At 50.7% G+C, this 71,662-nt stretch overlaps 1 protein-coding gene and 1 non-coding gene across 5 annotated transcripts; both read left to right on the forward strand.

Annotated features, from left to right (window-relative positions):
* The first annotated feature begins 21,139 nt into the window (after nt 1–21,139).
* On the forward strand, nt 21,140–58,097 carry LOC127577631 (transcription factor PU.1-like). Of its 4 annotated transcripts, none has more exons than XM_052028972.1 (6): nt 21,140–21,158; nt 22,819–22,909; nt 48,250–48,494; nt 49,410–49,526; nt 53,666–53,822; nt 55,840–58,097. In XM_052028972.1, the coding sequence occupies exons 3-6, from the start codon at nt 48,375–48,377 to the stop codon at nt 56,148–56,150; spliced, it is 705 nt and encodes a 234-aa protein (XP_051884932.1). In that variant the 5' UTR covers nt 21,140–21,158; nt 22,819–22,909; nt 48,250–48,374; the 3' UTR covers nt 56,151–58,097. The 4 variants fall into 4 exon arrangements, with proteins under 4 accessions (XP_051884932.1, XP_051884930.1, XP_051884929.1 ...); XM_052028970.1 differs by lacking the exon at nt 21,140–21,158 and adding an exon at nt 21,171–21,334; XM_052028969.1 differs by lacking the exon at nt 21,140–21,158 and adding an exon at nt 22,353–22,728.
* Nucleotides 58,098–65,208: 7,111 nt separating this feature from the next.
* Nucleotides 65,209–65,372, forward strand: LOC127578032 (U1 spliceosomal RNA). Its single transcript, XR_007957477.1, has one exon. It is a non-coding gene; the product is annotated as a U1 spliceosomal RNA (small nuclear RNA).
* The last annotated feature ends 6,290 nt before the right edge of the window (nt 65,373–71,662 follow it).

Raw genomic sequence — 71,662 nt, forward strand, 5'->3', positions numbered from 1 at the left:
TGTCTGATCACAGGATTATGGAACAGTCAGAGCAAGGAAAGGAGACCATTCAGCCCATCGAGGCTCTCTGTTAAGTGCAATCCCTCCAGTCCCGCTCTCCCACTCTCTCCCACGACCCAGCGTCCCTTCCCAGTCAGACGTGTCCAGTCCCCCGGTTGATGTCACACTTCAACCTGCTCACACCAACCCCCAGGCCCCAGACCCCGACCACTCAGTGTTAAGAACTTCCCGGTTCTTCTGCCAATGGCCTCCCTTTTTTACGTTCCCCCTAACTCCCCACCTTCCTCTCCCTCAGCTCCGATTTTGACTGCCTCGATTGCATCTCCTCACACCCTCCCTCCAAGGAGAACCCCCCCCCCGCGCCCCCCCCCCAGATCCTCCAGTCTATCCACTCGAGTCCCTCATCCCCAGGGTGGTTTTTTGTCAAATCTTTCCTACACCGTCTCTCAAGGCTTCCTCTCTTTCCTCAAGGGCTGTGCCCAGATCTGTACACAACCTTCCAGCAGAGAGAGACACACCAGAGGGGCTCCGTGACTTTCGAAGAGCCATGGCTGAAAGGAAGATGGGGACATTCAGAAGGGGCGGGGAGGTTAGTGAGAGAGGTTTTAAATTCCGCCTGCTCCTGGCAGTGTGCTGGGCTGACAGGTAGGGCTCCAGGACACGTACCAGTTAACAGGTGCAGAAGTGTCTGCAGGTATTGGTATTGGTTTACTATTGTCACTTGTAACGAGGTGCAGTGAAAAACTTGTCTTGCAAACCAATCGTACAGGTCAATTCATTACACAGTGCAGTTACATTGAGTTAGTACAGAGTGCATTGAGGTAGTACAGGTAAAAACAATAACAGTACAGAGTAAAGTGTCACAGCTACAGAGAAAGTGCAGTGCAATAAGGTGCAAGGTCACAACAAGGAGGAGCTTGGTCTCTGGGTTTTGGGGATCAGGCAACAGCTGACCGATCGGTGAGGCTGAGAATTCCACGGACAGTTTCAGGGAGCCGTTGGGAATGAACAGGCAGAGGGAGGGGGAACTGAATGACGGCGAGGGGGAGTGGGCAGGCGGCGGAGGAGGCTCCCGGGGGGCATCTTCCCCTCTTTCCAGTGCGGTGCAGGGCGAAGGGGGTCTTCAGCCCTCTTGTTTCTGCCTCCGCAGCTGCTGCCCGACCCGCTGAGCGTTTCGACTCTTCGATCACTATTCGGTTCCGAATACTGAGGCCTGGTGGGGGGGAGATGTCCACCCTGAGGAATACGGGGTCAGGGCCAGTAAGAGGCTGATAGTTATGGGGAGGGGGTGGGTGGGTGGGTGGGGTTGTTGGTGGGGGGGACAAAGACTGCAGGCGTTGGAATCTGGAGTCAAACAAACTGCTGGAGGAACTCAGCGGGTCGAGCAGCATCCGTGGGGAGGGGAGGAATTGCCGACATTTCGGATTGACTGATGCAGGGTTTCGACCAGAAACGTAGACAATTGCTTTCTACACCCTCCCCCCACCCCCCCACCCACTGCAGATGCTGCTCGACCCGCTGAGTTCCTCCAGCTGATTGACGGTTGTAGGGGATTCTGGTGACAAGGTCTAAAGGGATCACGGCAGAGTTGTCCGGAGGGGTGAGGCGAACAGCCAGGAGGGAGTGCATTTGGGTACCAACGACGCCGGCGGGAAGCGGGATGAGGTCCTGCAGGTGGATTCAGAGAAGTCGGGGCGAAGATCGTGGAGCAGGACGCCAAGGGGGGAATGGTCTCTGGGTTACCCCCAGTGCCAGGGTAAGAGTAGGAGGATGGCGGAGATGTGTGTGTGGGTGTGTGGCTGGATGGAGGGAGCAGGAGGAAGGGAGCTTTACATCCCTGGGGCTCTGACCCAGGGATACGGAGACAGAAACCGTGCACGGTGAGAGAGAGAATGAGGGAGAATGAGAGAAGGAATGTGTGAGAGAGAGAGAGAGAGAGAGAGAGAGAGAGAGAATGAGAGAGAGGAAACGCAAGTGAGACGGGGGGGTTAGGTGAGGGGGAGGTAGATGGGGGGAGGTAGGTAGGGGTAGGGGGAGGTAGTTGGCGGGGAGGGGGAGGTAGGTGGGGGGAGGGAGAGGTAGGTGGGTGGGATGGGGAGATTGGGGAGGGGGTGGTAGGTGGGGGAGAGTGGGAGTGGGGAGGGGGAGATAGGTGGGAGGAGGTAGGTGGGGAGGGGGAGGTAGGCGGGGGAGGGGGAGGGGGAGAGGTGGGGGCAGGGTGAAGTAGGTGGGGGGAGCAGGAGATAGGTGGGGGTGGGAGGTAGGTGGGGGGGAGTGGGAGATAGGTGGGGGAGGGGGAGGTAGGTGGGGGGAGCGGGAGATGGGTGAGGGGGTGGGAGGTAGGTGGGGGGAGCGGGAGATGGGTGAGGGGGTGGGAGGTAGGTGGGGGGGAGCGGGAGATGGGTGAGGGGGTGGGAGGTAGGTGGGGGGAGCGGGAGATAGGTGGGGGAGGGGGAGGTAGGTGGGGGGTAGCGGGAGATGGGTGAGGGGGTGGGAGGTAGGTGGGGGGAGCGAGAGATAGGTGGGGGTGGGAGGTAGGTGGGGAGAGCGGGAGATAGGTGGGGGGATATCCCCACGGGCAGGTTTGCTGCTGTGGTTGGGGGAGATTAGGTTAAAGGGAGGGAGGTGGGTCGGGAGAAATAAGCAATGCAGGTGGAGCTGGGCTGGTCAGACACCTGCTCTGTGGTCGGGGAGGGACACACGCTGTGGTCTGAGGTGAGTTGAGAGCGAGGGTGGCTCTGGGATCAGCCTGCGTTCCGGCAGGGCAGCTGGAACCTGCACGCAATGTGCGAAGGCTTGCGGTGAGGGAGAATGTGGCTCGGGGCTGCGCTATCCGTGTGGGGGGATGGAGGGGGACTTGCTCTGCCGGTCCCGAGGGGCAGACCTCGGGGTGTGAGCCCTGTCAGCAAGGCTCCTGTCAGCAAGGCTGCTCCTGAATGTCGGCTGGGGCTCTGGACTCACTGCTCCTGGGACTCGTCTGATGCCGGCAGTGTGCACAAGTACACACACACACACAAACACACACACTCACCCACACTCTCACACACACATACACACACTCACACTCCCCACACACACACACCAACACAAACACACATACCAACACACACATACATACACCCCATCACACACACTCACACACACATACCGCCCACACCCACCCATCCACACACACAACCCACACACACACATACATACACACACACACACTCACTCACATATACGTACACCCCCCACATGCATGCACACACATATGCACACATCACACACACCCCAACACATACCCCCCACACACACACACACCAACACACACATACACACACACACCACACACACACACACACACACCAACAGACACACACACAAATGTACACACAAACACACACACCCACATCCAGGCATGTGAAACTAACATGTACTGTATGTGCACATCCACACACATGCAGATTCGCATATGCGTACATGTCAACCCACACCCATGCAGGTATGCATGGACACTCACATAGAACACACAGAGCCACAAACACATGTGTAATCATAGATATACACATGCATTGACACACACACACACACACACACACACACACACACACTCACACACACACAGTGACACATATACCCCGACACACACATATACTGACACATACATGACACATACATCCATTCACACACATATACTGACACACATGCATACACTGACACATACACACACACACAGACACAAACATTCATGTCCAGAGAACTTAATCCATACACAGTACACACACTGACAGAAACACACGTGCACACGTACACAAAAATACACACAAGCTCTGTCGTATTAGTTGTCCACACGTCAGACACATACAAACACATATGCACGTATCCGCAAGCTGTCACTTGTGCACACACACACACGCACGCACGCACACACACACACAGGCACGCACACACACACACACACACACACACACACACACACACACACACACACACACACACACACACACACACACACACACACAAGCATCCATGTGCAGACTTGTGTGGCCAGATCAAATACATGGAAGGAAAGCCACGTTCAGACTCATTGTGTGTTGGCTGGGTCTGGAGTATTTAAGGATTCACTTTCAATCGCATGGGACATCCTGATGAAAGAAGTCCATCTTTTCACAGAAGTCCCACGTGCAGCCTGTGGGTTCAATCCCCGTGGACGCAACCCCTGTGGCAGCAGGTTGAAATACTCCGTGGGCGACCCTTCCTCATCCACACCCTGCACTGACGAGCACGCATCAGGAGCTGTCTGCCAGCAAGCTGAGACCGTCAGTGGTTTGGTCCTCACGGTGGTGTCCGTCAGCGTGAATCACCGCCAGCTGTTGTTGCAGCCGCTCACCGGGAGACCGCGTGCTGTTGCCCGGCCGGGAACAGTGACACGGGAGGAGCTGTAATGGTGGATAAGGAAATTAAATAACAGTGGAAGAAGGTACAAAGAACCTGGCAGAAGTACCAGAAAACCAAGGGTCTAACAAGAATGAGCCGCTGAAGGAAATAAGAGTTGCAAATAATAATAGCGGAGCAGTCAGTGAGCCAAAAATCCAATGATCCCAACGACCCACATCCCAGAGTTTCCAGAGAAATGTCACTAGAGACAGAGTCGTTGACATAGAGTTACACAGCACAGACACAGGCCCTTCGGCCCAACTGTTCCATGCTGACCGAGGTGCCTACCTGAGGTAGTCCCATTTGCCAGCGTTTGGCCCATATCCCTCTAAACCTTTCCTATCCGTGTACCTGTCCAAATATTTTTTAAAGGCTGTAATTGTACCTGCCTCTGCCACTTCATCTGGCAACTCGTTCCATGCACCCACCACCCTCTGTGTGAAAAACTTTCTCCTCAGATCCCCTTTAAATCTTTCCCCTCTCACCTTAAACCTACACCCTCTAGTTTTAGACTCCCCTACCCTGGCGAAAGCACAGTCTTTCTGTTCTACAACAGTTCCCCAGGGCCCTGCCATTCACCTGCCCTGGTTTAACTCCCCAAAATGCAACACTATGAAGTTGTCCGAGTTAAATTCTATATGCCATTCCTAGGTCCACTTTCCAGATAGTTGACATTCTGGAATCAACTTCCAAAGTTCTCTGGATTCTCGAATTCTTCCTGTGGTTTGGAGGGCAGCAATGTGACCCCATTATTTAAGAAAAGCAGGAGACAGAAAACACAGAGAACTCCTGGCCTGTTAGCCTCAGGGATAGTGAACGATGTAACACTTCCTTCAACAAAGAGACCTAGGGGTGCAGGTATGTAGCCCCTTGAAAGCGGTGACACAGGTAGACAGAGTGGTGAAGAAGGTGCATGGCATGCTTGCCTTCGTTGGTCAGCTTTGACACTCACCAACTTTTACCGATGCACCATAGAAAGCATCCTATCTGGATGCTTCACAGCTTGGTACAGCAACTGCTCTGCCCAGGACTGCAAGAAACTGCAGAGAATTGTGGACACAGCCCAGCGCGTCACAGAAACCAGCCTCCCCTCCTTGGACTCTGTCTATACTTCTCGCTGCCTTGGCGAAGCAGCCAGCATAATCGAAGATCCCACCCACCCGGATCATTCTCTCTTCTCCCCTCTCCCATCAGGCAGAAGATACAGGAGCCTGAGGGCACGTACCACCAGACTCAAGGACAGCTTCTACCCCACTGTGATAAGACTATTGAACAGTTCCCTTATACGATGAGATGGACTCTGACCTCATGATCTACCTTGTTGTGACCTTGCACCTTATTGCACTGCACTTTCTCTGTAGCTGTGACACTTTACTCTGTACTGTTATTGTTTTTACCTGTACTACCTCAATGCACTCTGTACTGACTCAATGTAACTGCACTGTGTAATGAATTGACCGCTACGATTGGTATGCAAGACAAGTTTTTCACTGCACCTCAGTACAAGTGACAATAATAAACCAATACCAATACAGCCACACTTGGAGTACTGCATATGGTTCTCGTCGCCCTGCTACAGGAAGGATGTCGTTAAACTGGAGAAGGTGCAAAAAAGATTTACAACAGTGTTACTGGGACTGGAGAGTTTGAGGTAAAAGGAGAGGCTGGAGGGGCTAGGACTCTTTTTCCTTGGAGGGTAGGAGGCCCGAGGGGTGACGTTATTGGATTTTTTTTAAAATGAGGGGCATACATAAGGTGGATGGTCACAGTTTTTTCTGCAGGATCATAGGTTTAAGGTGAGAGAGGAAAGATTTAAAAAGGGAACTGAGGGGCAACTTTTTCACCCAAAGGGTGATCCGTACAAGGAACAAGATGCCAGAGGAAGTGGTAGAGGTGGGTTCAATTACAACGTTTAAAGGACATGGATAGGAAGGGTTATGGGCCAAACGCAGGCAAATAGACTAGCTCAGGAAGACACCTTAGTCAGCATGGACGAGTTGGGCTGAAGGGCCTGCGTAACTCTGTGACTTTGACCTCCTTGAAAAAGATAATGGGAGCAGAGTCGGCATGGACTTGTGAAAGGAAAAACACGTTTGACATCTGTTGGAATTCTCTGAGGATGTGACTGCTAGAGTAGATGAAGGGGAACTAGTGGATGTGGTGTGCTGGGCTCTTTCAACAAGCTCCCACCGCAGGGAATTGGTCCACAAATTAGGAGCACAGGGAATGGTAGGTAATGCAATGTCATGGACTGAGAATTTCTTAGGAGGCAAAAAGCAAAGAATGGGAATAAACAAATCTTCCTCAGGTTGTCAGGCTGTGTCTAGTGTGGGGTACCAGATATAACCTTGATATCAACAATTTGGCTGGGATGACCAAATAGCGGTCAGCGTGACGCTATTACAGCGCCAGCGACCCGGGTTCAATTCTGGCCACTGTCTGTGAGGAGTTTGTACGTTCTCCCCGTGTGTCTGCGTGGGTTTCCTCCGGGTGCTCCGGTTTCCTCCCACATTCCAAAGACGTACGGGTTAGGAAGTTGTGGGCGTGCTATGTTGGTGCCGGAAGCGTGGTGACACTTGCGGGCTGCCCCCAGAACACTCTACGCAAAAGGTGCATTTCACTGTGTGTTTCGATGTACATGTGACTAATAAAGAAATAAATATCTTAATATCATCTTTCAGAGTTTGATGATGATGCCAAATTAGAAGGGGATATTGGGGATGTAACGGGGCCTTGGGGGGGGTGGGGGTGCATTCATCTTGATGTGCAAATCAGAAACCCAGAGTATTTATTAAATGGTGAGAGATCGGGTAGTGTTGATATTCAAAGGGACCTGGCTCTGCTTGTACACAAGCCACTGAAAGCCAACACTGCAGCAGGTGATTAGGAAGGCACGTTGGCCTTTGTATCAATTGTGGATTTGAGTACAGGAGTAAAGATATCTCCTGGGCCTTGGTATTGTGTGCAGTTTTGTTCTGCTTGCTGTAGAGAGAATGCAGAGAGGATTCACTGACTGATTGTAAATGGCAGGATTCTGGGCAGTGTAGAGGAGCAGAGGGATCTGGGGGTTCATATTCACAGTTCACTGAAAGTTGCCTCACAGGTGGATAGCGCAGTTAAGAAGGCCTATGGGATGTTAGCTTTCATAAGTCGTGGGATCGAGTTTAAGAGCTGCGAAGTGATGATGCAGCTTTACAAAACTCTAGTTAGACCACACTTAGAGTACTGTGTTCAGTTCTGGTCGCCGCATTATAGGAAGGATGTGGAGGCATTGGAGAGGGTGCAGAGGAGATTTACCAGGACGCTGCCTGGTTTAGAGTGTATGGAATATGAGGAGAGGCTTAAGGTGCTAGGGCTTTATTCGCTGGAAAGGAGGAGGATGAGAGGAGACATGATAGAGGTATATAAAATATTGAGAGGAATAGATAGAGTAGACAGCCAGCGCCTCCTTCCCAGGGCACCAATGCTCAAGACAAGAGGGCATGGCTTTAAGGTTATGGGTGGGAGGTTCAGGGGAGATGTCAGGGGGAGATTTTTCACCCAGAGAGTGGTTGGTGCATGGAATGCGCTGCCTGGGGTGGTGGTGGAGGCAGATACATTGGACAGGTTCAAGAGTTTGTTGGATAGGCACATGGAGGAATGTGAGATAGAGGGATATGCGGGAGGAAGGGGTTAGATAGTGTGAGGGTGGTTTGATGGATGGCACAACATGGTGGGCCGAAGGGCCTGTTTTGTGCTGTATGGTTCTATGGTTCCAGGGATGGTGGGTTTTTTGCCTGAGGGGACACTGAGTGGAGTGGAACCGTATTCATGGATTTAGAAAAGGTGCATAGATCAGAGAAACAAAGGACTGCAGACGCTGGAATCTAGGTGAAAAACACGACGATGCTGGAGGAACTCAGCAGGCCAGGCAGCATCCGTGGAGAAAAGCAGGCGGTCAACGTTTCGGGTCAGGAAAGCTTTCTGTGCTGAAGAAGAGTCCTGACTCGAAACGCTGACCGCCTGCTTTTCTCCACGGATGCTGCCTGGCCTGCTGAGTTCCTCCAGCACCGTTGTCTCTTACATCAGTGCGTAGATCTGATTGAAACAACTTCTTATAGGCTTCAATGTCTTGGACGCAGGGCTGATGTTTTCCCACACCAAGGAGTCTAGGGTCAGGGGGACAAGGTCTCAGAATAAGCGATAGCCTATTCAGGACTGAGTTGAGGAGACGTGTCTTCACTCATGCCTTTGGATTCCTTTACCATCCCGGGAGACTGTGGAGGTTCAGTCAGTGAGTTCATTCAAAACTGAGGTCGACAGATTTTGGAAAAGTGAGGGAATTGAGGGACGTGTGACAGTTGAGGAAAATCATGCTGAGGTGGAAGATTAGCCAGGGTCTTGCTGAGTGCTGGAGCAGGCTCGAAGGGCTGAACGGCCAGCTCCTGCTCCTGTTCCTGATGCTCCAATGTTCCTGATATCCTGGTGTTCCTGATGCCCCGGTGTTCCTGACAGGTCGTGGCTGCAGTGAGGGACAGCTGCCCAGTACACGCTGCTTCCCTCCACCGCCGTGTGCTTGGTGCGCTCTTGTCCCGCTCCACGTTACCCCGGCATGTTTCGGACCTCGCGCAATCCGGACAGGTCCCAGCTTTGGTTCCCATGGTCCCACTGATCTCTGTCAGGGATGGGGCCGCGGTATAAGCCTCTGGCTCCCAGGTTTGGGGAGGGGAGAGTCACCCAGTGCCAGCTCTCCAGAAAGGATCTGAGTACTGGATAGTGGGCTGGGGAGGGAAGGGAAGGGGGGGAGGGAAGGAGGAGAGGGAAGGAGGGAAGGGAGGGGAAGGGGAGGGGAAGGGAAGGGGAGGGAAGGGAAGGAGGGAAGGGAAGGAGGGAAGGGAGGGGGAGGGAAGGGAAGGGAAGGAGGGAAGGGAGGGGAAGGGGAGGGAAGGGAAGGAGGGAAGGGAGGGGAAGGGGAGGGAAGGGAAGGAGGGAAGGGAAGGAGGGAAGGGAGGGGAAGGGGAGGGAAGGGAAGGAGGGAAGGGAAGGAGGGAAGGGAAGGAGGGAAGGGAGGGGAAGGGGAGGGAAGGGAAGGAGGGAAGGGAGGGGAAGGGGAGGGAAGGGAAGGAGGGAAGGGAAGGAGGGAAGGGAGGGGAAGGGGAGGGAAGGGAAAGAGGGAAGGGAGGGGAAAGGAAGGGAAGGAGGGAAGGGGAAGGGAAGGGGAGGGAAGGGAAGGAGGGAAGGGAAGGAGGGAAGGGAGGGGAAGGGGAGGGAAGGGAAGGAGGGAAGGGAAGGAGGGAAGGGAGGGGAAGGGGAGGGAAGGGAAGGAGGGAAGGGAGGGGAAGGAAGGGAAGGAGGGGAGGGGAAGGGGAGGGAAGGGAAGGAGGGGAGGGGAAGGGGAGGGAAGGGAAGGAGGGGAGGGAAGGAGGGAAGGGAGGGGAAGGGGGGGAAGGGAAGGAGGGGAGGGAAGGAGGGAAGGGAGGGGAAGGGGAGGGAAGGGAAGGAGGGGAGGGAAGGAGGGAAGGGAGGGGAAGGGGGGGAAGGGAAGGAGGGGAGGGAAGGAGGGAAGGGAGGGGAAGGGGAGGAAGGAAGGAGGGAAGGGAGGGAAGGGAGGAAGGGAAGGAGGGGAGGGGAAGGGGAGGGAAGGGAAGGAGGGAAGGGAGGGGAAGGGGAGGGAAGGGAAGGAGGGGAGGGAAGGAGGGAAGGGAGGGGAAGGGGGGGGAGGGAAGGAGGGGAGGGAAGGAGGGAAGGGAGGGGAAGGGGAGGGAAGGGAAGGAGGGAAGGGAGGGGAAGGGGAGGGAAGGGAAGGAGGGAAGGGAGGGGAAGGGGAGGGAAGGGAAGGAGGGAAGGGGAAGGGAAGGGAAGTGATGGGGGTTGTGACAAGAAGCACTGAGATATGCTGAATCAAAGGCAGAGACTCCCAGGTGAGACCATGGTAGGAATTTGGTTTCCGTCGTTTAGAGTTGCAGATGGAAGGTGGCACTGAGGAAGGGACTGGGTGAACTGATGCAGGACACAAGGGGTTAACGGTGAGCCAGCGTGTGTGCAGGTACAGTGCACAATATTCCGGCCATGAGAACCTGAAGTAAACTTCTGGGGAAAGGTGATTACAAGGGAGAGGAACTAAAGGCTTTTAATAATCCCGATTTCAGAGAATACAGCTTCCGACAAAGCCACAGGGGCCAGAGGCTTCCTGCAGAGAGCAGAACTTGGGGTGTGGGTAGTTGAACAAAGGGGAAGAGGCTGGAACCTGGGCTTCAGCCAGAGAGAGCAGCTGGGAGTGTGTGGTGAAGCCAAGCTGTGAGTGGGCCACAGTACAACACGGCCACCCCGACAGGAGAATGGCCTGCTGTCCCTTACCGGTAAGCTGTGGGTGCCGGTGCTGATGTCCTCCCCTCCCCCAGTATTCCGACACTGGGTGGGCGTACGGCCCAGGAGCAGAAAGAGGCCGTTTGACCCATCAATTCTCTGTTGCTCAATAACATTATGGCTAACCTTTGACTCCAGCAACACTTCCCCGCACTAAGCCTGCAGCCCTGAGAATCCAGTCGATCTCCATCTTGATGTGGTCTATATGGACTTCCAAAAGGCTGTTGCTCTGGTGCCACAGAATATGCTTGTCGCCAAGATGAAGGCCGTGCAATAAGAGGGGCGGCAATCAATAGAAAATGAGCTCAGTAACAAGAAGCAGGGCAATAGAGGTTGTTCCTCGGGGGTCAGGACCAAAAACGTTACTTTCCTTGATATAGGTGACAGAGCCAGGTCCAACAAGACAAAGTCCAAATTTACACCGAAACAAATCTTGAGATACCTGAACCGTGAGGACGGTGGTGATCATTAGTCGGGGTACTGAGTTCAAGAGCCGCGAGGTGATGTTGCAGCTCTATAGAACTCTGGTCAGACCACACTTGGAGTATTGTGTTCAGTTCTGGTCGTCTCATTATAGGAAGGATGTGGAAGCTTTAGAGAGGGTGCAGAGCAGATCTACCAGGATGTTGCCTGGATTGGAAAGAATGTTTTATGAGGATAGGTTGGGCGAGCTGGGGCTTTTCTCTTTGGAGACAAGGAGGATGAGAGGTGGACAGTCAGAGACTTTTTCCCAGGGCGACAATGGCTGACACGAGGGGACATAATTTTAAGGCGATTGGAGGAAGGTATAAGGGGGATGTCGGGGGTTTTTTAACACAGAGAGTGGTGGGTGTGTGGAACACACTGCCGGCAGCTGTTGTGGGGGCAGATACATTAGGGACATTTAAGAGACTCTTAGATAGGCACATGAATGATAGAAAAATAGGGGGCTACGTGGGAGGGAAGGGTTAGATAGATCTTAGAGCAGGATAAAATGTCGGCACAACATTGTGGGCCGAAGGGCCCGGACTGTGCTGTGATGTTCGATGTTCTGTGTTACCAGGGATGGGCAGGTGGGATTCGACACTGAGAAACGTGGTGTTACATTTTGGGAGGATATATGAGAGGAGGTGAGGATAAGTTGGAGGAAGGCAATTCTAAAAGGGATAGAAGAGCAGAGTTCTCAAGTGGCTTTGCTGGAAGTAGCAGCGCAGGTTGAGAAAGTGGCTGTAAAAGTATGCAGATCCTGGGCTTCAGCTTTCATTTATTCTGGCTGGCATTTACTGCCTATCCCTGATTCGTCTTCAAAAGGTGGTGCCGAGCTGCCGAAACCTGTTGAAGGAACCCCACAGAGCTGTTAGGGAGGTGGCTCCAACGTACAGACCCACTGACACTGAAGGAGTGGCAATGCACTTCCAAGTTGGGACGGGCGCGAGGGGAAGACGCAGGAGGTGGCGTCCCCCTGCGCCCGCTGACGCGTTTCACCGTGTGCTTCGACGCGCATGTCACTGATCAATAAATATCTCATCTTATCCTTCTGGGCGATGGAGGCTGCAGGTTTGGGAGGTGCTGTTGGAGGAGACTGGGTGAGGCAGTGTGTGTGCAGGTACAGTGAATTTAGCGGGTGGTACACACCGCAGCCACTGATGGTGGTGGAAGGAATGAACATTTTGGGGTGTGGGAGGTGCGGGAGGGGGTGGATGGGGTGCCAATCAAGCTGGCTGCTTTGCCCTTGAGGGTTGTCAGAGCCGCATTCACCTAGGCCAGTGCGGGATACTCCATCGCAGTGCTGACACGTGTCCTGCGGACAGTGGAGAAACCCTGAGGTGAGTCAATGGCTACAGGACACCCCGGAGGTTTGATTTGCTCCTGGGGCTGGTGCAGTTGCGTTTATAAATAAGAGGCACAGAGTCAAGGAGCAAGGATGCCCTGACAAACGTCTGTCAACATCGGTTCGGCCGCTGTGGTAGTTTTGTCCCCGAGGACACTGACGTTGTCCTTCCTGGAACAGAGGAGGGTGCAAGGGGGTCTGATGGAGGTACATAAGTCATAAAGGAGTGCGGTGAGAGGAAATAGGGAGAAGCTGTTCCCATTGGCGAAGAGGTCAAGAGCCAGGAATTGGTGGGCGTGTGGGGGGGGGGGTTGATTGTCACAAGGACTAAGACACTAACAGGGGGGAGAGTGGAGGCAGATTCAGTTGTGGTGTTATAGAACATAGAACATGGAACACTGCAGCACAGTACAGGCCCTTCAGCTCACAATGTTGTGCTGACATTTTATCCTGCTCTAAGATCCATCTAACCCTTCCCCTCCCCACATAGCTCATTTCTCTATCATTCATGTGTCCATCTAAGAGTCTCTTAAATGTCCCCAATGTAAAGGGAGCTGGATAACCATCTAAAAGGAAAGGATTCGCAGGGCTGTGGGGAGAGGTCGGGGAGCAGGACCAGCAGGGTTGCTGAGATGGAGTGATAGTATAGATTCAATGGACCAAATGGCCTCCTCCCTCTGATTTTCTCAAGTACGGAGAAAAGTGAGCAGCTTCAGGAAATGCAGGTCCCTTTGAAGCTGAGGCAGGGGAATTAGTGATGGGAATAGGGAAATGACAAAAGATATTAAACAAATATTTTATCTGTCTTTACTGGAAAAGGCACAAAAGAACATGCCAAAAATAGCAGGTAACCGAGACGTCAAAGAGAATGAGGAACTTTAAATCCGAACACGTCAGAAAAAGTGTGCCTGGAACTGCAGGCTGACTAAACCTCGGAACTGATGGCCTGTGTGCAAGTGGATGCAAATATTGCTATTTTCCAATATTCCTTGATTCTGGAAAGCTGCAGCTGATTGGAAAACAGCAAACGCAACACTCTTAATGAATAAAGTGAAAATAAAGGGTCATCCATTCAAGATAGAGGTGAGGTGAATTTTCTTCTCTCAGAGCTGTGGACCTCTGGAGACATAAAACATTCTGCAGACTTGGTATTGGTATTGGTTTATTATCGTCACTTGTATCGAGGTACAGTGAAAATCTTGCATACCAATCGTACAGGTCAATTCATTACACAGTGCAGTTACATTGAGTCAGTACAGAGTGCATTGATGTAGTACAGGTAAAAACAATAACAGCACAGAGTAAAGTGTCACAGCTACAAAGAAAGTGCAGTGCAATAAGGTGCAAGGTCACAACAAGGTAGATCGTGAGGTCAGAATCCATCTCATTGTATAAGGGAACCGTTCAATAGTCTTATCACAGTGGGGTAGAAGCTGTCCTTAAGTCTGGTGGTACGTGCCCTCAGGCTCCTGTATCTTCTACCCGATGGAAGAGGAGAGAAGAGAGAATGACCTGGGTGGGTGGGGTCTTTGATTATGCTGGCTGCTTCGCCAAGGCAGCAAGAGGTGTAGACAGAGTCCAAGAAGGGGAGGCTGGAATCTGGAGCAAGACACACAAAATGCTGGAGGAACTCAGCAGGTTGGGCAGCATCTATGGAGAGAAGTAAGCCCCTGAAACTCTCCTCCTCAAAGGATGGTGGAAACAGAGTCTGCGAATGTTTTTAAGGCAGAGATAGACACACAGGGTGAAAGGCTACCCAAGCTCGAAGGGAAAGAACGGTTGAGGTTACAGTCGAATCAACCACGATCTTATCAATCAACTGTTTCACCACAACATTGGACGGACTAGAAATTTGTTCACAAGCTCTAAAAAAAATGGCAAGGTGCTGTTAAAAATCTGTCTAACCTAGAGCAGAGAAATGTTCTGGGCATTTTAAGACCTGTGAGGAGATTTAGCTCCTTGTTTTTCAGTGGGATCCCTAGTGTAAAATTCTGCCAAGTTACATCATCCACAGTGAGGAAGGACAATTGTTACTAACTCACTGAACAACTGGACATCACTGACGCTGGTCCTGCTGGTACTGTGCTAGTTAAAGGGCAAACACTCCCTGATCTCACTGAGCCCTGTATTGTGGAGGGTTGTGGCTGTCACATGAGAGGCACTGCCCCTACCTGGTCGGAAGACACACTACTGCCAATCAAGGTTTGGCCCCACCCCACCCATCAGTGCACACCTGACCATTGGCCTTTGTAATCGATTAGTCCTTGCTGGCACCGGGCCATTAGCCTTTTTAAATTACCTGGGCTGGACCCCCCCCCAGCCCCCCAGCACTATAAAGAGTGCCACACGTGCTCGGCTCTCTCTCTTTGACTGCTCCGAGGGATTCACCCTGTTTCGCTCCAGGCCGAGCACTGTGAAATGGCGCTGCAGAAATCGTTGGTGAGGTGTGCACTGTTAAAGGGTTGGGATCGTTTTAGTTAGTGTCCCTGGTAGCATAGAGTCATGCCTGTACTGAGTCAAGGGGTGGCGGGTATCTTGTTGTTTTTCCTTCATTGTCTGTACCTAGTTCATTGTGTGTGTGTGTGTGTGTGTGTGTGTGTGTGTGTGTGTGTGTGTGTTTGTGTGTATTTTACCCCGTTGCAATTTTCCCATGATCACTATAAACTGTTCACGTGTGTGTGTGTTATCCCCGTTACCATTTTACCACGTTCATCTTTTGTAAATAAATCATTCATCTTAAGACTGTGTTCAGAGTCCTCGCCTTCTGAGACCCCAAATCTGTTTCACAACAGCCCCGTGGCTGCCAACACACACGTGCCCGGACCACTTGGCCCAGGAAGGTTCAGGCTCGCCGTCACTCAGCTCCCTGGTCTCCGACCGCTCCCGTGTCGCCGCCGATCTCCGCCACATCTCACTGCCGCGTCGGGGAGGCCTCCCAGGCTCCGTGCTCGAGGACAGGAGACATCTTCTACCCTCCCTTCAAGCCACAGGACAGGCAGCGTGGTGCCAGGACTCGCAGACTTCCCCAGAATGCAAGTGTTCACCGACTGCACACATGTCATTTGTCCTAATCCCTGCGCCTGCAGTTATCGCCTGTCTCTCATTGCCCTTGAGAACGCGGGGACGAGCCACCTTCTTGAACTGCTCCAGCCCTTCTGGTGAAGGTGCCCGAATGGTCCTTGTGACCTCAGTCAACCTTCTTCACCGTCCACCCTACCACCAATTTTGCCGCCATCTGCAATCGTGCCAGCTACCTCCTCATCCAAATCGTTAACATAGACCACGAACAACGGGGGACCCAGCACCAGTCCCTGCGGCACACCAGTAGTCACAGGTCTCCAACCTGAAAGACACCCCTCCATCGCCACCCTCTGATTCCGACCACCAAGCCCATTTTGTATCCAGCTGGCCAGCTCACCCTCGATCCCATGTGATTTAACCCCCCGGACCAGGACACCATGAAGGACCTTGCCAAAGGCCTTGCTAAAGTCCATGCAGACGATGTCTACCACCCTGCACCCATCAATCCTCTTGGTTACCTCTTCAAAAAAAGTTTCCCATGCACAAAGCCATAGAAAGCATCCTATCTGGATGTATCACGGCTTGGCCCGGCAACTGATCTGCCCAGGACCTCAAGAAACTGCAGAGAGTTGTGGACACAGCCCAGCACATCACGGACACCAGCCTCCCCTCCTTGGACTCTGTCTTTACCTCTTGTTGTCTTGGTGAAGCAGCCGGCATAATCAAAGATCCCACCCACCCGGGACATTATCTCTTGTCTCCTCTTCCATTAGGTAGAAGATACAGGAGCCTGAGGGCACAGACCACCAGGCTTAGGAAAGCTTCTACCCCACTGTGATAAGACTATTGAACGGTTCCCTTATACAATGAGATGGACTCTGACCTCACGATCTACCTTGTTGCGACCTTGCACCTTATTGCACTTCACTTTCTCTGTAGCTGTGACACTTTACTCTGTATTGTTATTGTTTTTACCTGTACTACCTCAATGCACTCTGTACTAACCCAATGTAACCGCACCGTGTAATGAATTGACCTGTACGATCGGTTTGTAAGACAAGCTTTTCAGTACAAGTGGCAATAATAAACCAATACCAGTACCTAATCAGTCCTTGCCTTTCCAAATGCTGGTAGATCCTGCTGGTAGATTCCTTCTAACAACTGATGTAAGGCTCACAGGCATGTAGTTCCCTGGCTTATCCTTGCAGCCCTTTCTTAAATAAAGGAACAACGTTAGCTATCCTCCAGTCTTCTGGTAGCTCATCTGTGGCTAATGAAGAAACAAAAATTTCTGCTAGAGCCCCATCAATCTCCTCTCTTGCTTCCCTTAACATCCGAGGATACCCCTGGTCAGGCCCTGGTGACTGATCCACTCCTCCTGCATACTGGTGATATGCTCCAGGGTATTGCTGTTCCAGGATATCACTGTCCCCTCCACTGAACTCACTACCTTCCAGGTCCTTCTCCTTGGTAAATACTGACAAGAAGTATCCATTTAAGACGTTGCCCATTTCCTGTGGCCCCACACATGAATCACCAATCTGGCTAATTACCACCCAATTAGCCCACACTCAGTCATCAGCAGAGTGAAAGAAGCCACCTTCGACAGAGCTGTCAAGTACCATTTACTCACTGATGACCTGCTCACCAATGCCCAGTTTGGATTTCACCAGGACCACCCAGTTCCAGATGGCCACTGTCTGTAAGGGGTTTGTACGTTCTCCCCATGTGTCTGCGTGGGTTTCCTCCGGGTGCTCCGGTTTCCACCCACATTCCAGAGACGTACGGGTTAGGAAGTTGTGGTCGTGCTATTTTGGCGCCAGAAGCATGGCGACACTTGCGGGCTGCCCCCAGAACACTCTACGCAAAAGATGTATTTCACTGTGTGTTTCGATGTACATGTGACTAATAAAGAAATCTATCTATCTGTCTGTCCGTCTATCTGTCTATCTATGTCTATCTATTTATCTGTCTGTTGGTCTATCTATCTACTGTCTATCTACCTGTCTATCTATCTATTTATCTATCTATCTGTCTGTCTATCCATCCATCTGTCTGTTGGTCTATCTATCTACCTATTTATCTATCTGTCTATCTCTGTCTACCTATCCATCTGTCTATCTTTCTATCTATCTACTGTCTATCTATCTATCCGTCTATCTATCTGTCTATCTATCCATCTAACTGTCTGTTGATCTGTCTATCTGTCTATCTGTCTAACTGTCTGTCGATCTGTCTGTCTGTCGATCTGTCTGTCGGTCTGTCTGTCTATCCATCCATCTGTCTGTCCCTCTGTCTATCCGTCTGTCTATCCATCCATCTGTCTATATCTACCTATTTATCTGTCTATCCCTGTCTATCTAACCATCTGTCTATCTATCTATCTTTCTGTCCATCTGTCTCTGTCTGTCTATCTATCTCTGTCTATCTGTCTGTCTGTCTATCTACCTGTCTCTCTATCTGTCTGTCTGTCTATCAATCTCTGTCTATCTGTCTGTCTGTCTATCTATCAGTCTGTCTATCTATCTATCTATCTCTGTCTGTCTGTCTGTCTATCTATCTATCTATCTATCTATCTATCTATCTATCTATCTATCTATCTATCTATCTATCTATCTATCTATCCGTCTAATTGTCTGTCGATCTGTCTGTCTATCTGTCTGTCGATCTGTCTGAATATCGATCTGTCTGTTTGTCTATCCATCTATCTATCTGTCTATCCATCCGTCTGTCTGTCTGTCTATCTATCTGTCTACCTATTTATCTGTCTATCCGTCTGTCTATCTAACCATCTGTCTATCTATCTATCTGTCTCTGTCTATCTGTCTATCTCTGTCTATCTATCCTTCCTCCAATCTCCTTAAAATTATGCCCCCTCGTGTTAGCCAATGTTGCCCTGGGAAAAAGGTCCACTCGATCTATGCCTTGTACACCTCTATTGTCACCCCTCATCCTCCTCCTCTCCAAAGAGAAAAGCCCTCACTCACTCAACCTATCCTCATAAGACATGCTCTCCAATCCAGGCAGCATCCTGGTAAATTTCCTCTGCACCCTCCCCAAAGCTTCCACATCCTTCCTATAATGAGGTGACCAGAACTGAACGCAATACTCCAAGTGTGGTCTGACCAGAGTTCTATAGAGCTGCAACATCACCTCGCGGCTCTTGAACTCTGAGTAGGAAAGGTTTAGAGGGATATGGGCCAAACGCAGGGAAGCGAGACTAGCTCTGGTAGACAATTTTGTCAGCATGGACGAGTTGGGGCAAAGGGCCTGTTTCTGATTTGTACAGCTCTCTGACTCCGTGACAGAAGAAAAGCAGCTGGTATCCTGCTCTCTGCAGTTCTTGGAAGGATTCACACTCACGCCCCCCTCCACTCCGCAAGGGATGATGAAATGTGTCAGCCAGAGGGTCAGGCCCCTCCCTCATTCAGCAGCGAGGTCATAATGGACTCACACAGCACAAGAAACAAGCCCTACGACCCACTGCACCCATACCGACCACCTACACCAAACCCATCAGCAAATGACAACCTAAACAAAAGCTGCAGATGCCGCAATTCTGAAATAAAAACAGAAAACATTGCAAACACTCAGTGGTTCAGGCAGCATCTGTGGAAAGAGAAACAGTTAATGTTGTCTGGAACCCTTCATCAGAACCGGAAAAGAGAGAAACAAGTTATCTAACTCGTTTCCATGTTCAGTCGGTCCAACTGAAACACTGACTCGGTTTTTTCTCTCTCCACGGATGCTGGCCAACTCGCTGAGTGTTTTCTGGTAACCTCTGCTTTTGCCCTTGGAGTCAGAACCGGTTCTGGGACAGGGTGGTGCGTGGGGTGCATCGAGGGGACGGGAGCCGAAATGGGGCAGAGCCCGAGGATGGGGCGGGGTAGGATGTGCTGACTGCCTTCGTCCCGTCGCATGTGGAAGGGTGAGGGGCAGTAACGAGCGTGGGCCGTCAAACAAGACCCCCCCTGGGGGAAGCTGGGCACGGGGGCAGGACAGCGCCCATGGCCTGGCAGTCCCAGTGAGACTCCGAAGTGGCCAGCATTTGGACAGAGACTCCACTGAGTCGCTGTTGAGTTAAAATCTGCAATGGTGTACAAAGAATTCTCACAGCAGTCATGGGAGCCCCTAAATGTTAAAGTGCATGGAGAATATTCAGAGTGAGCCATGCAACCTGACTCAGAGCAAAACTTTCAGTTCCCATGTGTGGGATTGGAGGGATGTATTTTTCACTGGATGAAACTTGCCGTCAAAAGGCTCTCTCAAGGGCTTTCAGCCAGTTTCTTTTTAGGACCAAATCCCTCTCCTGTCCCACTGCCCCTTCCACCCTCTCCCCACCACTCTCCCTCGGAGGAAGAGCAGCTCACTGCCAGAAGTGGTGTCAAACCGGGCGACCGTGTCCCAGTTCAAACTTCAAGCCCCGTGGAGCTGATCGGGAGTGTGCAGTGGGAGACTGCATCTCACCAACCTCACCCAAAGGTCGCACTAAGAGTGCAGTGGCGTGACTAATAATAGGAGCTCTTGCAATGACATCTGGATTGTAACTGGAGGACTGCCATAAAGGAAAGATTGTGGCAACTGGGTTGCATCTAATGGGAGGGTTGCAATAAAAGGAAGGTTGTATTAATGGGAAGGTTGCAGTAACAGGATTTCAAACAACTGGGTTGTTATAACAGTTCATAGAGTCACAATTATAGTAACAGGACCAGGACATAAAAGTAAAGTGTGTTATTAGAAAGATAATGACAATAACAATGAGTGTGAGAAATAACGGGGGTGTAACTGCAGGATGGGGACTGTTACAGGACAGTGTAACAAGGCAAAGCTGTGTAGTACCTGTAACAACCTGTAACAGGTGGATGGGATAACACCGCACGTATCACAACAGCAGGCGAACTGTAAAAGGGAGCAGCACTCAAAGACGAGATGATAATAATAACAAAAGTGCAATTTAATCAGACTCAGAATGAGTGGGGAAGTGCGACTTTGCGAAACCGCAGCAATTAGTAATCGGAGGAACCTAAATGGGTGGATTTAATAGCAACGGGTTTTCAGCCTGGCTAAGTGGGTGGCAAAATCAATCAATATGGACAAAGTTGTAGTGCGCAGACTGATGTCAGACGGGGGGGGGGGGGGGGGGATGCTGGTGAAAAGATAAATAGAACATCAGGGATACAGGCCCTGGGAGGTTATCATGGATGGAGTAACGAGGTCAGAGCGATGTCCGGAGAATAATTTCAGTGAGAGATATCATAGATGATAAACGCGGCGAATGCAAAGACCCGGTCTAACTGGAGGATTGTGTAAGGGGTGTTGTGAAAGGGACAATGTGAGACTGTGTCTCCACGGCAGCAGAGTAACGGTCAACACTCGGGAAAGTGACAGGGGGAGGAGAACAACGAGGAGGCGAGGACTAATACTGGGGGTGGGGGGGGGGGGGATAACAAAAGGCAGGTGTCAAGTCAGGTTGTGAGAATGAGTTTGGATCATTGGACATTTCCAGGAACAACAGCTAGTAGTATTAAAGGAAGCTCTGTAACAGTGGGCAGCGTTAGAACCGGTGAGTAGGGCGCCCTCACTCCCCTCCACTCTCCCTGCCGCCCACCCTCGGCATCATTGCCTCGGGACTGGGAGACTGAGGAGCGGAAGCGTGAACTGCTTCCCTCCCCACGGGCGCTGACTGACCCGCTGAGTATTTCCAACACTTGCTGGTTTTATTGTATGGACACATACTGTGTAAGTATTTCAGTTCTCTCCAGAGTGATGCCGATATTTCCCCATCCTCGTCAACATTTCACGAATTTCCCCCCCACTCTTTAGTTTTCCCTGCACGAGGTTCGCGGCGGGTTTCCCCCGAACCAAGACGGAAGCGGCGCGTTATGGGGGGGGGGGGGTAGTTGAAGCAGTTTGGCCACCCAGTGAGGGCGTGAGCGGCGCTACAGAATCGCAGCCCGTTGCTGTGTCCCGGGATCAACACGGTGGCCGGGCCGGAGGTTGTCGTCCGACACACCCCACCCCGGCACACATTGGATGGGGTACGGGGAGGGGGGAAAGAGGTGGGAGCGCCAAATTCCCTCAGATCCCCCCTCCCCAAGAAAAAACGTTGGCAGGCAGCCCAGTGCGGATTGCCTTGTCCCGCTCTGTGAAAGTGGGGGTGGGGGGGGGGGGTGGAGGGGGGGGGGGGTTTGTGGGGGAAGGGGTTCCCGGGGTTGGTGACCCTCTCTGGGAACTCCCATTACTACCCCCCAGCACCCTCACTCGCCCCAGCCCCCAACCCCCACTCCCCCACCCCCTACACCGCACTCCCCTAGCCCCCACCCCACCCCTACCCCCTACCCCCACCCACACCCCACTCCCCCACCCCCTACACCGCACTCCCCTAGCCCCCACCTCACCCCTACCCCCTACCCCCACCACCCTCCCCCACACACACCCACCCCCCACCCCTATCCCACTATCCCCCACCCCTACCCACCTACCCCCCACTCCCCCAACCCCCCTACCACGCACTCCCCTACCCCCCACCCCTAACCCCCACCCCCACCACCCTCCCCCACACACCCCACCCCCCATTCCCCCACCCCTACCCCCCACCACCCCACCAATCCCTAACCCCCACCCCACCCCATCCCTACCCCCCACCCACACCCCCACTCCCCCACCCCCACCCCCTACCCCCACTACTCCCCACCCCACCCCACCTCCAACCACACCCCCACCCTCCACCCACACATACCCACCCCAACTCCCCCCACCAACCCCCACCCCCACCCCCACCCCACTTGCCTGTGCTGGCCGGGCGCTGGCTGACTGCGCCCAGGGGTGGAGTCAGAGACCGAACGACGATCAGGAGGTTCCTGTTTATCTGTCGGTCGAGGTTGACCCAAGTGTCAGACACGGTCCAGCCCTCGTCCCGCTCTGGGACGGCAACACGAGGTCCATCCCCTGCGGGACAGGCGTCCCCCTTCATTCCACTAGCGCCGGAGTTTGGTGCGAAGGGGGGTGGAGTGGGGTGGGGGGAACGTTCCGGGGGATGTCTCTGCTGGTCTGAAGCACCCACCGACCCCGGCCCAGACCACCGCCCTGTCCCGTGGGCCTGGAGAACTATGGAAGGTTACCTCATTGCTCCGGTAAGCAGACCCTGGCTTGGTTTGGTTTGATAACCCTCTGAGCTGCCCTGGCACCGTACTGGTTGTGAGTGTGTCTCTTTCAATTTGCAGTACCCCGAGGAGATTGTCACCTATGACAGCGATGTGTACAGGCAGCCGGAGTACTACACCTACCTGAGCAGCGATGGCGAGAGTCACGGCGGTGAGTTCGTACGGTAACCCAGGGTGGGATCCCACTTCTCGCACCCCACCCACCCCAGGGCCCGAGGGGGAGAATTCCCCGCCTCGCTGACTCCGGACAGCAAAACCAGTGGGAAAATTGGGACAAGTGGGATGGTTGTAGGAGATTGGGGTGGCGGGGGGGGGGGGGGGGGGTGGGGGGGGGGGGAGGTGGGAAATCATGCTCCTGAACTCAATTAAACATTGGTTGGTGGGGTGGGGGACGAGAGAAGTTTGGGGGGCGCATGTTAATCAGAGAGTCCAGGAGCGAGGGGGGTGGGGGGGGGGGGGAGAGACACACACACACACACACATGTTCAGGCCCCACAGACATATCTTGGAGAGACTGGAGTTTCTTTTGCCGTGAGATGGTGACTAACATTTACCCCGCCGTGTTACTCAAGAGACATCCCTCCCCCGTCCCTGCCAACTAGTCACAGAAAGGTAGTCCCATCGGCGGATTAACAGCACAGCTCTGAGACCCACGCGAGGGGTGGGGAGTCACGACAGTGACCTACGAAAGGGAGTTGGGTGGGCGGTTGGGATCAGTGGCACGCAGGTCAGGGGATGGGGTGGGGATAGAAACTGGGAGATCATCACCCGCTCTGGGCTGTTTTACTGAAACCGACCAACACACACACACACACACACACAAACTGCCCCATAGACCAATAACAAAAAAAAGACCTTTTTCATTTGGCTGAGGTGGATTGAACCGCAGGTACCGCACACAGGGAGGGACCCGCAGTGAGAATGGGGACACTTATAGATGCGAAGAGTGGGATTTTAATCCCTTCCACCTCGGGCTCAGCGAAAGCTGTGCGGCTTCCCCAGGACCTTCTGTTTCCCTTGACATGTGCTGGTAAATCTTGAAAGTCAGGGCTGGTAACTGGAGCCTGCGGTCTCGGGTTGGAGGCTGGGAGGAGACACCAGACAGGGAAAGGGTGGGGTGGTGCCCGGGATACCCCGGGGGCGGGGGCGGGGGGGGGGGCGGCTTCCAGAGACCACCACACCCACTTCCTCGCGAGTAGCTGGAGATCCATGTCCTGTTCCAAATCTCGGTGCGGAGTAGGAGCCAGACCCGGTGGAGATCGCACTGGCGCGCCACGGCCAACAGAGATCCCTCAAACACCCGTACTCTAAACTGATCGCCTCGTTTTTAACTGCTGTTTGTGGGATCCTGCTCTGCACACATTAACTGCCACGCTTCCCCATACCCATGCTCTTTGGAATGTCTTGAGGTTGCGACAGACACCCATAGAAATGGTGGTAGGGGAAACTCTGGCCTTTAGCGTTCTACAACTGCTACCATTTGATGTGAAGGCTGGGAGCCGTTTGCCTCAGTCACCTCTTAGAACATAGAACACGACAGCACAGTACAGGCCCTTCGGCCCACAATGTTGTGCCGACATTTTATCCTGTTCTAAGATCTATCTAACCCTTCCCTCCCACATAGCCCTCCATTTCTCTATCATTCATGTGTCTGTCTAAGAATCTCTTAAATGTCCCTAATGTATCTGCCCCCACAACCTCTGCCGGCAGTGTGTTCCACGCACCCACCACTCTCTGTGTAAAAAACTTACCCCTGACCTCCCCCTTATACCTTCCTCCAATGACCTTAAAATTATGTCCCCTCGCGTTGTCACCCTGGGAAAAAGTCTCTGACTGTCCACTTGATCTATATCTCTTGTACACCTCTATCAAGTCACCTCTCCTTCTCTCCAAAGAGAAAGATCCTAGCTCACTTAACCTATCCTCGTAAGACATGCTCACCGATCCAGGCAGCATCCTGGTAAATCTCCTCTGCACCCTCTCCAAAGCTTCCACACCTCGCCCTTAAATTTTCAAGCATTGGACCATTAAGCAGACATGGGTTTAGGGTAGGGAGGAAGAGGTTGAGGGAGGGTCTGAGAAAGAGTTTATTCAGCCAGAGGGTGGCTGGAGTCTGGAAACCCACTGAGCCACAGTCAGTGAAGGCAGAGAGTCTTACAGTGTTTAAGAAGTATCCAGACAAGCATTCAAATCGTCCAGGTATTGGTGAGAATAACACGGAAGCAGGCCCTTCGGCCCAACTTATCCATGCCGCTCAGGGTGCCTGCCTACCTGAGCTGGTCCCATTTGCCTGCGTTTGGCCCACATCCCTCTTTGAACCTTTCCTATCCATGTACCTGCCCAAATGTCCTTCAAACATTGTAATTGTACCCGCCTCTGCCACTTCCTCTGGCAGCTCGTTCCACATACCCACCACCCTCTGTGTGCAAAACTTGCCCCTCAGGTCCCCTTTCAACCTTTCCCCCTTCTCCTTAAACCTAAGCCCCTCTAGTTTTAGACTCCCCTACCCTGGGGAAAAGACTGTGATTTTATAAACCTCTAAAACCTCATGATTTTATAAACCTCTAAAAGGTCACCCTTCAGTCTCCTTCACTCCAGCGTAAGAAGTCTCGGCCTGTCCTGTCTCTCCTTATAACTCAAGCCTCCAGTCCCGGGTAACATCTTTGGCACTGTAGGCTACAGACTAGGTGCTGTAAAGGGGAATAATAAGAGTGGTCAGCAACAACATGGTGGGCTGAAGGGCCTGCTGCTGTGCTGTACAACTCTGCGTGCCTTTCCAGAAAAACCGCTAAGGTTAAGATCTCTTTATCAGTCACATGTACATCGAAACGTACAGTGAAATGCATCTTTTTTTGCTTGGAATATTCTGGGGCAGCCCGCAAGTGTCGCCACGCTCCGGCCCCAAGTAGCACGCCGACAACTTCCTAACCTGTATGTCTTTGGGATGTGGGAGGGAACTGGAGCACCAGGAGGGAACCCAAGCAGTCACACGGGGAGGACGTACAAACTCCTTACACTTCACGATTAATGGAAAGAATGTTGGTAGCAATTTTGCAAGGAAGGTCGATCCCAGCATCAGATTCAGGAGAATAAGCTACATCATGTGCAGGTTTGGTCTCCTGACCAAAGGAAGACCGCTAACAAGAGAGAGGTCACAACAAAACATTCCTACATTAACCCCTAGGATGGTGGGTCCCGGGTCTGTTAAGGAGAATGAGGCACAATCTTACTGGAACTGTCTCTCCTAAAAACTCAAGCCCTCCAGTCCCAGTAACAGCTTTGCACTGTAGGCTACAGACTAGGTGCTGTAAAGGGGAATAATATGAATGGTCAGCATCAACATGGTGGGCTGAAGGGCCTGTTGGGGCTTTACAGGGTAGATGTGAGGATGACGTTGCCCCCTGATATCATCAGGGGTCAGTCTCAAAACAAGTTGGCCGTTCAGGACGGAGATGGAAGAAATATCTTCGTGTTGGTGGGGGGGGGCAGGGTAGTGATTCATGGAATCTTCAAGCCAAGAGGGGTGTGGGCTCTCAGTCTCTGGGTACGTTTAGGACAGGGATCGATAGATGTTCAGGTGTTAGGAGAATCAAAGGTAGTGTAGGAAAACGGAGCTGAGGAAAAGGGCAGCTGTGATCTTACTGAACGCTGGGCGGGGATGAAGGGGCCAAGTGGTCTCCTCCTGCTCCAATTTCTCATGTACTTGTGCAGCGTGGGACAGGGCTGGTCAAGGAGTCAACGCTCATGGGATCCAAAATTACATCTGGAATGTGCTCAGTGGCAGGAAGCAGATGGTGGTGGTTGTAGGGGTTTTTGTGACTGAAAGGTTGTTACCAGTGGGGTTCCACAGGGCTCAGCACTCTCCCTTGCTCTGAGCAGCATGTGCTGATGGTTTGTGTGGGGTGGGGGAAATGATAAAATGATGACACAAAACAAAACTGCCTGTGGTGTTGACAGTGAAGAGGAAAGCTGTGAACTGCGGGCAAGTTTGGATGGCCCAAAGTCATTTGGGCAAAAGAGGGAAAAGTGAAATCTGGTCCAGAGAATTGTGAGGTAATGTATTCAGGGAGGTGGAACAAGGCAGGGGAGACTTAACCGAGGCAGTTAAAATTATAAGGGGGGTGCCCCAGACAGAGTAAATAGGAAAGAGCACAAATAAAACCTCGGCGGGTCAGGCAGCATCTGTGGAGGGAAATGGACAGTCCATGTTTCGGGTCGAGACCCTTCATTGGGACTGGACTTCCAGTACCATAGAACCATAGAACAGTACAGCACAATACAGGCCCTTCGGCCCACCACGTTGTGCTGACCTTTAAACCATGCCTAAGACTATCTAACCCCTTCCTCCCACATATTTTAATCCTTCCGTATGCTTATCTAACAATCTGTTGAATTTGACCAATGTACCTGCCTCCACCACCACCTCAGGCAGTGCATTCCATGCCCCAACCACTCTCTGGGTAAAAACCTCCCTCTGGTACCTCCTTTGAACTTCCCACCCATTACTTTAAAAGCCATGCCCTCTTGTATTGAGCATTGGTGCCCTGGGAAAGAGGCGCTGGCTGTCTACTCTATCTATTCCTCTCAATATCTTGTATACCTCTATCGTGTCTCCCCTCATCCTCCTCTCCAATAATTAAAGCCCTAGCTCCCTTAGTCTCTCATAATCCATGCTCTCCAAACCAGGCAGCATCCTGGTAAATCTCCTCTGCACCCTCTCCAACGTTTCCACATCCTTCCTATAATGAGGTGACCAGACTGGACACAGTACTCTAAGTGTGGTCTAACCAGAGTTTCGTAGAGCTGCATCATTACCTTGCGGCTCTTAAACTCGATCCCACGACATCCCATAAGCTTTCTTAACTACCCCATCCACCTGTGAGGCAACCTTCAGTGATCTGTGGATATGAACCCCCAGATCCCTCTGCTCCTCCACAACTACAGTAGTTTTGTTTTGCTCTGGATTCCATCATCAGCAGCCTCTTGTGTCTCCTAAATAGGAAGAACGTTAGCGCCGGTGTCAAACCCCAGAGATGTAGATTTGAAGTATTTGTAGAAGGTTAGAGGGAGGTTACAAACGTTTCTGCACCCAGGGGATGGTAGGGGTCTGAACTCACTGCCTGAAAGGGTGGGAGAGGCAGAGACCCGGGTCACACTTGAGACAGTACCTGCTGTTGGACTTGGAGAGGCTGTGACCTGCAGGCGATGTGCACCCAGGGCTGGGGGGGTGGGGGTGGTGGTCGGTCTACAGCTCCTTTCTGACTGGCACAGACATGGTGTGCCGAGCATCCTCCTTCTGTGGAATACATTTCAGCTGGTCAAAAATATAAGCTCATGCACATTACTGGGGTAAGGGAGGATGTGGGAATGTGGCCATTTTGCCAGATCACAGAGCAATCCCATCCCCTCACTAATTTTCCTGGAGCCTATTTTATTCACATTCCCATTAATCCCCCCTCCCAAATTCACCTGCACACTAGGGGCAATTTATTGAACACAAGACTAATGACTTACAGCGCAGGGAGTGAACAGAAGTGCAGGCGGGGACAGAACAAGACAAGCAGGGGCTCAGTTACACCTGGTGCAGAGTAGCAGTAAGGGGACAGGACGGAAAAGAGCCACAGTTTAGATCAACAAAGCAGGAGTGGACGGGACCAGAAGATGCAGCAAGGCAGAACAGTAACACAGGGCATTACGATACAGGACCACATGACAGAACAGAGCAGAAAAAGAATTCAAGACAGCAAAGAACAATACAATACTGGATTACAGTACAGAGCAGAAAGGAACATAACATCAGGCAGTAATAGCAAAAATACAGGAATGGATAACAGGACAACTATATCACAGAACAACAAGGTAAGGTTGGATGACTATATTGGAGGTGTGTGGAGGGGGGAGTAATTGAGTAATGCAAGACTACATGAGAACAATATACATCAGGTCTTACGAACTTGACTGAGTTTTTTTGATGAGGTGACCAAGGAAGTTGATGAGGGCAGGGCGGTTGACATAGTGTAGTGGTTATCATCAGCTTTACAGCGCCAGCCACCCGGGTTCAATTCCCGCCGCTGTCTGTAAGGAGTTTGTACGCTCTCCCGTGTGTCTGCGTGGGTTTCCTCCGGGAGCTCCGGTTTCCCTCCCACATTCCAAAAACGTACAGGTTAGGAAGTTGTGGGCATGCTATGTTGGTGCCGGAAGCGTGGCGACACTTGCGGGCTGCCCCCAGAACACTACGCAAAAAGATGCATTTCACTGTGTGTTTCGATGTACATGTGACTAATAAAGAGATTTTATCTTATATGGACTTCAGTAAGGCCTTTGATAAGGTTCCACATGGCAGGCTGCTCTGGAAGGTTAGATCGCGTGGAATCCAGGGAGAGCTGGCTAACTGGATACAGATTTGGCTCGATGGTAGGAAGCAGAGGGGGATGGTGGCAGGTTGTTTCTCAGACTAGAGGCCCGTGACCAGTGGTGTTGCCCAGGGCTCGGTGCTGGGCCCATTGCTGGTTGTCATCAATGTCAACGATTTGGATAAGAATGTACCAAGGCATGGTTAGTAAGTTTGCAGATGATACTAAGATAGGTGGTATAGTGGACATGAGGAAGGTTTTCAAGAATTACGGCGGGGATCTTGATCAGCTGAATAAGTGGGCCAAGAAGTGGCAAATGGAGTTTAATGTGAGGTGTTGCATTTTGGAAAGTCAAGTCCAGGTAGGACATTCACAGTGAACGGCAGGGCCCTGGGAGTGTTGTAGAACAGAGAGACCTTGGAGTACGAGTACATGGTTCACCAAAAGTGGAGTCACAGGTAGACAGGGTGGTGAAGAGGTGTTTGGCATGCTGGTCTTCATTAGTCAGGGCACTGAGCATAAAAGTTGGGAGGTCACGGTGCAGTTGTACAGGACGCTGGTGAGGCCGCACTTGGAGTATTGTGTTTCAGTTTTGGTCGCCCTGCTGTAGGAAAGATGTTACTACACTGGGAAGAGTGCAGGAAAGATTTACAAGGATGTTGCCAGGACTTGAGGGACTGAGTTATGGGGAGAGGTTGGACAGGCTGGGACTTTATTCCTTGGAGCGTAGGAGACTGAGAGGTGAACTTATAGAGGTGTATAAAATCATGAGGGGCATAGATGGGTTGAATGCACTCAGTTCTTTTGACCAGAGTTGGGGAATCAAGAAATAGAGGGCATAGGTTTAAGGTGAGAGGGGAGAGATTAAGAGGAACTTGAGGGGTAACTTTTTTACACAGAGGGTGGTCCTGTATGTGGAACGAGCTGCCAGAGGAAGTGGTCGAGGCAGGTACAATAACAAGTTTTAAAAGACAGTTGCGCAGGTACATGGATAGGAAAGGTTTCGAAGGTTATGGGCCAAATGCTGGCAAATGTGGCTAGCTTGGGATGGGGCATCCTGGTTGGCATGGACCAGTTGGGCCGAAGGGCCTGTTTCCACACTGACTCTCATGACTCTATTATAGAGTGGGTAACATTACTGAGGAGGGGAACATTATGGAGAGGGTAATGTTATAGGGAGTTTAACATTATAGGGAGTTTAACATTAGAGGAGAGGACATTATTTGGCAGGGTAACGCTATAGTGAGAGTATCATTATAGTGAGGGGAGCATAATTGGCAGGGCAATGCTATAGTGAGAGGAACGTTTACAGGGAGGGCAACATTATAGGGGGAGGGAGACATATGGAGGATGACTATGTGGAGGGTAATATTAAAGGGAGGGCAACATTATAGGGAGGGAGATATTCTCGGAAGGGCAGTATAATAGGGAGGGTAACTATAGGGAGTGTCACATAGTGAGGGTAACCGTTGGGAAGATAACATTTTAGGGCAGGCAACATTATAGGTGAGGGTTACATTACAGTGAGGCCACATTATAAGGGAGGGCAACATTATAGGGCAGAGGAACACAATATTCCAAATGCTGCCTCACCATCATCATGTATAACTGCAAAGTGACATCCCAATTTCTAGACTCAGTGCCCTGACTTATGAAGGCCAGCATGCTAAATGCCTTCTTCACCACCCTGTCTACCTGTGACTCCACTTTCAGTGAACCATGTACTTGTACGCCTAGGTCCCCCTGTTCCACAACACTCCCCAGTGCCCTGCCGTTCACTGTGAAAGTCCTACCTGAATATGACTTCCCAAATTGCAACACCGTAAACTTGTTCGAATTAAACTCTATTTGCCATTCCTTGGCCCACTTACCCAGCTGATCAAGATCCCTCTGTAAATCCTGATAATCACCTTCACCATCAACGACACCACCTATTGTAGTGTCATCTGCAAACTTACTAACCCTGCCTTGTACATTCTCGTCCAAATCATTGATTATAGGTGGACAAACGGCAATGGGCCCAGCACCGAGCCTGGGGAAACACACTGGTCACGGGCCTCCAGTCCGAGAAATGACCTTTCACCATCCCCCTCTGCTTCCTACCATCATGCCAATTGTGTATCCAATTAGCCAGCTCTCCCTGGATCCCCTGTGATCTAACCTCCCATAGCAGCCTAGCAGGCGGAACCTTATCAGAGGCCTTATTGAAGTCCATATGAACTACATCTCCCGCCCTGCCCTCATCGACCTTCTTGGTTACTTCTTCAAAAAGCTCAGTCAAATTCATGAGACATGATCTCCCACACACAATGCAGGGCTGACTATCCCTAATCAACATTTGTCTTTCCAAGTACATGTATATCTTATCTCAGAATCTCCTCCAGTAACTTACCTACCACAGATGTTAGACTCACTGGTCTATAGTTCCCAGGTTTTTCTTTGCAGCCCTTCTTAAATAAAGGCACAGCATTAGCCATCCTCCTGTCCTCTGGTGCCTCACCTGTCTCTAACGATGATGCATATATCTCAGCCAGGGCTCCCACAAGTTCTTCCCTAGCTTCCCACAGTGTTCTTGGATATACCTGGTCAGGCCCTGGAGATTTGTCTACCTTTTAAGATGCCCAGCACCTGCTCTGCTGTAATACGGACTATCTCCAAGACATCCCCATCAACTATCTCAAGTTCTGAAGTCTTTATGTCATTCATAAAAAGAGAGGAAACATATTCAATGTGGACCTTGCCCATCTCCTGCAGCTCCAGACTTTGATGTCCACTTTGCTCTTTAGAGTCACAGAGTTATAGAGTAATACAAGGAGGGAAACAGGCCCTTCGGCCCAACTTGTCCATGCCGATCATGGTGTCCACCAAGCTAGTCCCATTTGCCTGAGTTTGGCCTACATCCCTCTAAATCTTCCCCATCCACGTACCTTTCCAAATTTCCTTTAAATGTTGTTTCTGTACCCACCTCAACCACTTTCTCGGGCAGCTTGTTCCATATACGCACCACCCCCTGCGTGAAGAAATTCCCCCTCAGGTCCCTTTTAAATCTTTCCCCTCTCACCTTAAACCTATGACCTCTAGCTTTTAGTTTCCCCTTCCCTGGAAAAAAGACTCTGCGTGTTCACCCTTACCTATTCCCCTCATGATTTTATACACCTCTCTGAGGTCACCCTTCAAGTCTCCTATGTCCCAAGGCAGGACAACAGTAGAAGGCAGGATAACACTGCAAGGTGTTGTCTTTGTTTATACTGTCATGCCCAGTACAGACAACTCACAGACAGAATAATAGGGTTGTTGTTGAAAGGGATTTCACCTTCCCCAATATCAACAGGGATTACCTTATTGTGAAAGGTTTCAAGGGGGTGGAATTTTATTAAAGTGCATACTGGAGAGCTTTTGAGTTGGTATATAAGTTAGGATTTTTTTAGTAGTCACATGTACATCGAAACAGACAGTGAAATGCATCTTTTGCGTAGAGTGTTCTAGGGGGTAGCCCGCAAGTCATAGAAGATACAGGAGCCTGAGGGCACATACCACCAGGCTTAAGGACGGCTTCTACCCCACTGTGATAAGACTATTGAACGGTTCCCTTATACGATAAGATGGACTCTGACCTCGCGATCTACCTTGTTGTGACCTTGCACCCTATTGCACTGCACTTTCTCTGTTATTGTTTTTACCTGTACTACCTCAATGCACTCTGTACTAACCTAATGTAACTGCACTGTGTAATGAATTGACCTCTACGATCGGTATGCAAGACAAGTTTTTCACTGTACCTTGGTACAAGTGACAATAATAAACGAATACCAATACGAAGTGTCGCCACGCTTCTCACGCCAACATAGCACGCCCACAACTTCCTAACCTGTACGTCTTTGGAATGTGGGAGAAAACCAGAGCACCCGAAGGAAACCCACGCAGACACACGGGGAGAACGTACAAACTCCTTACAGACAGCGGCGGGAATTGAACCCGGGTCGCTGGTGCTGTAATAGCATCACACTAACTGCTAGGCTACCGTGTCCATGAGAGAATCTTCGGGAATGTAGGTAGTTAAGTGGAGACGGTGTCAGTGGGGGGGGGGGGGGGGTGTTTGGGATAATTGTGCGAGTTTTGAGGCAGTTGCGGAATAGTATGGTAAAGGACTTAATGTCCTAATATCTTACGATATTGAAAGGCTGCTTTCAATATCGTAAGAGAGGATCAGGCACAGGTAGAGTGACAGAGCTAGTTTCAGGTAGGTCTACATCTACAAGTGGAAACCATTCAAAAGTGAAATAATGAGAGTTCAGGACCAACATGAAGGTCAAAATTTTAGGGGAATAAGTCGATGGAAACTTTGGAGAGAAGGAAGATGAGAGGAGACATGATAGGGGGGTACAAAATATTAAGAGGAATAGATAGAGTGGACAGCCAGCGCCTCTTTCCCAGGGCACCAATGCTCAATACAAGAGGGCATGGTTTTAAAGTAAAGGGTGGGAAGTTCAATGGAGATATCAGAGGAAGGTTTTTGACCCAGAGAATGGTTGGGGCATGGAATGTGCTGCCTGGGGCGGTGGTGGAGGCAGGTACATTGGTCAAATTCAAGAGATTACTAGATAAGCACATGGAGGAATTTAAAATAGAGGGATATGTGGGAGGAAGGGGTTAGAATGGGTAAGTATGATGTTGTTGGGATAACGGAGACATGGCTGCAGGGAGATCAGACCTGGGAAATGTATTTTCAAGGGTATACATGCTATCGTAAGGACAGGAAGGTGGGCAGAGGGGGTGGGGTGGCCCTGTTGGTGAGGAATGAGATTCAGTCCCTTGCAAGGGGGGACATTGAATCAGGAGAAGTAGAGTCAGTGTGGATAGAACTGAGGAACTGTAAGGGCAAAAAGACCCTAATGGGTGTTATCTACAGGCCTCCAAACGGTGGCATGGATATTGGGTGCAAGCTGAGTAGTGAGTTAATGTTGGCATGTGGCAAGGGTAATGTCACAGTAGTTATGGGGGATTTCAATATGCAAGTGGACTGGGAAAATCAGGCTGGTACTGGACCCCAGGAAAGGGAGTTTATAGAGTGCCTCCGGGATGCATTCTTGGAGCAGCTGGTACGAGAGCCGACCAGGGAGAGGGCTATTCTGGATTTAGTGCTGTGTAATGAGCAGGATTTGATAAGAGAACTCGAAGTAAAGGAGCCATTGGGAGGTAGTGACCATAACATGATAAGTTTTTATCTGCAATTGGAGAGGGAAAAGGGCAAATCAGAAGGGTCAATTTTGCAGTTGAACAAAGGAGACTATGGAGCCATGAGGGAGGAGCTGGCTAAAGTTGACTGGGCGGGCATCCTAGCAGAATTGTCAATGGAACAGCAATGGCAGGTATTCTTGGGAATAATGCACAAGGTGCAGGATCAGTTTATTCCCCAGAGAAGGAAAGACTCAAAGAGGGGAAAGGGGTCACCGTGGCTGACAAAGGAAGTCAGAGATAGCATTGTGTTAAAAAGGAAGCAGTATGGCAGAGCCAAGCTGAGTGGGAAGATAGAAGATTGGGAAATTTTTAAGGTGCAGCAGAATTTAACTAAAAAGGTAATTCGGGATGAAAAAATGAGGTACGAAGGCAAGCTAGCCAGGAATATTAAAGAGGATAGCAAAAGCTTTTTTAGGTATGTGAAGGGAAAGAAGTTAGTTAGGAACAATGTTGGGCCCTTGAAGACCGAATCGGGTGAAATTATTACGGGAAACAGGGAGATGGCAGTCGAATTTAATAAGTACTTTGGATCTGTCTTCACGGGGGAAGACGTGAGAAATCTCCCAGAGGTAAGGATGGACAAAAGGCAGAGGGTGACAGAGGAACTGAAGTGGATTGACATTAGTAAAGAAATGGTGATGGGTAGACTAATAGGGCTGAAGACTGACAAATCTCCAGGTCCAGATGGTCTGCATCCCAGGGTACTAAAGGAGGTGGCTCTAGAAATTGTGGATGCATTGGTGATCATTTTCCGATGTTCCTTAGATTCGGGATCAGTTCCTGAGGATTGGAGGATGGCTAATGTTATCCCACTTTTTAAGAAAGGAGGGAGGGAGAAAATGGGGAACTATCGTCCAGTTAGCCTAACATCTGTGGTGGGGAAGATGCTAGAGTCCATTATTAAGGATGAAATAGCGGCATATTTGGATAGCAATGATAGGATTGGGTCGAGTCAACATGGATTTACCAAGGGCAAATCATGCTTGACTAATCTACTGGAGTTTTTTGAGGATGTAACCAGGAAAATAGACGAGGGAGATTCAGTGGATGTTGTATACCTCGACTTTCAGAAGGCATTTGATAAAGTGCTACACAGGAGATTGGTGGGTAAAATTAGGGCTCATGGAATTGGGGGGCGGGTATTAACATGGATAGAAAACTGGTTGGCGGATAGGAAACAAAGGGTAGGGGTGAATGGATGTTTCTCAGAATGGCAGTCCGTGACTAGTGGGGTGCCACAGGGCTCGGTGCTGGGACTGCAGCTGTTTACGATCTATGTTGATGATTTAGATGAAGACATTGTGAATAACATTAGCAAGTTTGCTGATGATACAAAGTTGGGTGGCAGTGCGACATGTGCAGAGGAAGTTAGGAGAATTCAAGGTGATTTGGATAGGTTGGGTAAGTGGGCAGATACTTGGCAGATGAAGTTTAATGTGGATAAGTGTGAGGTTCTCCACTTTGGGAGCAGGAACAGGAGGGCGGATTATTATCTGAATGGTGTGGAGTTAGGTAAGGGGGAAATACAAAGGGATCTAGGAGTCCTTGTTCATCAGTCACTGAAAGTGAATGAGCAAGTGCAGCAGCCAGTGATGAAGGCTAATGGAATGTTGGCCTGTATTACAAGGGGAATTGAGTACAAAAGCAAAGAGATTCTTCTGCATTTGTACAGGGCCCTGGTGAGACCACTCCTGGAGTATTGTGTACAGTTTTGGTCTCCAGGGTTAAGGAAGGATATCCTGGCTATAGAGGGCGTGCAGCGTAGGTTTACGAGGTTAATTCTGGGGATGTCGGGACTGTCTTATGCTGAGAGGTTGGAAAGACTGGGATTGTACACGCTGGAATTGAGAAGATTGAGAGGGGATCTGATTGAAACATACAGGATTATTAAGGGATTGGACAAGATAGAGACAGGAAATATGTTCCAGATGTTGGGGAAGTCCAGGACCAGGGGGCATGATTTAAGAATAAGGGCTAGGCCATTTAGGACAGAGGTGAGGAAAAACTTCTCCCAGAGGGTTGTGAATTTGTGGAATGCACTGCCTCAGAGGGCAGTGGAGGCCGATTCTCTGGGCACTTTCAAGAAGGAGCTAGATAGGTTTCTTATAGATGGGGGAATCAAGGGATATGGGGACAAGGCAGGAACAGGATATTGATTGTTGAGGATCAGCCATGATCTCAAAATGGCGGTGCAGACTCGAAGGGCCGAATGGTCTACTTCTGCTCCTATTGTCTATTGTCTATAGATAGTCTTTAGGTGAGGTTTAAAGGTCGGCACAACACTGTGGGCCGAAGGCCCTGTATTGTGCTGTACTGTCCTATGTTATGTCAAGGATTCTGAGGATTAGGCAAAAACAACGAAGGACACGTGTGGCAGGTGGGGAGGACTGATACCGGCGGTGGGGGCACCCTTCAGGAGTAGAGGGGTTCTTAAAATACAGAACTAGGAGGGTAAAGACAGGGCATGGAATATCACGTGGCCGCGGTGGAGCAAAATCCCAGAACATTTCACCTACATTAAAAGCAAATGGCTAACTGAGGAAAAATGTGGGGCCCGAAGGGGAAATCTATGCATAGAGCCACAGGACGTGGGTAAGGTCTTAAGTGAATACTTCTCATCTCAGGGGAGCCACGTTGTAGTTGAAGAATTCAGGAAGGACGATCAGTTGAAATTTTGGAACATGGAAGCGTTAAAAAAGGAGCTATTGGATGACTCAGTGGGCTTAAAGGTGAATAAATCCCCAAGGCCTGATGAGATTTATCCCATGGGAGGCAAGGGAGGAGATTGCTGAGGCCCTGACCAATCGTTGCATTTTTGCTGGCCACAGGTGAGGTATCAGATGACTGGAGGGCAGTAAATGTGGTGCCTTTATTCAAGAAGGACAGCGGGCATAAGTCAGATAATTACAGGCCAGTGATTCTAACGTCAGTGGTTGGGAAATCAGTGTGAAAAATTCTGAGGGACAGGGTTAATCCACACTTGGGAAGGGAGGGACCAAACAACAGCATGGCTTTGTTAGGAGGAGATCCTGTCTTGACAAATTTGGTTATATTTTTTTGCAGAGGCAACAGAATGTATTGATGAGGGCAATGTGGTTGAGTCTACATGGAATTGGGGAACACCTTTGGAAAGGTCCAACTGAGAAGACTGGTCCAAAAGGTTACAGCCCATGGGATCCGGGGCAAGTTGGCAATTTGGACATAAAATTGGCTTGATAATAAAATGCAGAGTGTGATGGGGAGGGTTGTCTTTGTGACCAGTGGTGTACCACAGGGATTGGTGCTGGGACCCTTCCTGTTTGTTGTATACATTAGGGATCTGGATGTAAATGTAGGAGTGTGATTGACATGTTGTTGATAGTGGAAGTGGCTATTGATTAGTTGGTAAGATAAGCAGAGCAATGAAAGATGAAATTTAATCCTGATAATTGTGAGGTGATACACTATGGGAGAGTGAAACATACTGGGATGTATCGGATGGGAGGGACTATTCAAGAACAGGGGATCTTGGTGTGCAAGTTCAAGGATCCCTGAAGGTGGCAGCTGAGGTAGGTAAGGTGAAGACACGTATGGGAGACTTGCCTTCATTAGCCAGGGCACAGAACATAAAAGTAGGGAGGTTATGGTACGATTTTATTAAACATTATTTAGACAACAGCTGGCATACTGTGTATAGATCTGGTGACAACACTACAGGAAGGATGTGATTGCAATGGAAAGGATGCAGGCAAAATTCACCAGGATGTTGCAGTTTTGGGAAGTGACTGGATAGACAGTGTTTGTTTAGTCAATGTTTTAAATCAAAGACCATTCATCAGAGCTAACCTGATACTGTTGTCCTGCCCCGTGCTGTTGTCCTGTACTATTCTCCTGTCCTGTACTGTTGTCCCGTCCTCTCACTTTCTACAGACCAAGGGTGTAGCTATGGGCCCTCGCATGGGCCCCAGCTATGCCTGCCTCTTCACTGGCTACGTTGAACAGTCTCTGTTCCAAGCCTACTCCGGCCCCATTCCTCAGCTTTTTCTCCGTTATATTGACAACTGCATTGGTGCCACCTCTTGTACCCGTGCAGAACTTGACATTTCGCCACTAATCACCCAACTCTCCAATTCACTTGGACTATCTCTGACACCTCTCCCTCCGTCCTCGATCTTTCCGTCTTCATCTCAGGAGATTCCTTATCTACTGACCCACTGACACCCACAGCGACCTCGATTACAGCTCCTCCCACCCTGTCTCTTGCAAAGACACGATCCCTTTTTCTCAATTTCTCTGCCTCTGCTGTACCTGCTCCCATGATGAGGCTCCACTCCAGGACATCCGAGATGTCCAACTTCTTTTCTAACCGGGGTTTCCCCTCGACTGTGGTCGAGAGACCTCGCACCCGTATCTCTGCCACTTCCCCCACCTCCGCTTTCCACCCCCATCCCACCCAGACCCAACAGGGACAGGGTCCCCCTTGTCCTCACATTTCATCCCACCAGCCTACATATCCGACACATCATTCTCCGCCACTTCCGCCATCTCCAACGGGACCCCACCACCAAGAATATCTTCCCCTCCCCACCCCATTCTGCCTTTCGCAGGGACCACTCTCTCCGCGACTCCCCAGTTCACTCCTCCCCCCCACCCATCCCGCTCCCACCCTGGGGACTTTACACTGCCCCCACCACAGGTGCAACACCTGCCCCTACACCACCTCCATCCCCTCCATCCAGGGACCCAAACAGTCCTTTCAGGTGAGACAGAGACTCACCTGCACCTCCCTTAACATCACCTACTGCATTCGGTGCTCCGAGTGTGGCCTCCTCTACATTGGTGAGACCAACGCAGACTGGGTGACCGTTTCGCAGAGCACCTGACGCTCCATCCATAACCGTGACCTGCATCTCCCCGTTGCCGGTCACTTCAACCCCCTCCTCCCACACTGTCACTGATATGTCCGTCCTCGGCCTCCTCCACTGCCAGGGGAATTCCAAGCGCAAACTGGAGGAACAGCTCCTCATTTTCCGTCTTGGAACCTTGCAGCCTGATGGCACAAACATTGAATTCTCCCACTTTAGGTAATCTCCTCAACCTCCCCACCCCCACATCCCCCCCCCCCAACCTGTGTCTCTTCTTTTCCTCCATTTCCGAGCCTCTCTTTTTTCCCCCTCTCTCTCCATACCTTTGACCCATCCCCCGGTGGATCTGCTCTCCCCTCCTCCCCCGCACCTGCCCATCACTGTCTCTTACCTGCATCTACCTATCACCACCCTGTGCCCACCCCGCCTCCCCTCTTCTGTCCACCTATCACTGCTCTGCTTTTCCCTCCTATATATCGGGCTTCCCCCTTTTCCTATCTTCAGTCCTGATGAAGGGTCCTGACCCGAAACATTGACCGCCTGCTTTTCTCCACGGATGCTGCCCGGCCTGCTGAGTGCCTCCAGCATCACAGTGTTTTTCACCTGTACTGTTGTCATTAAGTCATACAGCACAGAAACAGGCCCTTCAGCCCAATTGGTCCATACCGACCAAGATTCCCATCTAAGCTAGTCCCCGTTGCCTGCGTTTGGCCCATATCCCTCTAAACCTTTCCTATCCATGTACCTGTCCAAGTGCCTTTTAAATGTCATTATTGTACCTGCCTCAACAACTTCCTCTGACAGCTTGTTCCATATACTGACCATCCTCTGTGTGAAGAAGTTGCCCCTCAGGTCCCTTTTAAATGTTTTCCCTCTCATCTTAAACCTATGCCCTCTGGTTTTTGATTCCCCTTACCTGGAAAAAAGACAGCGATCATTTTCACTATCTAAGCCTTCTGTACACCTCTATGCGCTTTATACACCTCTATAAGGTCACCTCTCAATATGCTAAGGAATAAAGTCCCAACCTGCCCAACCTTTCCCTATAACTCAAGACCTTGAGTAAATCTTCTTTGTAAATCTTTGTCATTCTTGTAAACCTTCATTGCGCTTTCCAGCTTAGTGGCATCTTTCCTATGAAAGGGTAGACAAAACTGTACACAATACTCCAGATATGGCCTCACCAACGCCTTGTATAAATGCAACATAACATCCCAACTTCTATACTCAGTGCCCTGACTGATGAAGGCCAGTGTGCCAAGCACCTTCTCCACCCTGTCCACCTGCGACGCCACTTTCAGGGAACGACGTACTTGTACTCCGAGGTCCCTCTGTTCTACAACACTCCCCAGGGCCCAGCTGTTCACTGCGAATGTCCTATCCTGATTTGTCTTCCCAAAATGCAACACCTGGCACCTATCTGGACTGAACACCATTTGCCATTCCTCGGCCCACTTTCCCAGCTGTTCAAGATCACCCTGTAAATTGTTATAACCTTCTTCACTGTCTACAACATGTCTATTTTTGTGTCATCTACAAAGTTACTAACCCTGCCTTGTACATTCTCATCCAAATTATTGATACAGATAACAAACGGCAATGGGCCCAGCACTGAGCCCTGGGGAACACCACTAGTCACAGGCCTCCAGTCCGAGAAACAACCTTCCACCATCCATTCCCTGCTTCCTACCATCAAGAAAATTAGTAGCCCTCCCTGGACCCCCACGCGATCTAACCTTCCACGAGGGACCTTGTCAGAAGCCTTGCTGAAGTCCACATAGACAATGTCCACTGCCCTACCCTCATCAATTCTCTTGGTTATCCCTTCGAAGAGTTCTTAACAGATGTGAGACACAATTTCCCACACACAAAGCCGTGATAAGTATTCCCAATCAGTCCCTGTCTATCCAAATCCTGTCCCTTGGAATCCCCTCCAGTAATATACCCACCACCGATGTCAGGCTGACTGGCCTGTAGTCCCTTGGCCTGCCTTTGCTGCCTTTCTTAGAAGACAAAACAACTTTAGCCACCCTCCAGTCCTCTGGAACTTCACCAGCAGCTGGTCGCCTCGTTATAGGAAAGATGTGGAAGCTTTAGAGAGGGTGCAGAGGAAATAAGATTTCTTTGTTCGTCACATGTACATTGAAACACACAGTGAAATGCATCTTTTGTATGGAGTGTTCTGGGGGCAGCCCGCAAGTGTCGCCACACTTCCGGCGCCAACATAGAACGCCCACAACTTCCTAACCCGTACGTCTTTGGATTGTGGGAGGAAACCGGAGCACCCGGAGGAAACCCATGCAGACACGGGGAGAAATTACAAACTCCTTACAGACAGCGGCCGGAATTGAACCCGGGTCGCTGACGCTGTAAAGTGTTATGCTAACCATTACACTACCGTGCCTGCCCAGGATGCTGCCTGGATTGGAGAGCATGTCTTATGAGGATAGGTTGAGTGAGCTGGGGCTTTTCTCTTTGGAGAGAAGGAGGATGAGAGGCGACTTGATAGAGGTGTACAAGATAAGAGGCACAGATCGAGTGGACAGTCAGAGACTTTTCTGCAGGGCAAGAATGGCTAACACAAGGGGGCATAATTTTAAGGTGATTGGAGGAAGATATAAGGGGGATATCAAGGGTAAGTTTTTTACACAGAGAGTGGTGGGTGCATGGAACGCACTGCAGGCAGAGGTTGTGGGGCTAGATATATTAGGGACAGTTAAGAGACTCTTAGACAGACACATGAATGATAGAGAAATGGGGAGCTATGTGAGAGGGAAGGGTTAGATAGATCTTAGAGAAGGATAAAATGTCGGCACAACATTGTGGGCCGAAGGGCCTGTACTGTGCTGTGGTGTTCTATGTTCTAAAGATGAAGCAACTATCTCTGCAAGGGCCTTCGCAATTTCCCCCCTAGCTTCCTACAAGGTCCAAGGATTCACTTGGTCAGGCCTTGGGGATTTATCTATTTTAATATGCTTCAGGACTGCCAATACCTTGTCTTTGGTGATTGGAATGTGGACCAGAACATTGCAAGTCATTTGCCTCAATTCCGTAGCTTCCAAGATCTTCTCCACAGTAAAAACTGAAGAGAAATATTCACTGAGAAGCAGAGGGCCCTCAGACCATCCTGGTGTGGGATGGGGGTGTCGAGGGATTGGACGTCCATCGCGGAAGTGAGCCAGTTGGGCAACTCAAAGTGGCAGGGGGCATCTGAGGTGTCGCAGATATAAATGACTGAGCAGGGCAGAAAGGATGGAGTCAAGGTAGGAAGAATTAGGGACAAGAGCAGGCTGGAACAACGGGTCTGCACAGGGGTCGTCCAGCTGTGGATCTTGGGCAGGGGATAGACCAATAAGAGATAAGATAAAATAAGATACCTTCATTAGTCGCATGTACATCGAAACACACAGTGAAATGTATCTTTTTGCGTCGAGTGTTCTGGGGGCAGCCCGCAAGTGTCACCACGCTTCCGGCGCCAACATAGCACGCCCACAACTTCCTAACCCGTACGTCTTTGGAATGTGGGAGGAAACCGGAGCACCCGGAGGAAACCCACGCAGACACACGGGGAGAACGTACAAACTCCTTACAGACAGCGGCGGGAATTGAACCCGTGTCGCTGGCGCTGTAATAGTGTCACGCTGACCGCTACACTACTACAGTGTATGGGCTTGGGGCCTGAGGCTGGAGACTGTGGGGGGGAGGGGAGGTGGGGGGGGGGGAAGACGCTGGAGATCAGAAACATGAATAGAAAATGCCAAAACCAATCAGGGAAACTGAGCCAATGACCTCCTCCCACCATGAGAGGTCGATCTGAAATGGCAACCTCTGCCCCCTCCCCACAGAGACTGCCTGACCCACCCTCGACATTCCCTGCTCATGCTACGGAACTGACCGGTTCTAACACAAACTGGAATGGCTGGTTATCTGAAATTGTTGAAGTCAGTCTGTAAAAAAACAAGAGACACTAGAAATACTCATCAGGTCGTGGAGCACCCATGGAGATAGAAATGCTCTTCTTCATCTTTCCCTTTCCTCTCTCTCTCTCTCTTTCACTCTTTCTTCCCCATCCCCCAATCTCTCTCTCTCTCCCCCTCTCCCTCCTTTCCACCTCTCCCTCCGGACCTCACTGCAGGTCTTGTGTTCCTCACTGCTCCTCGCTCCTCAGAAACTGCCTGACCTGTTGAGTTTTTCCAGCACTTAGTGCTTTTATTTCAGAAATATCGCACCTGCATTTTGATTTGCTTCTTTGATTCTCGATGTTGTACGAGTCTGGAAACGTTAGTCTAACTTGGGATCAGCTGTCCTCATACACACAAAGTTGGCCTGCGTCAGGAAGGATGTACTTTTCTTAGAGGCAGTGCAAGAGCTTCTCTAGAATGATTCCTGATAAACAAAGTCCAAGTGGAGTTTATGGTCACGTGCGCAAGTCCATGTGTGCACAGGTGCAATGAAAAACTTACTTGTAGCAGCATCACAGGCACATAGCATCAAATACGCAACATTCACAAGAAAAACATAAATTAAACATAAATTATAGACAATTTTTACAACAAAGAACACAATTAGAACAAAAAGACGTTCATTTTAGTGCAAAGTGATCAAAGTGGTGATAGTGTTGTTATACTGAGGTAGTGATTAGGGTTGTGCCAATTGCTTCAAGAACAAAATGGTTGAAGGGAAGTTGCTGTTCCTGAACCTGGTGGTGTGGGGACTTCAGGCTTCTGTACCTCCTGCCCGATGGGAGCTGCGAGAAGATGGCACGGCCTGGATGGTGGGGATCTTTGATGATGGATGTTGCCTTCTTGAGGCAGCGCCTCCTGTAGATACCACCGATGGTGGGGAGGGATGTGCCCGTGGTGTATTGGGCTGAGTCCACTAATCTCTGCAGCTTCTTACGTTCCTGCACATTCGAATTGCCGCACCAGACCGTGATGCAACCAGTCAGGATACTTTCAACAGTACATCTGTAGAAGTTTGTTAGAGTGTTCGGTGACAAACCGAACCTCCTTCACCTTCTGAGAAAGTAAAGGTGCCTCCCTTATGAATGCATCTATATGCTGGGCCCAGGACAGGTCATCCAATATGTTAATGCCCAGGAATTTAAAGCTGCTGACCCTCTCTGCAGCCGATCCACCAATGTAGACTGGGGCATGTTCACCCTCCTTCCCCTTCCTGAAGTCAACCATCAGCTCTTTAGTTTTACTGACGTTGAGCGAGAGGTTGTTGTTCTGGCACCACTCAACCAGGTGTCCTACCTCGCTCTTGTATGCTGACTCATCGCCACCTGTGATTCATCCAACAACAGTGATGTCACGGCAAATTTGTATATGCCATTCGGAGCTGTGCTAAGCCACACAGTCACATGTTTACAGGGAGTAGAGCAGGGGCTAAGCACGCAGCCCTGAAGTACACCTGTGTTGGTGGTCAGCGAGGAGGAGATGTTGTCACCGATCCTCCCTGACTGAGGTCTGCCGATGAGGAAGTTGAGGATCCAGTTGCAGAGGGAGGTTCAGAGGCCCAGGTCTTGAAGCTTGATGATGAGTTTGGATGGGAAGATTGTCGAATGCCGAGCTGTGGTCGGTGAACAGCAGCCCGACATACGTGCTCCTGTTGTCCAGATGGTCCAGAACAGAGCGAAGAGCCAGAGAAATCACATCCGCTGTCGACCTGTTGTTGCGGGAGGCAAATTGGAGCGGATCCAGCTCATCTCTGAGGCAGGAGCTGACTCACGCCATAATCAACCTCTCGAAGCACCTCATTGCAGTTGTTGTAAGTGCTATCGGACTGTAGTCAATGAGGCAGGTCACCACGCTCCTCTTGGGCACCGGCACAATAGATGCCTTTTTGAAGCAGATGGGAAACTCAGACCGCAGAAGTGAGAGGAAATACTCCAGCCTGTTGGTCCACACAGATCTTTAGTAACCGGCCAGGTACACCGTCTGGACCAGTTGCCTTTTGTGGGTTCACCCTCTAAAGGATACGAGGCACTGAGAAGAGGTTGAACAGGTTCAGCCCATGTGTCAGGACCGTTGAAGATTGAGAAGTGTTCACAGTGCAACTTACTGAGGGTTCGAGCAGGTCGACGCTGTGAAGGTGTTTTGCTGGAATGGGGAATCCGGAAGGAAGGGGCACTGTCTCAAGATAAAGGGTCACCCATTTCAGACTGAGATGAGGAGGAATTCCGTCACTAGAGTTGTGAATGTCTGGAATTCTCTAGCCGAGGCAGCTGCAATGCTGAGTCATTAAACACGTCAAGGCTGGGGTGGGTATTTTGAACCACAAAGGGGCACTAATGCTCAAAGAGATCAGGCAGGACTGTAGAGTTGAATCCGGAGATCAGATCAGCCGTGATCTTATGGAGAGGTGGGGCAGGTTCAAGGGGCAAGTTCAGTGCAGATCAAAAGTGAAGAGCAAACCAGGTCGGAAGGACAGAGCACGTAAACAAGGCACAGAGTGGTCACTGGACTGGGAAGCCAGAGAGAGGTTCAAATCTCACCATGTTCACTGTGGAACTTAAGCTGGTGATAAACGAAACCTGTGAATAAAAAGGCTCTTCGATAGATGCAGCAGTAACTTAAATTTGATCTTATAAGATAAGATCTCTTTATCAGTCACATGTACATCAAAACACACAGTGAAGCATCTTTAGCGTAGAGTGTTCTGGAAGGCAGCCCGCAAGTGTCGCCACACTTCCGGCACCAACATAGCAGGCCCACAACTTCCTAACCCGTACGTCTCTGGAATGTGGGAGGAAACCGGAGCACCCGGAGGAAACCCACGCAGACGCACGGGGAGAACATACAAACTCCTTAAACTAAGATAAGCTAAGCTAAGATGTCTTCATTAGTCACATGTACAGCAGCGGTGGGAATTGAACCCGGTTCGCTGGCGCTGTAATAGCGTCACACTAACCACTACACTGCCGTGCCCACCCTTATTATCTCTCTCCCGCTCTGCACTGTACCTGTCTCTCTTCTGCTGCATTGATTCCCCCCCCCCCCCCCTTTCACTCCCCACACCTTCTCTCATTCCCCACCGGCACTCCCTCCCACTCCCTCTTCATCTCTCCCACTCTTTTCCCCAAGCATGACTTCTCTGTTTAACCCACCACCACCCTTCTCTCTCTCTGCCCTCATTGCAAGTGACCAGACTGAAGGATCAGCTCTCGGACTGTGACTGCTTTGGGACTTGCTGTGGCTATGAAAGATAACATACATACCCAAGGCTTTCTTCCCTAGCGTCCCTCCCTTCCCTTTAGTTTCTCCCTCAGCCCTACCCTCCCACCCTCTCTTGGTTCGCTTCAGTCATTCTGACACACTCCCCTTCTCCCCCCTCCCCCGTCGTTCTTCGTCACTTTCTCCCCCTCCCACATCCCCCATCCGTCCACCTCCTCCCTGACCCCCCTCCCACATCCCCCATCCGTCCACCTCCTCCCTGACCCCCCTCCCACATCCCCCATCCGTTCCACCTCCTCCCTGACCCCCCTCCCACATCCCCCATCCGTCCACCTCCTCCCTGACCCCCCTCCCACATCCCCCATCCGTCCACCTCCTCCCTGACCCCCCTCCCACATCCCCCATCCGTCCACCTCCTCCCTGACCCCCCTCCCACATCCCCCATCCGTCCACCTCCTCCCTGATCCCCCTCCCACATCCCCCATCCGTCCACCTCCTCCCTGACCCCCCTCCCACATCCCCCATCCTTCCACCTCCTCCCTGACCCCCCTCCCACATCCCCCATCCGTCCACCTCCTCCCTGACCCCCCTCCCACCTCACTGTGTCCCACCCTTCCTCTCCGCCACGCTCCCTCCACCTCTCGCACCCTCCCTGCCCCATCCCGCGTGGTCTCTCGGTGTGTAGTTGTGAAAGTCGGTCTGCGCTGTAATAAAGCAGACAACAGCAGAACCACGGAGCGTACAATTAGTGCTTTACTATTTAATGCTAGTGGGAGTGAGGGATACAGAGAAAGAGTAAACAGTGTAACCCGTGCTCTGTACTGACCCCACTCAGAGATTTACATGTTTGTGTCCCTCCTTTTATACTTAATCTAAAGAAGCCTACGTGGGAAACTACACGTACCAGGGCAGTTGCTTACAGCAAACTTTTAGCAAAACAAGATATGCCTTAAGTGGATACGATAGGGTCTTTTAAGAGACTTTTGGATAGGTACATGGAGCTGAGAAAAATAGAGGGCTACGAGTAAGCCTTGTAATTTCTAAGGTAGGGACATATTCGGCACAGCTTTGTGGGCTGAAGGGCCTAAATTGTGCTGTAGGTTTTCTATGTTTCTATGTTAAGCACTTCCTTGTTTCTCACCAGCACCTGCACAACTTGCAGTCATAACTATAGTCACACCATTGCTGAAGCAATATCACGCCATGGTTGAAGAAATAAGAGTATACTCTATTTACTTAGAGTACTGTGTCCAGTTCCGGTCGCCTCATTATAGGAAGGATGTGGAAGTATTGGAAAGGGTGCAGAGGAGATTTAGCAGGATGTTGCCTGGTTTAGAGAGTATGGATTATGAGGAGAGACTAAGGGAGCTAGGGCTTTACTCTCTGGAGAGAAGGAGGATGAGAGGAGACATGATAGAGGTGTACAAAATATTAAGAGGAATAGATAGAGTGGACAGCCAGCGCCTCTTTCCCAGGGCACCAATGCTCAATACAAGAGGGCATGGCTTTAAAGTAATGGGTGGGAAGTTCAAGGGAGATATCAGAGGGAGGTTTTTTACCCAGAGAGTGGTTGGGGCGTGGAATGCGCTGCCTGAGGCAGTGGTGGAGGCAGGTACGTTGGTCAGATTCAAGAGATTATTAGATAAGCATATGGAGGAATTTAAAATAGAGGGATATGTGGGAGGAAGGGGTTAGATAGTCTTAGGCGAGGTTTAAAGGTCGGCACAACATTAAGGGCCGAAGGGCCTGTATTGTGCTGTACTGTTCTATGTTCTATGAAATAGCTACACACCGTTAACCCTTACATTTCCAGTTAGCTTTTATATAGTCAGTGACCCCCCCCCCCCCACTCTCTCTCTCCCTCTCTCTCTCGAGCAGTGGCTGACCACTTCTGGGAGGACTCCGGCACCCACTTCTACCGAGACCTGGAGCCCTTTGCAGACAGTCACTTCACCGAGCTGCAGAATGTGCAGCCGCCGCAGCTGCAACAGCTGTACCGCCACATGGAGATCCAACAACTGCACAACCTGGAGTCCCTGCCCGTCGCCAGCAACCGCATCAACACGGCCGCCCACTATACCAAGACTCAGCCCCCGGCAACCGCCAGCTTCGCCACTCCCCAGGTAGGACACAGGCTATTCCGTCATGAACAGACCCCTCCCTCAGTGCTGGAGACTAAACTCCTCCCCACTCCCGGGTTACTGAGTGTACACCTCTGGTGCAGCGTTCGGAGTGAATGGTTGAGCAGGAATGGTGGGTTCAAGCTGCTGGAGTCTTTCACTGCTGCGCTGGGTGAGAGGCAGGAGTGGGATTGAGGAGGGTAGGCACTTCCTTCAGTAACTGTAAAATTGCCCAAGGTCAGGAAGTGTTGCAGCTCATACCGAGCCCAGGACATTGCAGAGCCCAGGAAGTGCTCACCAACGGTTAAAAAAATGTTTCCCCCGCTCACATTTTTTTGGAACACGTCTGTGAAATACCGACGTTGCAACACAGTCCAGGCCGAATTATCCTCTGCCACCCGCAACAACAAGCAGTTTAATCAGACTTACCGCTGTCCTCTCAGCTACCCTCACCGCCTCGCGACTCTCGGCGCTGTTTATCGGGACAAGGCTCTGTTTGTCTCCCCATGCCAGACAGCAGCTGAGCGATCCTCTTCCCTACCGTTGCTTTCAGTCATGGAAGAATGCAGGGCAGAAACAGGCCCTTCGGCCCACTGAGATTGTACTGACCAACAAGATCCCATTTACACTAATGCCGTAACTGATCCCATTTTTACTGACCCACATCCCCATCAACTGTCTTTTAAAAGTTGTTAATTGGATTGGAAAGGATGGTACCTGGGTTTAGAAGGTTATGGGCCAAATGCTGGCAAATGGGTCTAGCTTTGATGGGGCATGTCGGTCTGCATCGACCAGTTGGCCTGAATGGCCTCTTTCTGTGCTGTATGACTCTATGAACTCCTCCCACATTCTACCACTCACCTACACGCTAGGGGCAATTTACGATGGCCAACTAACCTATTGACCTGCACATCTTAGGGACGCTGGAGGAAACCGGAGCACCCGAGGGAAACCCACGCGGTCGTGGGGAGCGTAGCAGTTGGCGCGATGCTGTCACAGCGCCCGGCGACCCGGGTTCAATTCCCGCCACTGTCTGTAAGGAGTTTGTATATTCTCCCCGTGTGTGTGCGTGGGTTCCCTCTGAGTGCTCCGGTTTCCTCCCACGTTCCAAAGATGTGCGGGCTTAGCGGGTTAACGTGGGTGTAATTGGGCAGCGCGGGCTCGTTTGGTTCGGAAGGGCCTGTTACCGTGCTGTATAAATAAAGTTCGAAAGTGCAAACTCCACACAGACAGCACTGGAGGCCAGGATCGAACCCGGGTCTCTGGAGCTGTGAGGCAAGTGGCTCTACTAGATGTGCCACTGTGTCACCCTTTCCTACAATAAGCAGCCCAGTACAGTGCACTACACCTATGATTTTATGCAGGTTCATTACTTTGTCCTTATTTTTAAAATTCTGCATCACTTGAAATAAAACATAGAATTCTACGTTTTCTTCCAGATTCATTGGCCCAGCTGTCCATAGCCCTTGGTCCACCCTCAGTAACAAGCCTGTTTCCATCAGAGCATACTCCCGGTGGTCATTGAATCGGGTCAATTTTTAACCAACCCCCCCTACCTTATCAATACCCCCTCGCAGTTTCTCTTGGTCTTCTGGAGACGTAGTACCTATGCCTCCAATTTGGTTTCATTTCCTGAACACATGCTTGGTACAGAGGCCCTGTGCAACATGTTGTACGCCCACCCACTCACTCTGACCAGCTCCCTGTAAACGCTCAGATTTCCGCCCCCCACCCCCCCCTTCCCCCACCAGTCCAATTTCTGGTTATCCGTCTCATTGCAACGGCCCCCTACCTAGGCATTTTCCATCTGCCAACGTGTCAAAAAGCAACTTAGAAGTCTGTGCGTCCTCCCGAAACGTTGACCTCCTGCTTTTCTCCGCGGATGCTGCCCAGCCTGCTGAGTTCCTCCAGCGTCGTTGTGTTTGTCATCTGTACATCCTCCACCCAGCACACTCCCCTCACCTCCTGTGTCTGCCACAATCTGTTTATCAGAACCAATTTTTATTGTCACTGGTATGTCTGAAATTTGTTGTTCTGCGGCAGCAGTACAGTGCAAAGACATGAAATAACCATAAATTACAAAATAAATAAGTAGTGCAGCAAAAAAAAATTGCAGTAACATGCAGCTGGAGTTTAATCCCAGCAAGTGCAAGGTGTTGCATTTTGGGAGTTCCAATGTCAGGGGAAAGTACACACTTAATGGCAGGACTCTTGACACCATTGATGTACAGACGGATCTTGGGGTCCAAGTCCACAGCTCACTGAAAGTGGCCACGCAAGTAGATAGGGTGGTAAAGAAGGCATATGGCACACTTGCCTTTATTAGCCGCAGCACTGAGGATGTCAGAAAGTCACGATGCAGCTTTATAAAACTCCGGTCAGGCCCTATTTGGAGTATTGCGTGCAATTCTGGTCGCCCCATTACAGGGAGGGTGTGGGAGCTTTGGAGAGGGTGCAGAAGAGGTTCACCAGGATGCTGCCTGGATGAGAGGGTATGAGCTATCAGGAGAGGTTGGACAGACTTGGGTTGTTTTCTCTGGAGCGGCAGAGGCTGAGGGGAGACCTGATAGAACTATGTAAAATTATGAAAGGTATAGACAGTCAGAATCTTGCTCCCAGGGTAGAGGGCATGCATTGAAGGTGAGAGGGGGGAAGTTTAAAGGAGATGTGCAGGGCAAGTTTTTTTTTACACAGAGAGTGGTGGGTGCCTGGAACGTGCTGCCAGGGGTGGGGGTGGAGGCAGATACAATAGCGACACTTAAGAGGCTGTTAGACACATGAATATGCAGAGATCATGTGTGGGCAGAAGGGATTTAGTTTAATTCGGCATTGTGTTCGGCATGGACACTGTGGGCCAAAGGGCCTGTTCTTGTGCTGTACTGTTGTATGTTCTACATAACATCTTCAACTCACTTTGAATCAATTATTGCCCATCCAAATTTAGTGGGGTTCCCATGTTGCTTTACCTTTTTCAATATGACCCTCTGAATGTCCTCTGACACACGTCCACCCACAGTGAAACACTGAAATTCCAGGAATATTCTCCCTAAGGACCCCAGGATGTATCCCACCACTGCAGCCTTGCCTTTCAGCAACTTCATAGACTTAACCAAGACGCAATTCCCCATTGTTTCCAGCACGTGTGTCGGAGGGAGCATGCCAGCCATTCCTTAGAGACTGTGTCTGCCAGTCCTGTTGCTCCCGGACAGTGTTGCTTGCAGACCAAGCGGCTTCTGTGGAGAGAGAAGCAGAGAGAATGGTGCAGGGCCATGAGGACAATGGGAATGTCTGCTATAGGGTGGAGTCCCAGAGACCGAATGATCCAGAGAGCCAGGTTCGATGCTGACCTCCAGGCGCTGTCTGTGCAGAGTCTGCATGTCCTCCCCGTGACCCGCATGGGCTCCCCCCCCCCGGGTGCTCCGATCTCCTCCCACGTCCCAAAGGTGTGCGGGTTGGTAGCTTAATTATTCACCAGCCTAGGTGTGGCTGGGTGCAGGGAGTGGAGAGAGGTGGGGAGAGTAAAAAATAGGTTAGTGTAGTGTAAATGGGTGGTTACCAGTGGGTGAGGACTCGACGTGTCATAGAACATTGAACATTACAGCACAGTACAGGCCTTTCAGCCCACAATGTTGTGCCGACATTTTGTCCTGCTCTAAGATCCATCTAACCCTTCCCTCCCACATAGCCCTCCATTTCTCTATCATTCATGGGTCTATCTAAGAGTCTCTTAAATGTCCCCAACGTACCTGCCGAGGGGCAGGTACATTATGTATTTGTCGGGGGGCCTGTTTCCGTGCTGTATGATTCTAAAGAATACTAGAAAAGCCCAATGCATCAGGCAGCATTGACAATAAGTTACAGGTAAAGTTACAGGTTGATGACCTTCCGTCAGAACCAGCGGCTCTGACACGAACTGGAACGGCTGGCTATCTGAAATTGTTGAATGCGATGTTGGCTCCCGAGAGCTGCTGTGGCATGCCAGGCGGAAGGTGAGGTGCTGCTGCCCAAGCTGACGTTGCTCTTCACTGGAGCAGGTCAGGAAGCCACCGATAGATAGATAGGTAGTTATTTATTAGTCACATGTACATCGAAACACACAGTGAAATGCATCTTTTTGCGTTACTGAGAATGTGCTGGGGGTTCAGCCCACAAGTGTTGCCACTCTTCCGGTGCCAGCATAGCACGCCCACAACTTCCTAACCCGTACGTCTTTGGAATGTGGAAGGAAACCGGAGCACCCGGAGGAAACCCACGCAGACACACGGGGAGAACGTACAAACTCCTTACAGACAGCGGCCAGAATTGAACCCAGGTCGCTTGTACTAGAGTTACGCTAACCGCTACGCTACCGTGCGAGGTAGAATGGGGAATGGAAGCGGCAGGTAACGATGAAGTTCTGCAAAGTGGGTGCACAATCTGCACTTTGTTCCTCCAATGCAGAGGGGGCCACGTCACAGTGGACACAGCCCGGTCCATCACGGGCACAGCCCTCCCCACCACTTACAGCATCTACAGAAGGCCCAGCCTCAAGAAGGCGGCATCTGTCATCGAGGATCCCCCACCATCTGGGTCATGCCCTCTCCTCGCTGCTACCGTCAGGCAGAAGGTACAGAAGCCTGAAGTCCCACACTACTTCCCTACAGCTTCTTGAACCATCCCGCACAACCCTAACCCTACCTCAGCAACGGGAACACTATGGACCACCTCTTGCACTACTCTGGACTTGTCTCCATATGTTTTTAGCACTAACGACTTATTATTGGACAGACCTTTTCTTCTCCCTCTCTCTCTCACTCTCTCTTCACTGCCTTGCATAATTTATGTTTATATTTATGTTCTGTGTGTTGTCTGTACCTGCATACCTGTGATGCTGCTGCAAGCAAGTTTTTCATTGCACCTGTACCTCATCGCATTTGTGCACGTGACAATAAATTCGACTTGAATACTCCTTAAGCCTGTCACGGTGACCTAGTGTTTGTCACCTGTTAGCTGATAGGTCTCTGTGTGTCTCCCTGTCTAGTTGTGGGTGACAACACAGCCCAGTCACCACCTTCAGAAGTTCTCCCACGTTAGAGGTGTTCTGTAGTTGCTGTGTAGGTCGGACACTGGGTCACATCCCACACTCAGTGATGTCTGGAGGTGCCTCCTTGTGACGACTGCCCTCTCTGACCCAGGTGCCCTACATATCGCACTGGTGCCCACAGTACACGCACTCGGCCGAGCGCAGTTCTGACGAGGAGGACCTGGAGAGGCACAGCCCGCCGCTGGAGGTGTCCGACGGGGAGACAGAGACCGCCGAGCCCACTTCTCAGATGGTCGGAGCAGAATCAGGCAAGTACAAGCCGGCACGGCGTAGGAGAGAGCGCGGAGCAGTGTGTGGGGGGGGGGGCGGAACGAAGGGCAGTAAAAGCAGGAATGCCGGGATTAGGAAGAGGGGGGAAGCAGAGGCGAGGACGTGAGCAGGAAGGCGGTGTTAGTGGGGGAGTGGACAAAAACGAGGGGGGGAAAGTCACAGTGCATCTGAAAGTGCTTCACAAGAGTGAACCATGGCAGACTTCAACGCTTAGCCACAAGAGGAGAGGTTAGGGTAAGTGACCAACAGCTCGGGGGAAAGGTAGATCCTGGAGGAGGAAGGAGAGGTGAGGAGGTACAGAGTCACGGAGTTACACAGCACAGAAACTGAGGCCCAACTCGTTCATACTGACCAAAGCCAGCCCTTGTTCCCACAACCTCCCTCTCCCCTTCCTCCCCATACTGTTTGACTACGTCGCCATCACGAAATAAACATTCAACACCAGAATTATAAATGACATAGAGTCATACAGCATGGAAACAGGCCCTTCAGCCCAACTCGTCCATGCCAACCAAGCTGCCTATGTGGGCTAGTCTCATGTGCCTGCATTTGGCCCATACATTGTAATTGTACCCGCCTCTGGCAGCTTGTTCCATACACCCACCACCCTCTGTGTGAAAAATTTGCCCCTCAGATCCCCTTTAAATCTTTCCCCTCTCACCTTAAATCCATGCCCTCTCGTTTTACACTCCCCTATCCTAATACTGTGACCGTCCACCTCATCTACTCCCTCATGATTTTATAAACCTCTATAAGGTCACCCCCCAGTCTCCTGCGCTAAAGGAAGAGAAAGCCCCAGCCTGTCCAGTCTCTCCTTACAACTCAAACACTCCGGTAAAATCCTCCTGAATCTTTTCTGTGTTCTCTCCAGCTTAATCACATCCTTCCTATAGCTGGGCAACCAGAAATGCACACAATATTCCAAGCATGGTCTTACTAACGACTTGTACAGTTTGTTTTTTATTTTACAAACATTTATTTGTTAAAAGCACTACAAAACGACATCCAGTGTCAGGACTACTACAACTAATACAAGAAAGTAGAAGAAAAACAATGCAAACTACAGAACTACAGCAATAACGCTAACTAACACCCGCTAAATGCACACACACTTCAGATGAGAATCGCATTCACGACTTGTACAGCTGTATCACGACGTCCCAACTCCTGTACTCAATACCCTGACCGACAAAGGCAAGCCTCTTCGTCACCCTGTGACGCCACATTCACGGAACTATGTACCTGTGCCTTCTTTGTTCCTCAGCCCCCGCCATTCACTGTGTAAAGCCCTGCCCTGCTTTAACTCACCAAAATGTAACCCTTCACAAGTTGAGGGTTGGGGAGGAAAGTTCAGAACCCAGAGCCTTGTCAGCTGAAGGCTGGGCTGCCAATATTGGGGCAGCTAACACAGAGAAGATGCCAGGTACCCCAGACCGCCGTAGAACCAAATGGCATCAGAGAGATGGAGAACAAAACTGCAGATGCTGAAAATCTGAGATAAAAGCAGAAAGTGCTGAGATACCCAGTAGGTCAGGCAACATCTGTGGGGAGAGAAACAGGGTTAACGGTCTGGGTTGAAGGCCCTTTGTCAGAAGTACGGGTCTGTTAATTTGGGTTTAAAATGGGTGGTGCGGACTCGTTGGGCCGGAAGGGCCTGTTACCACGCTGTAAATAAAACTTCAAAAAAAAAGAACGCTCCGATGACGTGTTGTTGATCTGAAAGATGAGCAGTGTTGAAGAGCCACTGGAGGACAGTGAGGTCCTCAGCCTCTCGAACAACTTACCACCCGCCCGAGACACGCCGCCCTTCTCACGCCGCCCCCGCTGTCAACTCATTGGCTCATTCACCGCCCGTTCCGATTGGCTCGGCTCCCGAACCAATCGGGGCCCAGTTCTGCTCTAACCGCCATCCCTGCTAGCCCGCATTGGAGGGCAGCTCAGGGTGACGTTGTCATCGTCGCCTCCTATACTCATCTCGCGTCCCTTCCTCGGCAGGGAACAAGAAGAAGATCCGACTCTATCAGTTCCTCCTGGATCTTCTCCGCAGCGGCGACATGAAGGAGAGCATCTGGTGGGTGGATAAGGACAAGGGCACCTTCCAGTTCTCCTCCAAGCACAAGGAGGTGCTGGCGCACCGCTGGGGGGTGCAAAAGGGCAACCGGAAGAAAATGACCTACCAGAAGATGGCCAGAGCGCTTCGGAACTACGGCAAGACGGGCGAGGTGAGGAAGATCAAGAAGAAGTTGACCTACCAGTTCAGCGGCGAGGTGATGGGGAGAGGGGAGTGGAAACATTACCCCCATTGAGAAGCGAAACCCCCCCCCACCCCCCCCCACGCGCGCACCCCACCGCCCCACCCTTCCTCACTGCTGCCGGGCTAAACCTGCCGCCCCTCGCCGTCCCCCGGCTCAAAGCTCGTTGTCACGGGGAGCCCGTCGGGGGGGGGGGGGGGTGGGCGAGGGAAATGCTCCTCCCGGAACAGAAGCTCATCAGTCCATCATGTCTCCCCCTTCCTCTGCCCTCCCACACCTCCATCTCTCCTCCCCTCAACATACCTCGATTCCCCTCCTCACCTCTCCCCATCTCTCCTTCCTCACTCTTCACCGCATCCCCTCCAACACCCGATGTCCCTGCCCTTTTCTGTCCTCACCGGCTCCCACTCCCCGCCTAGTTCTTTTCCCTCTCCTCCAGCTCCCATTCGCCTTGGATGCCCTCCTCCCCGTCACCCTCTGGTTTCCCCCACCAGCTACCCCACCCACTTCACAGTAGGCCACCCTGAGTGATGAGGCAGGTATTCTGCACGGTGCCCTGACACACACCTACTGCTCTGTGCTGTGTGTGGAGTGGGGTCAGATTGTGTGGGGTTGTACATGGGTCAGGGTGTGGGTGGATTGTGTGGGGTTATGCATGGGGTTGGATTGTGTGATGGGACTGTGCATGGGGTTACGGGTGGGGCTGTCTACTGGGAAGGTGTGTCTGCGGTTGTGTGTTGGGGCTCTGTGTGGGGTTACGATGGCGTGCAGGTTGGATTGGGTGCAGTTGTGGGTGGGGTTGTGTGAGGTCCTGTGAATGTGTGTTTCTGTGTGTGTGGCGGGGGTGTATGTGTGTGTGTATGGGGGTGCGTGTGTTGTATAAGGGTCTGTGGTCCTGTCAGTGTGTGTGTGTGTGTGTGTGTGTGTGTGTGTGTGGGGTGTGTGTGCATGTATTTGTGTCTGGGGAGTGTGGGTTGTGTAAGGGTCTGTGGTCCTGTCAATGTGTGTGTAGATGGTCTATGTGTGTGTGGGGTGTGTGTGAGCGTATGTGGTCCTGTGAATTTGAGTATGTGTATCTGTATGTGTGGGGGGTGTATGTATGTATAGGGTTGTGTGGTTGTATAAGGGTCTGTGGTCCTGTGTGTGTGTGGGGTGTGTGTGCATGTATCTATGTCTGGGGTGTTTGTGGGTTGTGTGAGGGTCTGTGGTCCTGTCAATGTGTGTGGGGGGGGGGGGTTTGTGTGGCGTGGGGTGTGTGTGGGGTCTGTGTGGGTTGTGTGTGGTCTTGTGAATGTGTGTGTGTGGCGGGGGTTTGTGTGTGTGTGTGTGTGTGGGTGTGTGTGTGGGTGTGGGTGTATGTGTGTGTGTGGGTGTGGGTGTATGTGTGTGTATATAGTTTTTCTGGCTGTTCCCTTGAACTGAGCTGCCACCTTGTCCAGTGCTGGGTTGGTGGGATCCCCATCAGCCCGTTGTGTGCGATGGAATAAATGCCTGCTCCTGCTCGGTAAACCCACCGACCTCTCTTGCCTCCCGTGCCCTGGCTCTGTCCCACCTCTTCGACAAGCCTCACATAGGACCCGGACTGGCCTCTCTCGGGGGATTAAGTGGAGGGGCACGGTCCCAGATGGGAACATCTCCCCCCCAAGGCAACAGATACCCCACTCAGCAACATCCGAATCCACAGCTCCCAGCAAGGAGGGTTGTCTCTTCATCATGCCCTCCGATCTCAGAGATGTTCATGAGACTGAGGAGGGATTGAGGCCCCCTGTCTACTTCAAGCCCCTCCAAGAGCACCAGCTATGTCCCACAGCTCTGTAGGACAGAAGCTGCCGACTGGTCGGATTCTGGCCGAGGCCCCGTTGGACGAGGTGGTTCTGTGTGGAGACTGGGGATCCTCGCCATTTACTGATTTACAGAGAGCTGTGTGTGAAGTGGTGATTTTAGCTTTTTCACTGTATTTATGGACATTTTTTTTGTTTTGAATAAACTGCTGCAAATTAGTGCGACCAAGGTGTGTTCATGTGAGGGCAAAAAGGGGTGCGTTATCCTCTCCTCCCCGGTTATATGTGACTGAAGGAAATCAAACAACAGCATGTCTGTGGACAGGCAAGGAGAAACTCTGGGGTGGGGATGCGACTCTGTCTCTGCTCGGACCATCATTTCTGACATCAAGTTATTCTCACCAGGCTATAACTAACATTGAAGTTTAATTATGTAAAAGAAAATGGTGAAAGTAGAAAATAATGAATCTACAGCTGGATCCATCAAATCTGAAGCAAATTCTTTCAGTATCCGTGACTGCTGAGGTAAGGGTTTTGTCCAATGGTTCAAGGTGAGGTTCTGACCCTGCCTCGCAGTCTGGGAGAACGTGTGATGGACTGCCTACTCTAAACATTGGTTTATTATTGACACTTGCACCGAGGTACAGTGAAAAACTTGTCTTGCATACTGATCGTGCAGGTCAGTTCATTACACAGTGCAGATACACTGAGGTAGTACAGAGTGCATTGAGGTAGTACAGAGTGCACTGAGGGAGTACAGAGTGCACTGAGGGAGTACAGAGTGCATTGAGGGAGTACAGGGTGCATTGAGGGAGTACAGAGTGCACTGAGGGAGTACAGAGTGCATTGAGGGAGCACAGGGTGCACTGAGGTAGTACAGGGTGCATTGAGGGAGTACAGAGTGCATTGAGGTAGTACAGAGTGCACTAAGGTAGTACAGGGTGCGTTGAGGGAGTACAGGGTGCATTGAGGGAGTACAGGGTGCATTGAGGGAGTACAGGGTGCACTGAGGTAGTACAGGGTGCATTGAGTTAGTACAGAGTGCATTGAGGTAGTACAGGGTAAAAACAATAACAGAATACAGAGTAAAGTGTCACAGCCACAGAGGAAGTGCAGTGCAGTTAGGCAATAAGGTGCAAGGTCACAACAAGGTAGATCGTGAGGTCAGAGTCCATCTCATTGTATAAGGGAACCGTTCAATAGTCTTATCACAGTGGGGTAGAAGCTGTCCTTGAGCCTGGTGGTACGTGCCCTCAGGCTCCTATATCTTCTACCCGATGGGAGAGGGGAGAAGAGAGAATGACCTGGGTGGGTGGGGTCTTTGATTATGCTGGCTGCTACACCAAGACAACGAGAGGTAAAGGCAGAGTCTATGGAAAAGAACATTATTAGTAATAGAATTTAAATTTAAAAGTGTAGAACGACTATAGTAAAGGTAATATAGTAATATTGTAAAGGTAAAGGTAATATAGTAAAGGTAAAGGTAAAGGACTATAGTAAAAAGAGCAGCTTTGAGTTACTGATTCCACACGGAGTGGCAGAGTGGTGCAGTGGGTAAAGCTGCCGCCTCACAGCTCCAGAGACCCGGGTTCAACCTTGACCTAGGGTGCTGTCTGTGTGGAAGTTTGACCCTGCGGGTTCCCCCCCCACCCCCACCCCACCCCCGGGTGCTCCAGTTTCCTCCCACCTCCCAAAGACATGCGGGGGTTGGTGGGGTTAATTGTCCTGTAAATTGCTCCCAGTGTGGAGGTGAGGGGTAGAATCTGGGGGGGTGGGGGGGGGGGGAGTTAATGGGGACAATAAAATGGGAAGTAGAGTGTAAAAGGGTGGTTAATAGTCACCGCGGGCTTTGTGGGCCAAAGGGTTTGTTTCCTTGCTGTATCTCTCTGGATTCCTGTCGACAGTGTCCAGAGGACCCTAGACTGCGGGGTCCTGACCCGAAAGGTCGACAGTTCGTCTCCCCCCCACCACAGATGCTGCTCGACCCGCTGAGTTCCTCCAGCGGTTTGCTTGGCGCACATCCCAGCACCTGCAGTCTCGTGTCCATCAGGAGCCCAGACCCTGCTCCTTCCCCACGGAACCCAGTGCACCGAGCTTCAGTGAGCCCCTCGGTGGATGGTCCTGCAGTGTGGGGATTTGCCTGCCTGCTCCGGTGGGGGAAAATTCCTTCAGCCGCCAAGGGCTGTGGAACATGCGTTTATTTTTTGCTGTTCACTCCCTCCTTCTTCCTTCCCTCCCCCACCGCGTCTCTTTGTACAGTGTTTGCTGAGACCTTTCCCTGCTCTGGTTTTGGAATGAGCGAGGAGTTCCTCTTTCACAGGCCAGACTCACTGCGAGCAGGGGCCGTGTGGAGTCAAAGGAAAAGCTTTTCTGAACAACCATCTGAGAAATGTTCACTCACTTCCTTCTAAAGTGTGGACTCTTCAAAAAAAAATCCAACAACATGCAGGCACAGCTATTTCAGTGCAGCCAGATTTAGCTCGTTCTCAAACCAGAAAGGGCTGGGAGGCGATCTGTGTGATCAGAAATGATCCAGCAGCGGTGAGCGCTAGTCGGTCAGCTCACAGGCAGAACCACACGGTCCCAAGGGTGAGCTGCAGGCTGCAGTCAGAGCAACTTTTGACCAGCTTGGAGAAGTTCACGTGAAGTTCCCGCAAACATTTCTGTCAGTAGTCACGGGGTGAGGGAGGTCAGAGGAAGAGCACGGGCCCTCGCCGGCATCCCTCACACACACCCCACCCCCTCACTGCACCCCATCCCACCCCACCTCACCTCACCCCCTCACCCCATCTCACCCCATCGCACCCCACCCCCCCACCTCACCTCACCCCATCCCACCTCACCCCACCCCACCACCTTCTTCATCTCAACACTTGGGACGATCAATAGTTGTGTCTGGAGTCTGCTGTCTGGGGTCTCTGTCCAGTCCTGGAGACTGATGATTAGTGTCTTGTGACTGGCGTCAGGTTGTGCCTGGTTTCTGGTTCTGGTGTGTGTCTGCTTCTGGTGACCTGGTCCTGGTGACTGGTATCTCTTGTGTTTGATTCTGGTGACATGCCTGTGTCTGGTCTTGGAGACCAGCATCTGTCGTGTACTTCTGGTGACGGGTATCTCTGAACGTGTCTGGTTCTGGTGTCGGTGTCTGGTGTGGGGGCTAGTGTCCTATGTCTGGCAGCTGGTCTCGACAGCCCTCCTTGTGGGAGAGGCTGACGTTTCCCTCCTCTGCCTGTCACCTGCCCCCGTGCGGGGACGGGTTGTGGGGGCGAAGGGAAGGAAGGAGACGTTCTGTGGGGAGCTCACCCCAACCAGGACAGGAACTGCAAACGGACTGAACAGGAGATGGTTTACTTCTGTGCCCGAGCACCCCAAGAGCTCCACAGGACATTGAACCGTGTCACACACTTGACCCAAGGCTCAGGGTGAAGCCGCTGACTGTTGTCCTGTGTCCCAGAGAGGAGTGGGGTGGAGGGACGGGAGCAGTCCCACAGTCTGTGACCCCAGGCCTCTCATAGAACACAGCACAGGAACAGGCCCTTCGGCCCACAATATCTGCTCCCACCGTGCTGACAAATTAAACTAAATCTCTTCTGCCTGCACATGGTCCACATCCGTCCACTCCCTGCATATTCGTGTAGACTCTTTCTAACCCCCTCTATTGTATCTGCCTCCACCCCCACCCCCGGCAGCACATTCCAGGCACCCACCGCTCTCTGTGTGTAAAAAAAACTTGCCCTACACATCTCCTTCAAACATTCCCCCTCTCATCTTAAATGCATGCCCTCTAGTATTAGACATTTCCATCCTGGGAAAAAAATTCAGACTGTTCACCCTATCTCTGCCTCTCATAATTTTATAAACCTCTGCCAGGTCTCTACCTCAGCCTCCCACACTCCAGAGAAAACCACCCAAGTTTGTCCGACCTCTCCTTGGGGCACATGCCCTCTAATCCAGGCAACATCCTGGTAAACTATCCCTAAGGATCCTCTCCAATAACTTCCTGACCACTGATGTGAGGCTCACCAGCCTGTAACTTCCTGGATTATCCCTATTTCCCTTCTTGAACAAAGGAACAACATTGGCTACTCGCCAGTCCTCTGGGACCTCGTCTGTGGCTAGTGAGGCTACGAAGATCTCGGTCAAAGCCCCAGCAATCTCATCTCCTGCCTTTTCCAGTAACCTGGGATATATCCCCTCAGGCCCTGGGGACTCATCCAGCTTAATGTTCTTCAAGAGATCCAACACCACCTCTTTCTTTATCTCAAAATGTAACCGAGCATATTAGAATATCCCACATTGCATACATCCTCTGACACCAGGTATAAATTCCCTCCGTTGTCCTAGAGCGGTGCTACCCTCTCACTATTTATCACTTGTATGTACAGAATATCTTGGGATTCTCTTTAATCCGACTTGCCAAGGACATTTGATGGCCCCCTTTGGTCCTACTAATCCCCTGCTTGAGTTCTTCCCTGCTTCCTTTACAACCTTCAAGGGCCCTGTTCGATTTCAGCTTCCTAAACATTTTTTTCTTTTTGACGAAATTCACAACCTCTCTTGTCATCTCCGAGGTTCCCCTGTCGTCCCAAAATTAATTTTCCCCTTCCATCCGCTGTAAGTAACACAGTGCCACGAGGTCGATTCGAACAAATACCTTTATTAGCAGTGCACCGCTAGGAGAATTCTCTTCAGCACTCACTAAGAATCGCTTCCTGAGTTCTCCCCGCACAAAGGGCAGACGGACATTTGTACAGGAATTGTCACGCACATCCCATGCATACGGCGCCGTGAGTTTCGGTCAAGCTATAGAGATTCCGAGACAGCTATCACACCTCTTGTCTTAGTATAATTGAGTTATAATCAAGGCTTTCAAAGGCAGGTATCACCCTTCGTTGTTTAGACCAAGCCTCCACCTCGATGTTAATTACACCCAGTATCGCCACAGTCTGACATATCGGAATGGTCCGTTACCCGAAACAAAGGCAGTTAACATACTTGACATTCCAACCTAACTAGTGGGTCAGCAGCTTGCTAGTCCTTGCTAGAGAAATATAAATGCATAGATATATTTTTTGTTTACCAGTTATAGGTATGGTGGCAATTCTTAACCCTTCACATCCTCACCATTACCTTGCCCTCTTTGGCCTTCCTCTTCACTGGAACATGCCTCTCACCATATAAACCTATAGTTTTAGACTTCCCTACCCTTGAAAAAAAGACTTGTGACCATGCCCCTCATGATTTTGTATACCTCTTTAAGGTCACCCTTCAGTTTCTTTCGCTTCAGTTTCCTTCGACATTGGTGAGGCCAAATTTGGAGTATTGTGTGCAGTTCTGGTCACCTAACTATGGGAAGGGTATCAGTAAGATTGAAAGAGTGCAGAGGAGATTTACTAGAATGTTGCCGGGTCTTCAGGAGTTGAGTTACAGGGAAAGACTGAACAGGTTAGGACTTTATTCCTTGGAACGTAGAAGAATGAGGGGAGATTTGATAGTTTACAAAATTATGAGGGGCATAGACAGAGTTAATGTGAGTAGGTTCTTTCCACCTAGATTAGGAGAGATAAGTACGAGAGGACATGGCTTTAGGGTGAAAGGGGAAAGGTTTGGAGGGAACTTCTTCACTCAGAGTGGTGAGAGTGTGGAACGGGCTGCCATCTGACATGGGAAATGTGGGTTCACTCTTAAGTTTTAAGAATAAATTGGATACATGGACGGGAGAGGTCTGGAGGGTTATGGAACGAGAAATGGGACGAGCGGAATAAAGTTTCCGCACAGACTAGAAGGCCGAATGGCCTGTTTTCTGTGCTGTAGTGTTCTATGGTTCGATGGCTCCAGGGGAAAAAAAGGCCCCAGCCTATCCAGCCTCTCCTTACAACTCACACCCTCCAGTCCCAGCAACATCCTCGTGAATCTTTGCTGCACCCTTTCCAGCTTAATGACACCCTTCCTGCAACTGGGTGACCAGAACTGCACACAATACTCCAAGTGTGGTCTCATCAACTGCTCTGCCCAGGACCGCAAGAAACTGCAGAGAGTTGTGGACACAGCCCAGCGCATCACGGAAACCAGCCTCCCCTCCTTGGACTCTTGTCTTTGCCTCTTGCTGTCTTGGTGAAGCAGCCAGCATAATCAAAGACCCCACCTACCTGGGTCATTCTCTCTTCTCTCCTCTTCCATCGGGTAGAAGATACAGGAGCCTGAGGGCACGTACCACCAGGCTGAAGGACAGCTTCTACCCCACTGTGATACGACTATTGAACGGTTCCCTTATACAAGGAGATGGACTCTGACCTCACGATCTACCTTGTTGTGACCTTGCACCTTATTGCACTGCACTTTCTCTGTAGCTGTGACACTTTACTCTGTACTGTTATTGTTTTTACCTGTACTACCTCAATGCACCCTGTACTACCTCAGTGCACCCTGTACTACCTCAGTGCACTCTGTACTAACCCAATGTAACTGCACTGTGTAATAAATTGACCTGTATGATCAGTATGCAAGACAAGTTTTTCACTGGACCTCGGTACAAGTGACAATAATAAACCAATACCAATACCTTGTGCAGCTGTAACCTGACACCCCAACTCCTGTAACCAGAGGGTCTGCGAGAGAATGTCCCGTTGTAGTGATGAATAAAGGCTTTCACATCCACCAGTTTCTCCAGTGACTTGGTCTCAGTCACAACATCTTGGTATTGGTTTATTATTGTCACTTGTACCGAGGTACAGTGAAAAACTTGTGTTGCAGACCGACCGTACAGGTCTATTCATTACACAGTGCAGTTACATTGGGTTAGTACAGAGTGCATTGAGGTAGTACAGGTAAAAACAATAACAGTACAGAGTAAAGTGTCACAGCTACAGAGAAAGTGCAGTGCAATAAGGTGCAAGGTCACAACAAGGTAGATCATGAGGTCAGAGACCATCCCATCGTATCTGGGGGCTCATCCTGGATACACTCCTGACCCATTGCACGACCAAGCGACCTCAACAGTGTGAGGGGCAGCCCCAGCATCTGCAGGGCAGCCCCAGCATCTGCAGGGCAGCCCACACTGACACCCCGCCGTCACTTCCACAAGTGAGCTGCTGCTGCTGGCCAGCGAATCGCGGCGCTGTTTCCTTTTATGGAAGATATTCAAATGAGGAACCAGGAACAGCCCCATCAAAAATACAGTCAATAACCAAAGAAAAGCAGACTTCCGGCATGAATAGGAGCTTTGTAAAGAGACGCATGTGGAATAATAGGAAACGGGTCTTGTGAATATGGCGTCGCCATGTGTTTAAAGAGCAACGTTCAGGCTTGGATGCGCGTCTCAGGCACTAGAGAGCATACTTACCTGGCAGGGGAGAGACCGTGATCAGAAAGGCGGTTCTCCCAGGACGAGGCTAGCCCATTGCACTTCGGGTGTGCTGACGCCTGCGATGTCCCCAAATGCGGGATACTCGACTGCAAAATTTGTGGTAGTGGGGGACTGCGTTCGCGCTCTCCCCTGACTCTCAGTGTAATGACAGATGGAGAGATCCACGGGGGGGGGGGGGTAGTGCTGCAGGGTCAGTGTCTCTCACTGAAACTCCTGTGTGTGCGCTCTGTCTGTCTAGCTCTTCCCCTGTGAGAATCCATGTGTGTTGTCTGTCTCCAGCTGTGCCCCTCAGTGCTTTTTCTATGTGTCTGGCTCTACCCTGACTGTTGCTCTGTGCCAGTTGTGAAGGCTTCCTTTGTACCGGTGTGTACCAGTTTTCACCTCTGTTTAACTTCTTTCCTTCCCCGCAGTGAGTTGTTGTGGTCCGTCTGCAACAGCTGAAAGGACACTGGGAGCACATTCAAACTAACTTTCGAAAGAGAATTGCATAAATACCTGAAGAAAAGGGACGGATTGGCATCCACATGAAGCCATTTACAAAATTACTCTGTCAGCTGCTGAGGGAGACAGCTTTGTAGAGAGCATGTATGTGGAGTTCAGGAAGGGGCCAACAGTATGTGTGTTACATTGTAAATGAACCTTACAACCTACTATCTGGTCAGTCAGTATTTTATTATTACAACATAATAGCAGGCGTAGCCTGCTTTATTATTGTCATTTGTACAGGGGTGCAGTGAAAGACTTGTCTTGCATATAACATAAGAGATCTTTTATCAGTCACGTGTACTTCAAAACACACAGTGAAATGCATCTTTTGCGTGGAATGTACATCCTCTGATACATCTATCTCTTGGGTTTATTGCCTGTGCCACTGTAATGTTATTATTTGGTGGCTTATAGCGGTTAGCGTGACGCTATTACAGCACCAGCGACCCTGGTTCAATTCTGGCTGCTGTCTGTAAGGAGTTTGTCCGTTCTCCCCGTGTGTCTGCGTGGGTTTCCGCCGGGTGCTCCGGTTTCCTCCCACATTCTAAAGATGTACGGGTTAGGAAGTTGTGGGTGTGCTACGTTGGCGCTCGGCCTTTTCTCCTTGGAGCGACGGAGGATGAGGGGGGACCTGATGGAGGTGTATAAGATGATGAGAGAGGTATTGATGGGTAGATAGTCAGAGGCTTTTCCCCAGGGCTGAAATGGTGGCCACAAGAGGACATAGTTAAGGTGCTGGGGAGTAGTTATAGAGGAGATGTCAGGGGTAAGTTTTTTACTCAGAGAGTGGGTGAGTGCGGGGAATGGGCTGCCGGCAACGGTGATGGAGGCTGATACGATAGGGTCTTTCAAGAGTCTGTTAGATAGGTACATGGAGCTGAATAAAAATAGAGGGCTATGGGGTAAGCCTAGTAATTTCTAGGGTAGGGACATGTTCGGCACAGCTTTGTGGGCCGAAGGGCCTGAATTGTGCTGTAGTTGTTCTATGTTCTATGTTATCAGTCCTTGCCTTTCCAAATGCTGGTAGACCCTCTCCCTCAGAATCCCCTCCAGTAACTGACCCGCACGCTAGGCTCACCGGCCTTAGTTCCCTGGCTTGTCCCTGGGATGAACCCTCGTTTCTAACCCTCCTCCTCCTCACATCCCACCTCCCCCTCCACCCCCACACACTCCGATTCACCAACGGCGAGCTTGCGGGTGAGAAATGCGCGCGTTGGGGGCTCGGAACACAGACGCAGCGCTGCTGGAGCAGGTGTAGAATTGCAGGCAGGCTCTCCCATGGAGAACACGATAAGTAACACAAGGCAGACACACGGGGGAGGATTTTAGGATGTGGAATTTCTCCGGACCATTTGTCGATTTTTTTTCTCTGGGTCCACTGGTTGATGATAAACCTCTTGCTTCCTTTCACAATCTCCATTCTCATTCCTGCGTGCTTTGATTGCCTTCGTTTTTATTATCTGCTCAATGCTGTGCCCCTGGGAAGGACCGGCCACTGAAAGTCCTGCCTCTGTGTATTGCAGCTGATTCAGTCTGCCCTGGGAGTTCCCCACGTTTTGCATTAAGTTGGTTACATTCATTACTTTGTTTTCTCACTCGTTCAGTTAATGCAGAAAGTTGTTCCTTGGACCTTTCACTGTCTCAGCATGTTACATATTTCTTCCTTCTTTCCCAGTTGTTTGGTTAGTTTATTTGCTTGCTCAGTCACTGCACCGTGTGCTCGCTTTTACAGGTTTGGATTTTCAGCTCAGCACACTCACTCTCAGATTCAGTGAATTGGCTTCTTAGCTCAGCCAGCTCACGCTTTCTCAGCTCTGTTAATACTGCAATAGTCCAGCCAGTTTTTGCCTTTGCCGACCACATTTTCTGAATCTTATTCCGTATCTTTCCAGCGCCGCTCATAAGCCAATCTTCACCAGATTCGGCATCAATAGGACATTTCTTCCAGATTGTTAATCACATCAAATTGATATACTTTATCCAGTAAACACTTAAACCCCCAGTTATCAGTTCTCTCTCAGCTGGAGATGCTGTGGTTTGTTTCTTAACTCCAGCCATTGTCTCAGTTCAATCTCAATGAATACTCTTCACTTAATCACAGTTATCAGTAGTTTCAACCCGAAATATTTCAAATAGCAAGGCAAAATAGTTTTCTTCTCACTGTTAAACTTCCTTCAGATAGTGTACTGAAGCAGAATCCGATGATTTCCCTAACAATTCAGAAATGGAAGATGCTCTTACCTTCTGTCTGTCTGAGGAATTTTCAAATTCTGTTTTTCATAACCATCCCGCGTGACTACGCCAAAATTGCCCGATCTGGTTACTTTCGAACCCACGGGTTCTTTCAGGAGTCCAGGAATGAGTCGAAAACAACTTGGTGCTTCACAACGTTTTATTGGAAAAGTTTAAAACAAAGAAACAGTCGCAGAGCACGTGGCACTGGCTTTGATGAGCTGAGACAAAGGGACAAAAGATGTTCGGGGGGCAGGAAGAGCAAGAGAGAGAATAACAAAAGACGACAACTTTTATACCTGAGATAAGAGATGGTCTTTGGCTAACAATAGTCCAATCAGGAAACCTATTAGATACTTGTGGCCAAACCAACCAATGAAAAAGCCACACATTCACCTGATGGACGGACTAAGCAGCTAGTAAGCGGCCATTCCTTGTGCAGCCACTTGAGGTGTATTAAACACCATACATGTTAAAAAACTACTTAAAACAGTCGAATCCAACAGCAGCGACACCTCTGCCACGATTATCCTCACCAAGGCTGCGTCCCTCAGCCCCCTTGCTCTGCTCCCTGTACACTCATGACTGTGTGGCCAGATTCTGCTCTAACTCCATCTACAAGTTTGCAGATGACACCACCGTAATCAAACAACGAGACAGAGCACAGGAGGGAGATAGAGAGCCTAGTGTCACGGTGTCAAGCTATCAATCCTTCCCGCAATGTCAGCAAAACGGAGGACTGGTTATTGACTTCAGGGAGCAGGGTATTGGTATATTATTGTCCCTTGTATCCAGGTACAGTGAAAAACTTGTCTTGCATACCGATCATACAGATCAATTCATTACACAGTGCATTGAGGCAGTACAGGGTAAAAACAATAATAGGATACAGAGTAAAGTGTCACAGCTACAGGGAAGTGCAGTACAGGTAGACAATAAGGTGCAAGGTCACAACAAGGTAGATTGTGAGGTCAAGAGTCCATCTCATAGTTCAATAGTCCTATCACCGTGGGGTAGAAGCTGTCCTTGAGCCTGGTGGTACGTGCCCTCAGGCTCCTGTATCTTCTGCCTGGCGGGAGAGGGGAGAAGAGAGAATGACCCGGGTGGGTGGGGTCTTTGATTATGCTGGCTGCTTCACCAAGGCAGCGAGAGGTGTAGACAGAGTCCACGGAGGGGAGGCTGGTTTCCGTGACGCGCTGGGCTGTGTCCACAACTCTCTGCGGTTTCTTGCGGTCCTGGGCAGAGCAGTTGCCGTACCAAGCCGTGATGCATCCAGATAGGGCGGAGTACGTATGGAGTGATCTGTCCGGTTGGCACACAAAACACAGCTTTTCACCGCATTCCGGTACATGTGGCAACAATAGTAAACTGAACCAAACCAAACCAAACACCTCATCTTTCACATGAGATCCAACAAGCCCCGAGTCTTCTGACTTTGGGTAAGCCACCTCCTCTGGCCATTTCTGTCTTCAGTCATCCGCCTGTGAGACTGGCTCAGTCTTCCTCTGCCCACTCCCCAGCCTGACTTGGTGGACATGTCCCACAGCCCTCCACTTGTCACAGACAAAGAAACGTAATCACCCTCTCACTGCCCCGTTACCCATTTGAGCTTGGACTCACCCCACGACACCTATTCCCTCTGTCCTATTGGTTCAGCTTTCTTTGTCTTCTCCTTGCCATGGCCCTTTCACCTCATTGTCCACCTGCATTGCACTTTCTCTGTAACTGCAACACAATTCTGTGTTCCGTTTTTCAAGGAGTCAAGAAATTATGACGCATCTCTATAGAACTCTGGTCAGGCTGCATTTAGAGTATTGTGTGCAGTTCTGGTCACCTCACTGTAGGAAGGATGTCAAGGCTTTAGAGAGGGTGCGGAGGAGGTTTACTCGGATGCTGCCTGGATTAGAGGGCATGTGCTGTCAGGAGAGGCTGGACAAACTTGGGCTTTATTCTCTGGAGCGGCAGAGGCTGAGGGGTGATCTGTTGGAAGTATATAAAATTATGAGGGGCATAGATAGGGTGGACAAGCAATATTTTTTTCTCCATTACTTAGCAATCCAATACCAAAGGGCATGCATTTAATGTGAGAGGGGTAGGTTCAGAACAGATGTGAGGGGCACGTTTTTTTACTGAGAGAGTGGGTGGGTGCCTGGAATGCGTTGCCTGATAGGGTGGTGGAGGCAAATTCATTGGGGGCTTTTAAGAGGGGCTTGGACGGGCACATGAATGGGAGGGATGTGGGCATTCTGTAGGGAGGAGGGATTAGCTATGTCGGCACAACATCGTGGGCCGAAGGGCCTGTTCCGTGCTGTAGTGTTCTATGTTCTAACACATTGACCTCATGCACTGGATGCCACTCTCGGGAGGGGAAGGGTTACTATGGGGTGGCTCTGACAATCCCGCTCCCACCGATCTCCTCCCTCTTCCAGCTACTCCCTGGCTCTGTCTGCCCTTTCTCCGTGTTGTGGTCTGATACAGAGAGAACAGACTCACATCTCGGGGTGAGCAGCCGGATCAGGAAGCCAGGAAAAAGGTCCTCCAGACCTTGTCACAACATTCATAGGGTCATCCACCCCTCCCCCAACAGGTGGAAGATACATGCTCCATGACGCTCCAGGACAGCTTCTATCCTGCTGTTATCTGACTCTTGAACTGACCTCTCACATGTTAAAAGATGAACTCTGATCTCCTAATCGACCTCGTCGTGGCCCTTGCACATTATCTGTCTACCTGCACTGCACTTTCTCTGTAATTGTAACACTTTATTCTGCATTTCATTTTCTTTTTACCACCTCAATGTACTTATGAACATAGAACACTACAGCACAGTACAGGCCCTTCAGCCCACAATGTTGTGCCGACATTTTATCCTGCTCTAAGATCTGTCTAACCCTTCCCTCCCATATAGCCCTCCATCTCTCTATCATTCATGTGTCTGTCTAAGAGTTTCTATCATTCATGTGTCTGTCTAAAGAGTCTCTAATGTATCTACCCCCACAACCTCTGCCGGCAGTGCGTTCCACGCACCCACCACTCTCTGTGTAAAAAACTTACCCCTGACATCCCCCTTATACCTTCCTCCAATCACCTTAAAATGATGTCCCCTCGTGTTAGCCATTGTCACCCTGGGAAAAAGTCCCTGACTGTCCACTCGCACTATGCCTCTTATCATCTTGTGCACCTCTATCAAGTCACCTCTCATCCTCCTCCTCTCCAAAGAGAAAAGCCCTTGCTCACTCAACCTATCCTCATAAGACATGCAAGCTTGATCTGTCTGGATGGCATGCAAGCAAAAGCTTTTCTCTGTATCTGGGTGCATGTGACAATAATGAACCAGTATCCAATAAACCAGTATCAAACAGGCCCTTCGGCCCACTCAGTCTGTGCTGACCATTTACACTAATCCTGCACTAACCCCATTTTATTCTTCACTCATTCCCATGAACTCCCCCAGATCCGAATCACTCACATACACACCAGGGGCAATCTACAACACCCAGGTTAACCTGCCAACCCGTTCACGCTGAAGAAACAACTCTAGAACGCGTCACGTGAAGAACGGTGGCAACGACAGGCGAGATCAGCCAGCGGCTGCCTGGAAATGGCTGATGGTTCTCTCAGACAGCAGTGGTCTCTCTCCAGCAGGCGAGCCGACTGTCTATCTCCCCTAGCTCACAAGGGGCCGCTGTCTGGTGTCTAGCAGT

Source organism: Pristis pectinata, chromosome 14, assembly GCF_009764475.1.
Source record: "Pristis pectinata isolate sPriPec2 chromosome 14, sPriPec2.1.pri, whole genome shotgun sequence".
NCBI classification, from domain to species: Eukaryota; Metazoa; Chordata; class Chondrichthyes; order Rhinopristiformes; family Pristidae; genus Pristis; species Pristis pectinata.

What these genes read in the sequence shown, in the direction of transcription:
- LOC127577631 (XM_052028969.1), top strand. Translation starts at nt 22,705, where the DNA reads ATGGAAGGTTACCTCATTGCTCCG. An exon ending in CCAGCTTCGCCACTCCCCAG is followed by an intron (nt 48,495 to 49,409) that starts GTAGGACACAGG and finishes TGCACATCTTAG; the next exon opens with GGACGCTGGAGGAAACCGGA. An exon ending in TTCAATTCCCGCCACTGTCT is followed by an intron (nt 49,527 to 53,665) that starts GTAAGGAGTTTG and finishes TCTCTGACCCAG; the next exon opens with GTGCCCTACATATCGCACTG.